This window comes from Athene noctua, chromosome 5 (assembly GCF_965140245.1).
Source record: "Athene noctua chromosome 5, bAthNoc1.hap1.1, whole genome shotgun sequence".
NCBI lineage: Eukaryota > Metazoa > Chordata > Aves > Strigiformes > Strigidae > Athene > Athene noctua.
The window spans coordinates 48,647,447-48,719,535 of record NC_134041.1 but is presented as its reverse complement, the minus strand read 5'-3'; the positions used below and the strand labels follow the sequence as shown (position 1 = coordinate 48,719,535).

General features: G+C 37.8%; 1 protein-coding gene across 3 annotated transcripts; it reads right to left on the bottom strand.

The window, feature by feature from the left end:
- Window positions 1-24,783: 24,783 nt before the first annotated feature.
- Window positions 24,784-65,565, bottom strand: HECTD2 (HECT domain E3 ubiquitin protein ligase 2). Of its 3 annotated transcripts, none has more exons than XM_074907430.1 (21): window positions 65,147-65,565; window positions 59,787-59,916; window positions 53,579-53,717; window positions 51,088-51,190; window positions 50,091-50,180; window positions 49,423-49,487; window positions 48,312-48,357; window positions 47,112-47,221; window positions 45,611-45,759; window positions 43,956-44,079; window positions 41,541-41,637; window positions 40,569-40,676; window positions 38,621-38,753; window positions 34,974-35,062; window positions 33,824-33,982; window positions 33,323-33,397; window positions 32,249-32,336; window positions 31,840-31,946; window positions 30,538-30,653; window positions 29,768-29,911; window positions 24,784-27,360 (listed from the first exon to the last, which is right to left on the bottom strand). In XM_074907430.1, the coding sequence occupies exons 1-21, from the start codon at window positions 65,360-65,362 to the stop codon at window positions 27,240-27,242; spliced, it is 2,409 nt and encodes an 802-aa protein (XP_074763531.1). In that variant the 5' UTR covers window positions 65,363-65,565; the 3' UTR covers window positions 24,784-27,239. The 3 variants fall into 3 exon arrangements, 2 of the variants coding, with proteins under 2 accessions (XP_074763531.1, XP_074763533.1); XM_074907432.1 differs by having other exon boundaries at window positions 65,153-65,565; XR_012633720.1 differs by lacking the exons at window positions 24,784-27,360; window positions 29,768-29,911; window positions 30,538-30,653; ... (2 more) ...; window positions 33,323-33,397; window positions 33,824-33,982 and having other exon boundaries at window positions 35,048-35,062; window positions 38,621-38,749.
- Between the last annotated feature and the right edge of the window lie 6,524 nt (window positions 65,566-72,089).

Genomic DNA, 72,089 nt, shown 5'->3' with positions numbered 1-72,089 from the left:
ACATTTCATTATGCTGCTTTCCTCCTCTGGCAGATTAGCTGTGTATACACAGCTAATTCAGTCCACCCTTTGTTAACTTGCTGTGTTTTCCATGCTGCCTTTTCCTTTCCTTGCCTTCCTTTTTAAAGGTCTTTCTCCTTTTAATAACATCTGTACACTTTTCAAGTGTTTCTGATTATACTCATTGTCATCTCTTTTCCATCTGATCTCTTGTAGGTCTTCTTTTGCCACAAGCTGCATTTCCGATGTTTCTCTCTCTTTGCTTGTTAGCAAGCCCTGTCAAGAGTTGCCGTTGCCACTGTGCTGCTGCTCAGCTCACTCTGCAAAGGGTACTTGTTATTATGTGGATATTAGTCAGCCCTGGAGAGAAGGGCTGCATTGTGCTATGGATGAGATTGAACCTTGACCAGAAAGATCAAACTCTATTTTGCTTCCTTTCAGAGATCAATTTAATTTGCTGCAGCCTGCAGCAGAACTAAAGGTATAGAGTCTCAAGGCCATCAGAAGACATGGAGATTTCTGGAGTTTGTATACATAAACTGACCCAAATTATTTTCTTAAAATAGGACAAACATCAGGAAAACTCTTACCAACAGCAGCAAAAAAATATGGAAGCACAGAGAAAGCCCAGTTGAGAATCAGCTTTTACTGATTTGACTAGATGAGGCCTGACTGTTGCTCAGCATCTTGTGAAATGGCTGGAACTGACAGCAGAATTGAAATCTCTCTTCTGAGACATCACAAAAGAAACCGTGAAAGAAAAAGCTAGCAGCTACACAGAGAGGTGGTGAGAAGGACATAGAAGTCATTCAGACTTGAACAAAACACTTCTGTTTCTTGGAGATCAGCTCTTGGGTTTTTTTTTTGAAGATGCTCTCGCACCTGGTCATATCCAGTTACTGCCATTGAATGATACTGGATGCTGTGCACTTCCACTCTCCCCTTCTTTCGTTTTATCCCTGTTGCTGAATGTTATCGGGAAGGTTACCCAGGATAATTATAATTCAGTGGTTCTGCGGGCTCTGGGGAAAGAAATCAGGGATGAAGATGAAGAATATTGAGCATCTCCTAAGAACACCCAGGACTTCTGCCCCTGTTCCAGGCCTGAATCATAAGAGTGGAAACTTCCTTCCCCATTATCAAAGTACTTTCCTTACCTTCTGAGTTGCCATCTTTCCAATATTAGCCTGTAAAGCAATAGTTTATGTTACTTTTTGTATGCCTGGGTACAACCTAGCCGCAAGAGCTGACTGATAATTTGTGAGAACCAGCTCTGCAGCCTAAAGAGCACTCCACTTGCTAAGCTGAGTTTTTAATTGAAGCACATCACATCGGACAGTAAGGACTTTCCTAACAGCTGACTAAATGAGCAGCATGGCAACACTTTGTATTAGGCTTTATAATGACTTCCAAGGTTCAGTTATTTACTCAAGATATAGTGACCACCACAGAAACAAGTCTCATACTGCTGCTTTCAGGAGGGGAGAAAGAGTTGCCTCTTTCCTTCAGATTCTGCTGTGGAATGAAAACCAAGGCACCAGCTACACACCACCAGCCCATATCCCAGTGAGCAGGCTCCCCAGCTGCCAGTGGATCCTCCTTGACATGGAGAGAGCAAAGCCCCTGGACTTGGGGAACCAAGATCAGAGTCTTGCTCAAATTTGAAGAAGGGCTGGAAACAGTATCAGTCCACTATTTACATGTGAGAGTGAGACTCCTATCGGTGAAATCTACCTTTCATTGATGTATGAATCAAAATGTTGGGTATTTTTGGGACCCAATATCCTTTTTGCTGTTACTGCAGGTAGCATAAGAGACTGTATGTGACTCATGTAATTTTTTTTTCAGTGAAGAACTGCCAGCTTTGCTCAACTGTGAGCCTCCTCTGGACTCTCTTCTCTCTGTTTCAGAATACTTCACTCCTATGCACTTTTTCTCAAGCTACATGATCCTTTTCCCACATGACTGTGTAAGCATATCCATGCCACCCAGCTATATATAGGAACAGAGTACTGAGAGGAAGCACTGGAGACTGCTTCTGCCTCCTGCAATAGAAAGAATGTGATCACATGGGGTGCATCTACTTACTCAGATCTGGTGTCAGAAGGATGATTTGTGTCCTCTCTGCAGAAGTAAAAATAAACAGGGTTCAGGCTAAGTTCAACATCCTAAGGTTGCATGTTAGGAGCTCACAGTTTTCTGGGAGATGAGGCACTTTTTGAGTTCCCACTAACAGGCAAGCAGTCAGATAAAAGCCCAGTGCATGGATGAAGGTGTTCACACGGAAGCAACTCATACTTTTTGGTCATGACTTTAGTGGGCATTTATGAGCCATGACTACAGCATATTTTATCAGGATTACCTTGAGTCACTGGCCTGTCTGTTCAAGATCTATAGATCTGTGGACTCTGAGCAAGTTCCTGTTCATACACTGCATTATGAATAGTAAAGTGCAACTGTGGGTAGACTGTCAATTAATTTCTATCTTAATCTTTCTTTTGAATAACAAAGCTGTATTAATAAGTAATAACCATCCCTTTGCCAGATCTTGCAAGTAAAATCTACTCTTACTGTAGAAATACCAAATGAGAGTAGTAAACAACTGCAAATTATGAACTTTGAAATCCCTGACTGAATTAGGTCATCCAAACACTGTCCCTTCTTCCTCTACCTCTTTTCCATTCCCACTCTTCTCCCTCATTACATTGTGTAGAACACAGACTCTAGAGCAAGCGCAAAAGCAAGTTAGCTATGCTCCTCCACTTGAACCACTTTAGCAAATCTCAAGTACAGAAACAATTTAAATTCATGTATGACCATTTACCATGAAGATGGAGAGCTGGCATACTGTAAAGGGGCTGACCCTCTGCTACAATTCAACCTGCATGAACTGACAATCTGAATGATTAATGTACATTTGCAAATGGGAATAAATTTGTCCATAATGGAAGAAGCCAGGAGGTAATCACTGAAAGGGGAGGAAATGGTTTCTAAAAATAATTTCAGATCACATAGAGTAATTAATTGAACATCCATCATATCATTGTTTATAAATACCTGATGGTTGTGGTGTGGACTAAAGAAGAATGCAACAGACTCTTCTCTACGGTGACAGGGCTGTGACAGGACAACAGGCAATGGGCAAAATCCAGAACACAGGACATTCCCCTTAAACTTAAGAAAAAAATTTTTCACTGTGGGATAATTGAACAGTGGAACAGATCACCCAGAGAGGTTTTAGAGTCTCCATCCTTGGAATTATTCAAAACTGGACTGGACAGAGCCCTGTGCAACTGGCTCTAGGTGGCTCTGCTTTGAGCAGGAGGCTTGGACAAGATGACCTCCAGAGGTCCCTGCCAACATCCATCTCTCTGTGATTCTGTGAGAAGGTGACTGTGGCTTTTCAGTACCTACACAGAGGTTGCAGATATGAGAATAGAAGGACCAGAAACTTACCTTTGTGACAAGGTTCAATGATACTAAATGATTTAAGTAAACTGAAAAGTTCTGACCATCTGTCTTAGAGAAATTTGCTAAGGACTATGATGGATACCCCATCAATGCTATTTTTTAAATCAAATGAGGCATTATTCTAAATACCACTGTTTTATTCAAGTATGAACTAATTCAGTAAAATCTCTGGTCTAAGCTGTGATGTGTTTATATTAGATTCTTTTTAATAATGGTCTTTTTATTAACAGCCTATTATATATAAAGTATATTCTTATACTTTATAAAAACACATTGCTGAATGGGGCCTGTGTTCCAGTGAACTTTAGTTTCTTGGTGCATCTCATGATTTTCATTACATTCTTTTGGCCTCAGAAAACTGAAAAAATTAAAAAGATATTTTTAACATAGCGTTGTCACCATGTAGGAAAAACCTACAGTGAGAAGACTAGCTAATGTATTTTTTAAACTCCATAAATACATCTTTGAAGAAATAAAAATACCTTTGAAAAATAAAGTATAGCATAAGAGAGACCTGTACAACTCATGTTTCTCCCTGGGGTGCCCTGCAGTATTAGTCTTCACAGGAAAAAAAGTAATGGTGCATCTTTTAGGCTGTGGTTTTAAGAAGCTTTTAAGAATGAAGAATGTCCTAAAGTACAACTGCAACCATGATGCAAAACTTCAGTAATATTTGTAAATTTATGGAAACCGTGCCCACCTCATTCTGACTACAGAGGATGGTCAGATGTCATGGGCACAGAACTGAAGCTTACAAAGATCTTTGAATTTTAAGCTAGATCAAAACACGAGGGAATGTGCATCCAAGTGGTGCATTTTCTAGTTCACTGTGTCACTGGGACAGTGGTCAGTGTATGTAGCACATTGCACGTGAACAGAGTGCCTTAAGAGCCCTGCTTCAGTTCAAATATTTGTTTTGTAGACTGGACATCAATTAGGTTATGCAACCCCTTTGTCCATCTATAGTGTGCTGCAAGCATTCAGGTTACAGCATCCAGTTTGCTGTGCATCCTGCTTCTTTGAAAAGCAGAGTATCTTTCTCATCCCTCCCTTTGACTCTAGCAGTTTTCAGAATTGAAGGTGGTACAGCTTGTCAGCATATTCCATGGAATACCTGGGTAGTGACAGCTTGGGCTCCACACTGGCGTGTGGTAGACCAAGAGAGAGCTGGGGGCTGGTTTTGCAGCCTTCTATCAAGCAGCCAGGCTAAATCTCTTTAGACACAAAGGGGACATTTTTAAAATAACTAATGTTCAATCAGTGACAGGCCAGACAAAGTGATGTGTTTCAGAAAATTGCTGCTCAGGAAGGAAGACTAGAGATATTAGAGAAAGAGGATTTTCAGCTTTACAGAGCCATGTTAAATACGTGCTACATTTTTCCAAAAAGAAAAGAAGTAAAACTAATTTGGCAAAAAACACCAAGTACATTTGACCTTTTCCCCCTATAAGCAAAATCTCATACTTGATCTGAGGTCTCCCTCATGTGAAAAGAATAAAAAAGAAGTTGTTCCCTCTGGTACATTATTCCTTTCTGGATATGGGGAAGATAATGTCTGTAATGTAAGTGATTCCAGCCTCTCACCATAATTGACATGCCCTAGATGGGACTGCATGGCAGATCCACCTCCCCACAGAAGCAAACCTCTGCATTGCTAATGCTTAGGAGCACCCTGGAATAGACCTTGGAATCTACAAGAATCAGGGCTCAGAAATGACCAATGGATCTTACCAGTCTCCCCCTCAATGTTTCACTCAACTTTCATTAACAGAAAACCAAACAAAAATATCACACACACACAAAGAGGAATAAAGAGCATTTCTTGCTGTTACAATTGCAATGAAAGTCCCCTCTTCCCCACTCCCGGACTCCTCAGCCTCCAAGCAAAAATAACTGGGGAGGCTACTGCAGAGAGGGTACTACTCACTCCCTCACATAAGCACATTTCTAAATACCCAGTGAGGGTGATTAAATTCCAACATTATTTGCTGGGACTGGTGCTTTGTCTATGTGATTCACCTGCAAAGTTCATTTTGTAGAAGTGCAAACAAGCACCATCTTTTTTTTTTTTTTTTTAAATCTGACGACTGGCAGAGGTCTGTACCAGCATCTCAGGCTGCCAAACAGTGGATCGCCTGCCCAACACGGAGTTAGAAGAGTAGTTCACAGCTTGTGAAAAAGAATATTTTTTTTCATTCCTCCCATTTATGGGTAGATAGAAGAAAAGAAAAGAAAGTAAAAAACTTTGCTAACTTTTAAAGTTTGCTGATTTTCTAAAATGCACCAGCATAATGCTTAGCTAGCAATGGAGAAAATTCTTAAAATCCATTCCAATTTTTTGCTAAAAAAGCTGCATTCAAAACCCAGATCTGTGGAACTTTCTTGATCAGCCTCCATGTGTTTACTAACATGCAGATGTCTAAAAATACGTATTTACCAATCACAGGTTACCTGAGTTTAATAGATCAGAAAGAAACTAGTCAGTTAAAATTTAATAGTCATCTTCTAGCTTGGGTGCTTGCAGCCTTTGAAGCCATGCCCAGAATAAAGTAGGAGTTCTCTGTGGGACTAACCTGATTTGAGGATGGTTAGAGGGTGAACTTCGAAGGACTGCCAATACAAATGATCCTTCTTGATAGTGTCTGCCTTGAGCATGGTGAAATGTTTCTTGGATCCTATTCACTAAATGTTTCTGTCCTCTTTGAGCACCTTTCAAGTTAAAAAAAAAAAAAAAAGTCAATCACAGAATTTTAGTGAAAATTTTACCTTTACTAAATAAAGATATTTACTCTTGTGTTATGTTAACTAATAACTGTCTGATGGCCTAATTTGGAGGCCTCAGGATGGAACTGAACAATAAAAAGCAGAATCTTTTTGCATTTAGTCTGCATTTGCTGCTAAAATCAGTCTTTTAGACCTCTACTTCAGCTTTCTTATGATGAATTTAGAGCGATGAATGTTTGCAAAAACAGATTTGCTCGCTTGAGCTAGAATGTAAAGGCACGGGTATTCTCATTTCCCCTTTTCCTTGCTTGCTTGCTTGCTTGCTTGCTTGCTTCCTTCCTTCCTTCGTACCATTTTTTAGGTATGCAGCTTATGCTGAAAGTACACAGAGCCCAGATGTAGACAGCTACAATCGTGCAATAGGGAATTTTAGTCCACACAGCTTTCAAAATGTCTGGTTTAGATAGTACTTCATCAAATGAGAGCCTGAATGTGCACTGTATGTACCTTCCTTTGCAGATGGGAAGGTGAAGGGAAACACTAGGTACATCTTTTCGGTTTATTTTTCTCTATGTATTTTGTGCCAGTGGACAGATTTGAGAAGGTTTTATCTAGAAGCCCAGGAAAATGATTTCCCCTCATTTGCAGCAGGATTTCCTAAACTTCTGAAGGCTGCTTCTTCTGCTTCAGGAAAAGGAGCAAGGACCATGCTTTCTCCCCACCCCTGGCCTGTTTGGTAGCACGTGTAAACTTGGATTTTGTGGTATGACACTTAAACAACAAATGTAGGCACATGAGGAAACAGTAGTAAAGCCAAATAAGCCTTTGTTGTGGTCTCTGCGGCATTAATGTTACTGCAGTAGAAAGCAGAGATATCTTCTTTGGTTATGGGAGATATACAGCTCTTGACAAAATTGCGTGCCATACATGAACAACATGAAACACTTATGAAATGTGAAATTCTTATTTTTCATAATATATTTTAGAACACATTCTCCCAGTAATATCTTCTGGAAACATACAGGACAACCCTGCTGCAGCTTCATAAATCATTTGTTTCCTCTATGCTTTTTGTATTTCAACACACTTTCCCAGATGCCATTCTCAGCTGAAAGAGATGGGCTGTTTCTACATTTAGCAAACAAAAATGTAAACATGCTGCAGTTTAATGTTTAAAAAGTTTAAAACAAACCATGTCATGAACTAGAGGTCTTCCCTTCCTCTCCTGTCTCCCCAAGCAAGCATTTCACTCGGCCTCTAAGCAAGTACTTAAACTTCTCTAAAGGCAGTATTGCCAAAAATTAAATCAAAGTGGCTTTCATCCCATTTTCATACCTACTAGCTATTAAATATGGAAATATCCTGGGACTCATGAACTGACAGGCAGTCGTGTTGTCATTTCAGTCCCACAAGAATCTATCTAGTTTTTCCAATCTCAAAGAACAGTAAAAAAAAGAGACAGATTTTGTTTAGCAAAAATGTGTGTATGTTTAAAAAAATTCATAGCAAATGTAGGAAAATATATAAACCTCACAGCTGATATATTAACATTATTTTGCTAAGAGCCATGATGTCAGGTGACCAGAGTTTTCCAGAAAGCAGTTATGTGAACAAATGGATGCACTTTCTAGGTGCAGAAAACACAGACACCTGCAAACTGCTGAAGTGCTGCCTGGTGTTGCATACAACCCTGTTCTTGTGATGCAACCACGTAGGTCTCATCCACCAGCGCTGGAACCAAAGCCAACCCTGGTAGTTATGCTATATAGTAAATTTTCACTTACATTTTACCAATGAATATTTATATCCCAGAGGTACACAGCTGTGATACGAACTCAGACACACAGAGTATCAAACCACCACACAGAAAACACAGAAACTAAGAGTGATGTGGCTCTTTCAAATGCAGCCCATCAATGCAATTTTGAAGGATGTCAGTCAGAATCTCTCTGTTGACTCTCAGTTTGCTCAGAGCTGTTAGTCCTCCTGGTTAAGTGAACAGAGGCAGCTGTTTGCCATCCAAGAGCAAATGCCTTACCCAATTCTTCCTGCAGTGTTAGGAATAAGAAAACTGTATGAGGTATTTTTGTTTCAGTGGCCAAAATCCTCATTCTGCATAATTTGTATGGCTCGAAATTACTGTGTCTTATTCCAGTAGTGGACTAATGTAGCTCTGACTGGGATTAATTGACTGTGTTGAAAAGATAACATGTTGATAAGGCTTATGTTATCTAAATGAGCTATTTTGTATACTTTAATGTCAGGTAAGTGGATAGTGTTGAAAGAAGGGAAAAGACAGAGGTAGGGCAAATGTTCAGCCATTTCAGGTGAAGAAAAGACAGCTGGGAGTAGCTATGCCATACCTTTGGTATCAAAACGTCCTCACTTTCAGCAGGCAGATAAGCTGAGCCAACCTGCTCAGACATAGCTTCTGGTGCATGGTGTCTCTCTTTCCTTTCTCCTAGTCACCCAGGGTATGGAAAACCTAGAAATCTGGAGCAGGTGAGCTCCGACTAAGCAGGGGCTGCCCCAGGAGCTGGACTCTTCCCTGGCCGCAGCTTTCCTTTGTTGAAGTAGCTTCAGGATATTCTTCCCCAAACATCCCCAACCCTGCCTGCCCTTTGCGGCCTTTGCCAGCATTGCTTTCTGATTCTGTTAAACCCTCTCTAGGGAATTTTGTGACTACAAAGAGGAAATTTCAGTGGAGTTAATGATCCTAGCAGCAGTGCGGGGGCTGCAGCAAGTGGGATGCCAGACAGTGCAAACTTGACCGCACCTTACCAGTTGCTGAAGAGAAGGCAGGACTGTTGTGGTAAGGAAGTGGGCAGACAAAAAGCAACTTAGTAAAAAAGAAATGAGAGCAACACTCCTGGGACCCCAATACCTTGCTTTGACCCAGGAATAATGAAGGTTAAGGCTGGCTGGAAATTTTTGGTATTATTATGCTGACTCTTGCAGACTCCGGACACCATCATATTTGCCTTCCACAAAGCTTCCTGTGAAGAAACAAAACAGTCTCCTGAGATAATGCTGTAAACTAGCAGAAACCCACCATCAAATATAGAAAGATTGGCTGCACTTTCTTACTATACAGACTATGTATTTGCTTGTGCTGACCTCTAAAATAAAAGAGGGCAAGGTAGTGCTTGCCATGAGAAGAAGTGTTTCCAATCCAGATTGTTTTAATTCTTTACCTTGGCCAATATATTATTTTGCTCTTACTTCCGGACTAATTTGTCTTGGATTTTAAAGGTGAGTTACCAGAATGCATCCAGGTTTTCAGTGGACTTCAGCTTAGGTAATATTGTGTCAAATATAGTTGAAATAGGAAAATACTATAAAAAGAAATTTTTTTAAAGCCCCGCAGTCTTTAGAATGGATAAAACAGAAAATCTAATACACGCCAGACAAATATGCATAGTATGTAATCATACGTGTCTTCCTTGTGTTACCCTGGTTTGGATTCATTCAAAATCCCCTGAAAAAGTCTTTCATGGGCACTGGGCTGGGACCACGCTGAGATATCAGGGTGGAAAAAGTAACAAACTATTATTGCAGGCAAAATACGCTGGTGACAAATACTGGAACTGCTTACATTATATTAGCTTTTCCCGATACTTTTTCTCACCTGTTTTTGTTGCCTCTTCTGCTTGATTGTACCTCTCCTTCAGTCTATTTCATCTGCCAAAGATGGGGTAACCACTGAACTTCTGACAGTCCTGCCCTGGAGAAAAAAGATTGCAATGTTTAGTGGTACTTGTTGTTGCAGAGAGTGGAAATCAAGGGTCATCGGGAGTTGTTACATATGGCTTAATAATCACATACCATTTTGCACATCTATTCATCCTGGGCAAAGAGAGAAGTCAGTAGCACAGAGATGTGTGTTCCATGTTCCAGAGTTGTTCTGCTAATGCAATGCTAATAGACCATGTCCTGGAGAAAACTCTTTCTTCGGGGAATGTGGACACCCTTTTGCTTAAATGTGGTGAAGATTTGGACAAAAAAATCATTCCACATGTAAACAAAATCTGCTACTTATTTAAGAACAATTTTGAAAAAGATGAATATAGATCAGTCGTAGGGGAGAATGATCAAGAACAACATATTTCTTGGGTCAAAAGGGGGCTGCTCCAGTACTTATTCAGCATCATTCTTTATTGATGCTACCAGGTTTCAACAACTGACTAGAAGTTGTGGGTTTAGCACCCCTTAAGCATAAAAACATCGGTACCATACTATTTTAAGAAATTGCAAATGATGTCCAGAAACACAAAGCTTATTTCTTAATCTATGAAGACATAATTGGGAGTAGGCTGAGCTTGATGCAGGGAAATATGAAGCAACCATATAAAGGCAAAGAAAGTCTATTGTAGTCAGTGGCTGAGTTAAATCTGTGTTTGTAAGAAACGTGTCAACTCAGCCAACAGAAGTTGGCAGCTATGTGTGAGCAGCCAGGTTTTCCAAAGGAAGGCCAAGGAAAAACTAGTGTGTTTATTCTGGCATCAAGACACTCTCACCCCAGCTGAAAGCTCAGCTATGTTCCTTCTAAATCCAGAATTATCATCATTCTACTCAGCATATTATCATTCCTTTCAGATACATATACATTCTTAAAACAAATGATAATTTGCATCCAGAGGTAATGTTTTGAGGAAGGTTCATTCTGGTGAGGTTACCCGACTACTCAGCAAGCAACAGGGCACCTTCTGCAGTTCTCTCCTGTCTGGTGTCCTTCAGTATCCAGAGCTTTGGATAGATCAGAAACCCTGCATTGCTCCCACATTTTCATATGGGGAAACTTAAGCCTAGGGAGATTATCTGACTTACTGCAGGGTCAATAATTTCCTATCTTGTTGCAGCCTCATTTGAGAAAACTGATAACATACCATAATTCCCAGGTAAAGGCTACTGGCGTTCGAAGCAGAGCGATAATGAAGCAAACCGATGTTTACAAAAGTAGTGTCGCACACAAACTACGTAGCTCAGGGAATGAGTTGGATGTACTAAACCCCAAATCAAAATAATCATGTTTACCCTATTAGAGAGATCTGTAGCTGCCTCCATTTACGTGGGTGTTATCTGAAGGACTTACCTGGGAGCTGCAATGAGACAGACTTTGAGATGAGAAGAGCATTGCTCGAGCTTTGAGAAAGGCTATGGGAGAGTGACTGAAATATTGCTGCAGTTGGATGAATCCTTGGAGAAGGGACAGAGCTAAAGGGGCCTCCACACTCTACTGAGGGTGGGTGGGTGCTGCTATGTGGGGTGACACCTGAATGAGGAGCTGTGGGTTTGCTCACCAGCTAAAGGGGAGCCAAGGCAGATCAGTGGGATACGGGTGAGGCTGCCTAAACCTGGTTTAGCATCAGCTGTGGTCCCACTGGGTGCAGCTCAGTGCCTCAGGGATCGGGTGGGCTGCTACTGCCTCTCCTGGCTAGTGTGGAGCCATGGAGCTCTGCCCAGAGCCATGCTCCATGTCCAACACGCCCTGCCTGCTCCCTGGGCCCCACAGGGCTGTGCCCACGTACCAGCTGCTGCCTGCTATAGGTCACATAAAAGCCCTGGTACAGAGCCAGATGCTGAGTCCAGATCTCTGGAGCTTCTGGCCAGTGCCTTCATCACAAAACCCCTTCTTTTGCATTTAAATTGCTCACATTTACTCTCCGAGAAAAAAGAAACAGGAAAAAGCCAAAAGAAACTTAAAAACTATAATTACTTTATGAAAAAATCTCACACAATACAGAAAAGAAGCCAGAATTTTACAGAACCAGAGTCCAACAGAAATGATAATAAGAAGTCTGCAGAATTTTATTGGGAATTATTACTGTTCTTTTCATCCAGATCTGTATTCCCACTAGAGTTCTGCAGCAAGCCTAGAAGTCCAGTTATAAAGCATTAAATTATCATTTGGTCCTTACATAAAGATTGTCAGGGAATTTATTTCTGTCTGCAAATCAACAATTTCATACTTGAATGAGAGAGACAGAGTTCACTACTATAATTGAACAGTTCTATGAAACATTCTTTTGCTATCTTACAAATGTATTTCAGTGAAGTACTGCAAGATGACAAAGATTATTACCTTTGTATCTTTAGATGATAGCCCATTAAACACACCTTAAACCATTTTTTCCCCCGGAATATCCACATAACTGATACATCATGTAATGTGGATGCACATTATCATATTAAGTTCCCATGAACATATTTTTTGCTCACACCATGAAATGAGTTAAATTCAGAGCTAGATTTATATCTTTATTCATATAAATGCCACCCGCTGTGGAAATATTAGAGACATTAGTAACAAATTGTCAGTCCCAACATAGCAGTGAATTCAATAGTCTACTAGGTGGGTTTTAAAGAAATAAATGCTTTACCAGCTTTGCTTGACATAGCCATGTACAGTGTGTGGTTGCTGGAAAGAAGGACTTTGGCATCTCCGTGGTCCACAAGAGACTCCTCTCCCAGAGAAGGCAGACACACAAAAGGTATAAGAGCCTGAGTGAAAAGTACAGTATAATTTTGTAAATTGTATTATCCAGACTTATCATGCATGTATCAGTTTTGAATTTAATCTCTGCATTAACTGACTTTCCCCCAGAGCATGTACCCTGCCAGGAAGATGTATTTCCATTACCTTCCTATTTGATTTTTGTAATACTAATCCTGAGGCAAGCTTGAAAAAGCAGAACAGTGGTTAGATCCCCATCTGTGTTTTGCAGAAAGTTTGTGGAGGTTGGAAAAGGACTTCAGAAAGGATAATTTAGCATCAGATACGTGGCTTTCAGATCAGATTTATTAGCAAGTCTGCTATGATGCCCAGCTTAGGGAAACAGGACAGGCCTTGCTAATGAAATCCTTGCATATTTATCGCTGTATTCAATATCTTAGCATTTGCATGAAATGCTGCCTTTTGCCATAGGCTGCTCAAGATGCTGATGCTTTGCTCTTCAGCAGTAAATTGGCAACAGAAGGATGAGCAGGCTTCTATGATGTGCTGCAGCTGATGTGGCAGATTAGCCTTTTCCATTTGGTAGGGTTTTGTTTTGTTTTTTTTCCTGGCACCTGATAGATGAGTTGGATTTTTTATTCTTCTGAATCCTCTGATCACTTGTGGTCTTACTGAACTGGTAACAATACAGGACTCGGGAACACGCAGGGAAATAAATGGGTATTTTACCTTGTCTACCATTTTCCTCCTCCTTTGTCTATGCTTGCTCAGGAAGTCTGTGTGCTGCAAGAAAAAGCATGTGAACCCTTGTGAGTGGGCTCAGCCAAATACACTTTGCTCATGGGAGGCTCAGGAGTAGTTGCTGTCAGAGCCAAAACCTAAAGTGAATCTAAATTCACAGAGTAAGAAATTTTAGGTAAGAAGAACATAAAATCATGTTTGTTTTGTAAGATGTTGTGCTAGCCTTTAAAAGAAACATCTGCAATAAGCCATGACGGCAAGAGTATCGGAAAGGTGCTTCAAGAAAAGTCTGAAACAGCATTTTCATTTGCCTGAAGTGTGCCTGGGGATTGCCAAATCACATTAACACACTACTCAGAGCCTTGCTACTGAGAGGGCAGGCTGATAGCCATAGCACAAGAGGGTGTTCCTTCAGCTGCAGATCCAATCCAGCTCAAAACCAGGCTTTGGCTCCATCCTGGAGCAGTGACGGTGGGTCACCTCAGCCCCTTCCCCTGAAGATTGTTGCCAGAAAACTCAGAGTGCAGCAGCACTGCCAAGAGAGCAACCCATGGGACGGGGACCGAAGGTGCAGCGCTCTGCCAGGAGAAAGCTCCTGCTGATGGACCAGACCACCTGTGGAGCCAGAGGGGCCAGGGGAGGCAGAGCCCACAAACCCAGCTTTATGCTGAATGTTTAAATGTTTTGAGTGTCTTAGATAAAGAAAACATTTAACAGGGATTAAAATTTTATAATGAAAGATTGGGTATGTAGCTGTAGATTAAATAATTTCCGGAGTTTTTAAGCACAGATTTTTTTTTTTTCCCCATCTTAACTGTCAACACTTTTCTGAGCAACCATTCCTTCACATTAGAATGAGGATTTAATATGGAGATAAAAACTTGGGGTGGATTCTTGCCCATCATGAATGAGCACCTTTAGGATGGATGATGGCTCTGCTTGTTTAAATAGCTGTTTGTCTGCTAACACTGTGAATCATAGCTTTTGGTGCTGACAATACACGTGCCCTGAGCAAGCATCCCCACGAATTTCATGTCAACCTATCAACAGCATTTCTTGCCTTAGACAGAGTCAAAGTTCTTGAATGAGTTTAGAGGACAACTGACAAACACCTGATCTATTAAAAAAGGGAAAAAGAGCTACAGATAGTGATTAGTGGACAAAACTCCCCTATTTCAGAATAAATAAAACCAAATTAGACCAAAGAAGTCTTTTTTTTGTATTAAAAGTATTTACAAAATTGAATTTTGATAAAGGTGATGAGTTATAGAAGTCCATGCCGAGATACCAATATACATATGTTTCTGCAGAAACTGCAAAGGTTACACATTCTGGACATTGATTTACTTCATTAATTCAGTCTGATCACTCAAAACTTTAAACATTCAAAGGCAGTCAACAGTTCTGGAAGATAGCATTCATATGGAAGCTATTGCCTGCAGGTTAGTGACTGGATCTGTGCGCTCTGCAGCAGCCGCACCCTCAGGGGAGTTGTGCAGAGGACAGTGATGCAGAGGTTGTGTTAGGAAATTGTTAAATTCATCTGGAGCTAGGGGAATTATATCAGAAAGTGGTTAGGCACAACTGAGCCCAAACATAGAAATGGAGCGGTTAATTTATGGTACTATTAATTCTTACTGAATGGGATATATATATAAAAGTTTAAGTATGTGCTGCATAAATACCCATGGGAAACAGGTGCACAATTGCTTATGCTGTTTTCTTTTTTCTCTTTTGAGAATTTTTCTCCTTAATATATTCAGAACCACAGTGTTCCTGAAGCTGATTATGATCCCTCCCCTCAGACTGGAGAGTTATAGGAGCATTTAAATATATTTTACTTGGCTTGACAAGAATGAGTTCATTAAAGAATGAGAGGTCCCTTGAAAAAGATGCATAATATTCAGTGTAGTAGTACTTCAAATGCATGGGGAAAACCTACAGGAACACTGTTTACCTTCTGATACCTGAAAACAAATACCTCCTCAATTAAAACTGAGAGTATTTGTGTTTCAGGGGTATTATAAGATTTAAGTTAATAATAAGGCAATTTAGGAATATTCAGAGGGGATAACAGCTTCATGTGTTTATGGTGTGCTCTATGCTTTGGGTATAATTACTCACAAACCATCCAAGCTTAAAAAAGGGGAAAATATTAGACATTAAAGCTTCAAAAATGCTTTTTCATTGTGCAGATTGCAATTCTATACACAGTTATGATTTTTCTAAATAAGGAAAGAATGACTGATCAGGTTGTTAAGTTCGGGGAACATATTTTGTAAACTAGCAAGCGTAGAAATAGTTCTATGAAAGTCTTTGCCAATCAGGTTGTATCCAATCAAAACTCAAGTTCTATACTGACAGCATTTTTACAAGTTGGTAAATACGGGATTCATCCAAAGCCTGCTGAAACCAGTGAGCATTTTCATGGGCTTGAATAAGGACTAACATGATATGCTTCATAATGCAAATGACACACCATTCTCAACACCTATCTCTGCAAAACTGCTTGAAGCTTTATAATAAAAATTGATTATTTTCAGCTTAGAAAGCATGTTAAAAACTCAAAGTTTCATGGAGACTCCAAATGCATATTTTTCAACACAGTATTCTTTAAAACTGTCTATATTTAATTTATCTACATGAAAAAAACCAGCTAATAAGTAGAACAGAGAACCACAAATCAGGAAAACAAGGTTGGGTTCAATCCTGTATGTGATTTTGTGAAAAATGGTCTGTTCTTCTGTGATGAAAATAATTTCAAAATGCCATAGGCATGCTCTCCTCCAGCACTTGAAGTGCAAAGGTTGTTCTACTAACAAAATCTGCAAAAAACATACACCAAACTGAGCAATTAAACTTTAATTATCTGCAGCCCAGAACAGAGTTTTGCAGAAGAAATTACCTAGAAAGCATTCATAATAATCCATTGGCTGGTATGACTTCTGCAAATACCCTCTAAAAAATTACATTTCCAAACCTCTCCATATGCTATAGAAGCAGAAATTTTAGGATACCTTGAATTGCACTTGTTCACACAGAATTACTATGCACAGTGTGGGATGCAGACTGAAATATTGGAAAGTAGTAGTAAGAACTGGTGATAAGATCTCTTGCTCTCACACAAGAAAATGTTTTGAAATAAACCAGCACCAGGAAATAAACTCCACACCTGATGTGAAGGGTAATTGAGTCCAGGACCCAGAGGCTCCCTGCCTGCTCCACTTGGTGGCTACCCAGCTCAAAGCCTGACTCTACACCAATTCTCCCCAGAGAGAAGGCAGTTTCCCCAGAGAAAATAATCCCTTCGATGGTTCAGAGGCCAGGCAAGGCCTTATTTGACAGTTTATGATGTTTTATTAACAGCTAAATACAGCCCAAAGAATATAGCTTTGATATTGCAATAAAACATGTAATTTTTCTGAGTTCAATAATAAAAAATAAGTTAGTGCTATGTAATAACTGAACAATTTACCATGATGGGCTTCATAGTATTCTCTCTGTTTTCAGCCACTAAGATCTTTTTGGCTTGTTATTTTTGCACATTGCTCAGGAAAATTTCATACTGAGACATGAAGAATGATGGTACTTTAGTTGTTAGACTTACCACACTTTGCAAAATGCTTTCCCATTCTCAGCCTCTTCTGTCCTCCTCTTAGGTCATGCCTGCCTCATGAGCAGGAGGGAGGGTTTCAGGCACGACTCCTGAGCATAATTAATATTTTGGTTTAGCCACCAAACCAAAACATTTTCAGAAAACAAAAATTGAGATCAAATCAAAATAGAAGTGCAGTGAGGGCTATTTTATTTTCTTGAAGTGAGGAAGCAGAAGGCCCTGGTTCACACTGAATCAGAAATGAAGCTTTTATTTCACTCAGAGATGTTTAACAAGAGCAACTACAGAAGTTAAAAGCTAGAGCTCATACAGCATTCACAACAGTGGGAGAACGCAGTGCTCTGAGCAACTCGGTGTGCTCACTTCAAATAGGAGAGGGCCAGGCTCCCTCCGCCTGATGCAAACCAGATTTAGGAGCTCATGGTCTATGGGCAACACGAGTTCAAATCCTGCCCTCAAAAAACTTGAATGCCAATTTCCCCCATTGCCAGTAAATGCTCCCACCACCTGAGTGTTGAATGGAAAGGTTGGAAAGGCACACTACCTCCCTTACTTTGTAAATCAAATATTTCTCCCTGCAAAACTCATGAACTGGAATTAGCCATTAAATTTTATCAGCAATTTTGGATCAGACAAAACCTCAGATTCTGAAGGCACAAGGGAGAATTGCTATAGGTTTGAATAGCTCTAAGTGCAAACCCCTGTAGCTCTATTTTATGGATGCTCCATTTATCAAATGTCATTTCTGATGTACATTGGCCTATCTTGCTGCAAAAATCAGACACATTTGCTACAAAACCAAGTGATCAGTGAAATGAGCACTTACACTACTGGCTAGATTTAATACTGGAGGTAGGGAGTAGTTACAAACTAGAACATTGTCCTAGAGTTACCTCTTGTTTTTTAATTCCCTTCAGCCAAAGTCACCCTGTGCTCTGCTTGTGGGCAGTCTGGGAACCCCACCAATAAAACCACCAAAATAAAACAAATCCAAAAAACCCCACCCTTCAATACACAAAAATAAATAAATCTTTTTTCATTATATGCAAGTTGCCAATGTCTGGTTTAGTATTTTCTATGGTTCTCTCTTCACAATCCGCCTATGTTAAAAAAGGTAGTTGAGGTAAACTGGGAAGGCTGTTACTCAGTTTTACAAGATATAATGGACATAAAATGCCCAGCATGTACTGTATGTTAAATAATATTGGACATCTTTATTTAGCTGCTTTGAACTAGTAATAATCCATAATTGTGATGAACCTCTGATCTAAGCAATACATTTCCACATTCTTTTTATACCATTCCTTTTAGGTTTGATAACCTATGTAAAAATTTCTTTGCTATTACTGACAAAAAGCTCTAAGATAGTGTTTGTTGCAGATGTTTTGTCTCTTAATCGGCTATAATTAAGACAAATGAAGCTATGATATCAACATTGTACATTTCTAAAGCTGCTTTGATCTAAAAAGCTTTAAAAAAAGTCACCAACCACCTGGCTGACAACTTGGTGGTAGTATCTGATCTGTCCAAAACGTAAGAGTCTCCTTCTTGGTTTTCTCTTTTGACACCCAAGCTGCAAACAGTGCAAACTCAGTGAAGTCATCCTGGAGATACCTACATGCATCTAATTAAAGAAGAACGCTAATTGCAGACATTTAGTACGTCGGGATTTTGCATTTACGACATTCTCAGGACAGCTGTATGTCCACCCACTAAAAACCATGAACAAGTGAAACCTAAAGAAGGCAGGTAGATTTTTTTTCCATAATTATTTTCTTAAAAAAAAAAAAAAAAAAGACTGGTATTTGAGCTATTAATCCTGTGAATTTGTTAATAAACCTGCATTTCAAATTTCTTTGCTCATCTCCATGTATCAATTTCTAGTAAAACCTGTTCAAACAAGGTTGGGAAATCAAACATGGAATCAAAGGCAAGATACTCAGCGAGCTTCAGCTCGGATCTAAATGTCAGCCAAGCAATGAAAGCAACAAGTAGTAACAACTCCGGAGTAAAACACTGAGAAGCATTTAGAGAGCTGAAGCGAAGGGCTGCAGCCTCTGGGAAGCGGCAGCCACGTTGCTCCAGCCCTGGCACGGCACCGCTGACTGAAGCATGCTGCCATGCCCCGGGCAAGCTCTGCCACCGCAGCAGCGGTCTGGGGGGCAAACCGAGCAGGCACCAAGAGCTTGGTTAGAAATAGGTCCATCTAGACAGAGTTGAGGTAGATATTGTTAACTCTTTAGCTTTCTAAATATTGTCAGATAGGGTGGGATCTCATATGGTCCAGGAGAAGCCTTAGCCTCTCTCTCATCTCGTAAGTGGAGCTCATCTGCTCAGTTTGAATCTAAATTCTGACAATCTGAATGCACGTGGAACCATCATTATCAGAAATTAGATAAGCATGGGCTATGACAAGATCAATAGGAAAGAACAGCAAACATCCTCAAGGTAATTCAAATAAGCTAATTGCAAGAAAAAGAAAGAGATCAAATTACAGTGACTGATCTGAAACTCATTATCCCAGGGGGATATTTCTCCTAGACAAGTTGTCTTCAATATGTAGCCTCTGTTGTAGCTCCTCAGAAATGAGAGCTGAAGCACAGTGACTCTCTATGCTTCCCCCTGCCACCACACTGAACCATTGTTTTTAACCAGTCTTTTTGTTTGTTTGTTTTAAGAAGCAAAGACACATTTACAAGTTGCACCCTAGACATACAACTACTTATTATACTTTCTGGGCAGCTTTATCTATGTGTTCCTTAATATTAGAATCACTTTGATTTATGAAAATGTGCTGCAAATAGATTGACATTGCATGTGGCCAGGATACAGACTGACAAGAGAACTAGCCAAATAATTCATCTGTGTATGTGACAATTCAGTTCTAAAATGTCTTGTTAAATTCCCCTAAATTATCCTATGTTTTGAGAAAATGCAAAATAAAACCTTAAGACTAGTGAAAAAAAGAGGAAAAAGATTTCTCACAAACAGCTCAAGGGATGGCTTCCTCATCTAGGGAAACTCAAATTGAAAGCTTCCATTTCTTTATCATTCTACAATTATATATCCGTTTTATTATGAATGACAGTAGATCTTGAACACAGTGAAAAGCAGCATCACTATGCAAAGAATGCATATTGTTGCTATAAGTAATGACTGGAGAGATTAGCCAGGGATTAGTTGTCTGCATGAAAGTAGTAATTTCTTCTTCACGGTACACCTACAAGTATGAAAATGCTAGCTGAATGCATGATTAAACATAGCATCTGTGCTTATGTCATATATAATTAATAAACTCCATTAATAAAGTCAGCAACAAATAAATTGAGAAGAAAATGAAGGGTAAAAGATAAACTGAGAATACCTTTGCACCATCAAATATAGAAGCCTTGAAGCATCAGTTGGTGCTCTGGAGACAAGGAATGGAAACCCAGAAGTTCATTTTTTCTTTTGAACAACTAATGATATGAAGAATGATGCAAGCAATTACACCTTCAGATTCACAACTGCAGCATACCGATTGCAAACAGTTAAAAATGAAAAATGCACACAACTACAGCTAGCACATGGGGACAGGAAATCAAGCAAAGACCTCAAAAACTTTCTGCACTATCACTTTAATACAAAAACTTACTTCTATCGTATCTCTCACATTTTGGTTACATGCTTAAGGTAGTTTACACAAAAAAACCCAGGGAATGAATACAGCAGACACAGCTCTCAGCATAGCTGAGTTAATGATGCCTGATCAACTTTGATTATAGGATGAACTCTTAAAATCAAGTATAGAAAATAAAACTGGGTCTTCTAAACTAATTTCAATGATATTTTAGTTCTGTACCTGTGATTTCTTGGCCAACATCATAGACTACTGAAGAAATCAAGTTCACTTTTTAAAAAGGTAGAATTCATGGGTATTGAATATTTCAGTGTAAGAAATACATTTTTAAAAATCTATAAGCATGTGAAAGCCATTACAAGTAGAAAGCGGGTGAGCATGGGCCAGATGATCAGTAGGATGAAAGCAAACATCCCCTAGGTAATTCAAACACAGCTTGGTTGTAATACCTCAGGAGATTTCAGCCCCTATCTGGTAACTAACAGAGCAAAGTAAGAAATTATTAACTTAGAATCCTTTTCACAGATTTACAGGAACTTCCAGTAGCACAGGCTACTGGAAAGAGTTTTCACCTTCCAGAACATGCCATTTGAGCTAATAGCTTAATGCATTTCAATCAATACACAGAAAGACATCACTGAATAGGTTCCAAATCCTAAACCAAAACCACCCAAAAGAAAATGCAATGAGGCTGTGTATATGCAACAGGAACAAAAGTATGTTACTACTTTAAAAGCTTCGGTTTGAATGAATACCAAGTGCTTTCAATGCTTGGGAAAATATTCTTTTCTCTATAAAAATTGTCAGAAAATTTGGGATTCTGAAAGAAAAGTGATGCAGAACATTTTATTGATTTCAGTACAATTAGACAACGGAGTAAGCACTATACAGCGGTGCACATGGGAAAATATTACAGTTTACTCAAGTTTTAGATTTATCTAATGTGATTGAACTAAAGAAAAATTATTCAGTTCTTAAACTAAGATATTAGTTACCAGAAAAATTAAACCTCATCAGTTAAGGAAATAAAATCATATTTCTGCAACTCAAAAACAATTCTATAGAACTATTGTATAAGAAAGTAGATTTTTTTCTTCCACTACTAACTAAATTTTTCCTGTGTTCAACTCTATTTTACATAGGTCACATTTATCTGCCATGATTAATTAATTTTTCTATTAATGAAGTGAAATGTTTAAGAATGAATATGATGCATTTAAGTAGGACAGAACATGTCTTGTTAGGGAATTTTAAAGTCTGAGCAGGATACTCCTCCATCTTGGAATCCAGAAAGATATGGGAAAGGATCCCTTTGTAAAGTAGATGACAAAATTACGTGCCTTCTCTGCTCACCATGGCATACATTACTGGCCCATCTACCGATTCCTTCCTATTAACCAAGGCCAACTATTAAAACCCCCGAGCAGTATAGATGCTGCCACCACAGTCCTTGAAAATAAGGTGTGGGAAGTTACATAAAGTCACTAGAAGACAACCAAAACCAAGAGCCACACGTTTGAATTTAAACTACACTGTTTTCAAAATGACTGTGCTTTGGCTCCTTTATATCCAGCTAGATTTATTTTCCAGGGGACAAAACACTGTTCCTGCCCTCCACAGTATCACTGCTGACATGAAATGAACATCAATGGCCTCAAGCTGTGCCAGGGAGAGTTCAGACTAGATATTAGGAAGCATTTATTTACAGAGCGGGTTGTTAGGCGTTGGAATGGGCTGCCCAGGGAGGTGGTGGAGTCCCCATCCCTGGAGGTGTTCAAGAGTAGGGTCAACTTAGAGCTTAAGGATATGCTGTAGGTGGGAACGGTGCTAGGCGAATGGTTGGACTAGATGATCTCCAGGGTCCTTTCCAACCTAGATGATTCTGTGATTCTATGATCAAAATAAATGAATATTCTAGCTCTCCTCTAGAGCAAAGAGATTGTACATACATTGAGTAAACTCACTGACAAGATGGGTTGAATAACTTAACACAGTTTGAAATAGTCGTGTTCTGACAATGCCTACAGAAACCAGTGGAGACTGGATTGTTATTATCCATAGTGTGGTAGCAGCCAGAGGTGCTAGTGTAAAGATACAAAGGACCATGTCAGAACAGATGCACTTCCCCTGGTTAATATGAACGCATTCTATAGAGTTAAAGCACCATATAAACAAGAAGCCTGTAAGTTAAACCTGACCATCACACATCTACATAATCTAGGACAATTTTCATGGGAAGAGAACATTGCAACAGAAAGTAAAAGTCTGTTCATCGCTCACTACAAATATCAAATCATAAAAATTAATGCCAAAAATAAAAATGGTAAATGAAGCCTTACTGTGGTAGAACATAAAACTCCTGAAACATGCAACAAAACCATTAATGTATATATCCTGTTCTCACACGTATAGGTATTATTTATCATTAGCACTGCAAAAGAGTCTGAAACTGAACTTAAGTACTGCCCAACTTACATGAAATTCTACCACCCTTCCATAGCTTCATAAGCAACTACTCTACCAGATCCTCAAAGACAAAATCTTTTCATCTTCCTTGACCTCAGAGTTCTTTCCTAAATGTAGGTTGTAGAACAAGTTATTTTTGAACTAAATACCCATTCTACAGCTGTGAATGCACTAACTATATCAAAGTATAATAACCCTTTCCACACCTGTTCCCCTGCTCTATTTTATATAAAGCCACTGGAGTTTAAAGACTTTAACAAGAATTTAACTAACAATTTGAAAGGGGCAGATCTCAGGGGGTCCACATTTGCTCATGAATTTAACAACAAAATCCAACTGACTATGAATTTCTAACACAAATGAAACAGCTGTGGCAGTCCAAACCATCTCATTATTATTTACCTAGACACTATGAATCTTCAAAAGTGCAAGTAACTTCAGCAACATATACAACAACAAAGTCCCAATAGAATGGAAAATTACTTGACAGAGACAAAAAGTAAGTTTTCTTGGAAGATAACTAGGTGCTCTAGAAGAAAAAACACATGCTCTTACAGTCTGCCAGTCAGTAAATGAAAACAGAGGTTTTGAGGGACCTTTAAGATATTTCATTTTTTTCAGGGAAGGATTCTAAAAGAATATTAAATACCACAGCTATGAAAAATAACAACAGGTAAAGCATTTGCTTTTGAAGCAAGTCAACCAGTACCACTAACAACTACAACTACAGAGAAGCAACCTCACCACTTTGAGCCAAAAAATGAAAAAAACCTCAGCACTAGCCATCTTATCCCTAGTTGGAACAGGTCAAAGCAGCTATGTTTCCTAATCCCTTTCCAAATATCAGTCTTGAGGCTATTGACTGTTCAGAGGTCAATAACAATCAGTCTCTTTGAGGCTTTGGCAGAGTCTCTCACTGATCCCAATAACACACTAGGGAACTCTTCATGGAAAGAGAAGATATTTTCAAAACCCAATGCTGGACAGAAGCAACTGCTTCTCCCTCCTCCATATCCATTTGATAGAAGCCAATTTATATTTGCTGATTTTGTCAATCTGAAATTATTTGTGCTACACATTTGTAAGATACAACTTCTCCGTTACTTGTACTTAAAATTATCTACTGTTAGTTAAGAGGTTAAAATGATCTACTAGTTAGTTAAGTCTGACATCTAATTAAGTGGTTTCAGTCCATATGTTTGCTGCCACCTGTAGGTAACTTGAGTGGTACAAAAGAGACAAGCAAGTTTGAATCTGGCCAGATATTGGTTCTGTGGTCAGAACCCATGTCCATGAGAAAGCATGATGCTCTTGTTACCTGCACCTGTTGATTTTAATGTTAAAATTAGTCTGAAAAGGATCAAACATACAACATCTTGACTTTGCCTCTCCTTGAACCACAAAGTAATCTTGCAACCGAGGAAATAAAAAAAAAGGAAAATTAAGTTGAGGATCCATGCTATTTTACAGCATTATTACACCTGTAATTTTGACTATAAATATAGAATATTCTTCTGTCTGGTAGTTGAAACTCAGTTTCCTTTTCAGTGAGCCATGCAATGTTTTAGCAAAACTGTTGCTGTAAAGAAAACTTATCAAAAGAAAAGTAAGACAAAAGCAGATAGGTTTATCATATTTTTAAACCCAATGATACATTTTGAAAACCTGAAATTAGACAAGTGAGGCCAGAAATTGAAATATTTGATTTAATGACTGCACAATTTTAATACATAAAAATAGATACTTAGTAATGAACAAGTTTATACAAACCAGATTTCTTTTGTACGGTACAAAACAATGATGGAGATAAAAAAAGATTTGCTGGATTACAGGGCAAGACAAAAAAACCAAAAAAACATCATTGAGGAAAAGTTTTTAAATGACCAGAGGCTTATTTCATAAATACAGTGCAATACTTTCATTTAACAAATACAAAATTTACTATTTAATTTATCAACATCAGGAAATATATAAAATGTCATTGAATGACAATCTTATTTAAAAACTGATGCAAATACAATAGCCTTTTTAGAATTCTGAGGTAATATTACACAGTTAAATCAAAAAAGCTTCAATAAATAAAACTAAACCCAAGGCAAGGTGCAATTCAGTGAAAATAAGAAGATAAAGCTTGTATTTTAACCATAATAGATAAATAGTTATTAAAAGTGGGCTTAAGCCATAAAAAAATATCTTGGCTAATTTGCCGTGTTTTCAGATAAACTGTATAGCTCTTTATTCATAAACCAACCTTCCATGTATTCAATTCTACAGAGAGGGAGAAGGGGGGAGGTGTTTGTTTCCAGATTTCTTACCTACATTCACATTCAGCTTTTAAAAATTTAACATTGCTTAAAAGATATCTAGTTCAGTCAGTGCAATGGTGAAAGTTCAATTTATTTCTTAACATCTGAAATCCTGTAAATTAAAATTAACTAAAAATCTCTATTTAGGACAATGTAAAATGCACAAGCGCTGCTTTTAACACTCTCCATGCTAATCTAGTTTTGTTCCAGGCTGAATCCAATAGAAATTTTATTACTGGTTTCAAGGACATCACAATGAATACAGTGCCAAATATTTTTAAATATCCTACTGTTTACTGTTCTATTTAAGAAGAGATAAAGTCACCAGTACCTTCTGTAGGAAATAGAATAAAATAAAATTTACACTTAGCTATTGAAGAAAATCCACAACAGCTTTTTAACTATGGATTAGGCAGATGAATTTGTTCATCATGTGTAAATCTGTTGGTTGTACATAAATAATACAGAGAGGGGAAAATAAGAATAATATAATATTTTACTCTTCTTGCAAATAAGCAATTGAGTATAGACACCACAAGATACTTAAGCATCCATGCCCCAGCAGAAGTCAATGGGGAAAGCTGACAAATTAGATGCCAGTGTCTTGAATGATCTGGGCCTCATTCAGCTGAAAGAAAAATCTATACACACAGTAGCTATTCATATTAAAAAAATAATATACTGCATGCTGATAAATTCTTTCCATTTAATGAATAAAACCCAGACTTATAATTACATTTGCATTTTAGAACCAGTTTCTTTCCCAGCTCCTAATTTACTAACTCAGAGCAATCATACCAAGAATTCTTTTCATGTAGTTTGTGCAGTGAAAACCACAAAACATTGTCTTTAAATGCTGGCCTTCAAGTTAGTGAAAGCTTCAACATTCTTCTGAAATGTTATTGTATTCACTTTTGTCACAGCTTACTTAAAACCTTCAGTAAAGTTGCTGAAAAAAATGATACCATGATACACTATATCAGTTTTTCCATGTGTTGTGGATTTAGTTATTTCCTGAAATATTTCACCATACGTGGAATTTATTTTAAACATGTAGGTTTTTTACAATAACGCTACAGTAGATCTGGTTAGTTTGCTGTCAAAGAATGAACATACAAGTTGCTTAATACCTGTAGTTTGAACTTGAATCCCCTCAAACTGAAAAAAGTACCTTTTAACATTCTCGTACAGTCAAGTGTAAAAGCTGAATATAGAACATCTAAAACCTCTTATTCATAAAAAATAAATTTTTAACAGTAAATGGCACTATCAAAACCCTATTTGTTCACAGGCAGTTATTTACATGCTTCTTAGACAGCCTGTTTCATTGAGAAGGAAAACCAGAATATTAAAACTGCATACATTTTATAAAGACTAAAATGCCTATTTGCCTTTGTGAAAATATGGCTACATGCTGTATGTTATATTTTTTCTATTACTCATGTTAATTGAAAACATTCTACCACTGGGATTAACAAATAAAGAAATATTCTGTATATTATGTCCCAGTGGGATACCTGTGGTATAAAGGAATTATGATTAATGATAAAGTGCTATTAAGAAAAAACAGAAACAAACTATAACTTAGAAATTGTCTTAGTTGGGTTTTGTTTATCAAATAGACTAGGTTTTTGTATGAAGAAAGCTATTTTCTGTGATAAAGCAAGCAGTAAATGTATTGCCATTCAGGAAAAAACATACACTTCATATTTAATAAAAAAAAAAAAAAATCTAAGTTGGGTAAGACTGGCACAGTATCAAGACATAACAACAAAAAGCTTAAAGGCACAATTAGAAGAGAGTGAATGCTACATAAAAATGCTGTTCTTGAAGTATTTCATTTTATTCTAGACCAAAACCCTCTGCATTTGAAATTCCAATGATCAACTTTTGCTTCAGTTCCTTCTTGTTCTTGTAAGGAGGGAGACAGAGCTGGTTGAAGCAAGTATGGGCCACAGGTAACCTAAAATAATTTAAAAAAAAAAAAGATAAACAAACCCCTCACATTTAATAATAATACAATAGAAGCAGAACACTGCCAACTGCCTACACATATTCAGTCAAACATTACTTAAATAAGAAACCCTGTAAAAGGAACATTGATCCTAATGTTGGCTCAAGCTGTGTTGAACACAAATAACACCGTTTGTTGGATGTACCTCAGGTGAATTTGTTTGCCTGCAACTCCCCTCCCCACCTTTCTTTTTTTGTTAAGTTGGAAACATCTCCTTCCAGGTTTTGGAAACTCTGGGTACCACGTGACTTCAAAATCACTTTTTCTCTAAATACAAAATCTGGGTGTAATCAGAATCCTCAACCCAAAGAAGCAAGGTGTGTCTTGCAATAAGTATAGAGGCACCTAGATGAACCACAGTTACCGTGAGAACTCAAAGTTCAGGTTGGTAAAATACATCTTTACAGATGTATGCAGAGTACTGAGGTGCTGCTAGAAGGCCTGGAAAAACAACAGTTCACAAATTTTGGTCTTAGCCACACCAGCACTTTCAGTTGCAAGTTTCTTCTGAGAGCTGTTTGAAATATATATTGCAGATACCCCTTAGAACTGCCTGACTGAAACACTGGAAACTCTGCTCCTCACTAGAATGGATTAGTTTGATAAGAACTGTTCTTCAGTAGCAGAAGCATTTGTTTTGCCAGCAGTATGAGATGCCATTAACATCCTGTCTCAAAGCCACAGGCAATGAGAAGCTATGGGATCTTCTTGCCCTTTATATTCTCATGTGACACACAGGACAGCACTGATGATATAGACTTGTCCTAAAACTGATTACTTGTGGGGAGAGAGGAAAAAGGCAATGAGCTGAAGCTCAACCTGACATTTGGAATTAACCCAACACCCTGAAAAATTTCCAAAACTTGGACACTTAAAAGTTAAATCTTAATATGTGACTCAAAAGCTCTCCAGTTCCGTTTTCCTTGAAGCCCTTAGTTTTTTGAATGGCAGCAGCTTGGCCTTTGGTCATTAGCAAACATTCTTGAAAAGGGGTAGAATCCCACCAGATCTGGAAACCCAAGCTACTTATCTCTCCCACCCTTTAAACAAGCAAGCAAAGATCTGTTAATGAGACTGGAGTCACATGCTTCAGAATTTGGAAAGTTGGGAAACTGGATATTCATTTGGCAATTCTTATTGCTATTATATTCTTTGGTCCTATTGTGTGAGCAATGCAATGCCAACATGTCTACATCATTCCCTGTGCAGGCAGGATTGTCTGAATGCAACAATTATCTTGCAAAACACAGACCTACATAATTTTAAAGTGCACACTATTTCAAAACACATTTTCCCATTTTTAAGAAAAAGAACAATTTACAGTAGAATGAACTTAAACAGAGATTCAACATAGACTGCTATTTCTTAATTTTTCATCAGATCCTCACATTCCTTTAACATGTTACTGGAACCAGTTATCAGCATTAGAAATATGTTAGTAATGAGATAAACCAAATTTAAAAACAAAACCAAAGTTTATTTTGTTTATGCATTTAATTCAGCTCTCCACAGAAAACCCAACAAAATTTTGACTTTAAAAATATAGCTCCATTTAAGTATTTTGATTACGTTTCAGAAATCTAGGTCAAGCCAGTAATTACTGCTTAGCAGCAATTACTGCTTAGCACTGAGCTTCAGAACAGTCAGCTTTTCTATACAGCTTTCCAGATTATTTAAACTGACTTTCTCCAGTCTTGAGATGAAAAATACTAGCTGCAAAGTATGTGGAATTTCTCAAGTCAATTCAATACAAAATAAAACACTACCAGAAACATAAGAACCTGGCATGAACAATTTAACCTTCACAACGAAATTACAAGGCTGTTTTGTTCCTATTTCTTCTGAGCAAACTCTATTAGCTACACACTTACCAGAGACCCTAAAGCTACATCTCTTCATACATGTTAAAATTCTTGTTTAGACCATCAAAAAAGAATGCAAGCATTTCCTGCATCTGCAGGGGCTCCTATGCATAATGACAAACATACTCAACAAATTCAGAAAAATTAATGGTGATTCACAGTATATTTTCATTAGTTCAGCTGTCACGTTAAGAACAATTAAACAAATATTTTATTTGAATTGAAAACATGTAAGGAATCTCTATACATAAAGACTTCCTGGCCCCAAATGTAAACACTGACTGGAGAATCAATTTTGTATCATATGCTCATCTGCAAAATTTATGTAATCAATAAATGGGTATAATAACATTCTAAAGACAAACTAAAGGAGTCCATGCAGTTTCTTCCTTTTACATTAGTTTTCTCTTCTTTTAAAAAGACATTCAAAAGTGACAAGGGCTCTCAGAAAATAAATTTAACAAAAAAATTTAAAAATCCAGAAAACAACTTGCCAATTAGTGGATGTGTCACTCTTTGAAATCTTGAAATTCAGATCAGCCATTCCTCCCACAGGTACTCTATCACTTCCTGTAGCAAAATGTAGCAGCTTCTTTTGAAGGTCAAGAGAAAATCCAAGTACTACATCCCAAAAGTATCTATGTTCAGGGCCAAAGGAAAAGAAAATGGTGTAACTTGCCATATGACAAAACAATTAAGAGCATAATAATACAACTGCAAGTACTATGTGATGACTGTCACCTACTGAGAATTTAATTAACGTAATATATAGGACATCAGTACTATCCTAATACGCAAGGTTAAATAAATTCCTAAGGACTCGACAAGTACAATGTTTTATGAATTATGGAATGATATCTTGTCAAATGATGCCCAAATCCACTTTTCTATAAAAATATAAATGCCTTCTACTCACGAATATAAACATCCTTAGTATCAAATAGAATTGGAAGAGAAAAAGCGTTTTTAGAAGATTGGATAATAAAAATAAAGACTCAGATTTCACTATGCAGGTTTTGAAGCTACTCTCTTAAAACTACTTCTAGCTGATTGTAACCTTTTAAAGGTATTCAGCAACACATCATGCCATTAAGGATCTAACTCTTCCTACTTACAGATAATAGTGTCTTTGTCTTATTTGGAGATTGGTTTTTAAAACTTCAATCATTCTCATATTATCCTTGAAGAGATTATTCCCAACAGACTACCATTCTATGATTTTTTTTTAAACTCAGTAATTAGAATGAAAAAAAATTATGCCTACCGTATAGTAAGATCAGTTTTTTGGTAGCCCTCATATTGGGTACTTCGCTGTAAAGCAGACATATCAAGTTCAGGACTGCCACAGACAAGAATTTCAACTTCTTCAGGACGAAGTAGCTGCCAGAAATCAAGGATAAAATATTTCATTTTTTTAAAGAAGTGATGCTACTAGATTCAGATTGGATTTTTCTTTTGGTGCTATAGAAAAATTAACAGAATATAATTCGCTATATATCTAACTTAGATACATATTGTTTTATAGAAAAATTAATTCCTCAGTACTTTGAAGAATCTCTTGCTACTGCACATAGTAAAAAGCAAATTACCAGATAACATCATATTTTAATGTATTTTTGTTCCTCACTTCTTTTTCGTTCTTATATTTATTACACTGACTTGCTTGTCATCAGATTAGATTACAAATGGGTCAGGACGAAAATTAAATGTGTATGTATGAAATTCAGAGGGAGGGTCTTGATCTGAATTTTGGTTACAACTTCCATTTCATTTACACTGAAAAGTCCCAGTATAGGTCGATGACTAGCAGCGGCTGACAGAACTTGACTCTTAATTGTACACACTGCTGTGCAAAGCAAACACACATAACAGTAAACCATGTTTAACAATTGCTAAACTTACACCTGCAGAAACTACTTATTCCTTTACAACAACATCATTAAATTGCATGAAAGTATGTCAGAACATTTCAATGTATATTCATTCTCCTTCCAGAACCTCCCCTGAAGTCACATCTCACTTTGCTGCAAGCATGTCATACTTGGCTAATTTCACAGGAATGAAGAAAATCTCATGCAAATTGTAATTGCTGCTTCTTTCTCTTCTTACTGCACAAGGGATGATGTAAATTATAAAAGGCATTCCAACAGCCAAACAGGACTGAATACGGAAGAATGTTTAATCTCAACATCACTGAGTGTTCTTCCTGCAAAAAGTAATAGGTGTTTTCAGAGGAGTCATTCGAGCACACAGTTGTTCTGTTGCTCGTAACTGTAGGGGATACAGAGAATCCTTGTAACCCAATTACAGGAGAACCCGTGAAGTGTCTGTGAATGCCTACTCAGAAACCTAATTTATGGAGCTTTATTTATCTGTTTTCAATGGAGCACTACAGAGAACAGTTGATTACCTGCTTAATTTCTTCTGTTTATGTTGGATTAATCAACTACCTTGATTAATCAAAAATCTTCATGACTCCTAAAATCATCCAGTGTAATTCTTTAATTTAGATGTCATTGTCACATATTTCAAACAGAAGTAGAATTATGTTTCATCTTATTCTTACCAGTAATGCATATGAAGCACAGACACTATGAAATCCATAATAGAAAGCTGCAAATTGTTTGTAGATTGATTTGTTGAGAAGAAAATCAACATAGAGCTGCACATATTCTAGAAAAGAAAAACCATTTTATTTTGCTACATAATATTTTAAAATAATAATTTGTTTAATAATCATACTAATTCAATAATTTGTTTAAATAATAATTTGTTTTAAAATAATAATTTTGCTCTCAAATGATACTGAATTAAGAAAAATTAATGCATTTCACTTCAGATACTATTAAATTGGTAGATATTAAATTGGTAGGACCTACAGTAATTTCATTTTCCCACTTTGTTAGAGAAAACCTAGACTTATAAGGAACAGGACAAACAAATCTGCCAAATATGTGTAGTTAATATTGAAGTACCTTTCCTATTCTGATTTGTGACTGGAATTTTATCTCCATTTGGCTTTAAGTTGTAAGATTTTATAACACCAAATTCTTCCTGAAAAACCTGGAGAAAAAGAGGAGTCAATGTCAGTACTGGAAAATACATTAATATACTCACAAGCTACAAAGCTTGTATTTATTATTTCATGTATTTCCCCATCTCTCTCTTTAGCACATGCTACAATTCTAAGGGTTGTGGGATTTTTAAGTGTTAAGTGTTACAATTTTCAACAAACTGCTCAAGAAATTGTTATTCAAAGTAAAAAACTGAACCGCTTAGACAGTGGCATACCAAACTGACCTACAAGCTCTGGAACCACATACATTTTTCTCCTGTATGAAAAATTATGAGCATCAAATTAAATCAAGAAGGTATTTGTTCCACAGAAGCTCACCTAGGAACTCAAAAGTACCCACTATTGTCTTATATAGTCTGACAATAATGCAACTCAAAACTGAGGGAAAAAAAGGTCAATACTAGTCCAATACACATCCATAAACAAGCATTAAATTTTACTAACTAGTATGTGTTCTAAAACAATGAAGAAATTAAAAAGACTTTCTTGATTGAAGTAGAAGTTAGACATCCAGGTCAGGCAAAGCTATCATAACTTGAACAAGCTATTGTTCAAGTGAGATTTCCTAGACAAAGCATATAAAATAACCAGAGTAAGCTTTGTCTAGCATCTGGGTTAGACAGAAAATGGATTGTTTTGCGGTCAGATGAATTCCACAAATCAGGTCACCGATTGCAAGGTGATAGCGTGAGAGCTGGAAATACACCAGCAGTTGGCCATGCAACCCTGGCAGTCAGTGCTCAAATCCACCTACACTGCCAGGGGACCACAGCTTAAAGCCCGGTAAGGGAGCCAGCCTCTGTATGCCCTGAAGCCCCAGGTCTAGACTGGTCTTGAGGCAAGCTTTAATGCCCATGCAGTTATATTCCAAACAATCAGCAATCACAGAGTAGTAGACCACTCCATTGCAGAAACATTGGAAAAAAATTACTGAATGAGTTTGAGAATCACATATAATTGTGTATTTAATGACCTGAAAGGTTGAGTAAAAATCCTCTTCGACATTGCCTTCATAGGACAGAAGTTCACTCAGTCCATGGGCCAGTTCCTACAATAAGTAAAAACTCTTAAGTAAATCTACAAACTACGTGATGTACTTTGCAAGGACGTGCCAGAATCATTACTTTATACAGAAAGTATCTTGGAAAAAGTTGTATAATCAAAATGTGTACATAAAGAAAAACCTCACTGCTTAATTAATATGCATGTGCATATATACTTGTTTATTTTTATTTCACTATAAATGTATATTTTCCTGTTTACTACTAAAAATGCGTCTAGTGTGTTCGTATCAGATTTTGGTATTCTAACTTCAAGTAGATCCACAATTCTGCTATGCTAGAAAACATGGAGACTTTATCAGCCTGTGATGAAACAAAGGCTGTTTTCAAACAGTTTATAATTCAAGCATTAAATATAAATAAACCAGGTTTTAAATCAGTAATTTAGCCTCTTAAAAAAACATAATACTTACAGGCATAATCTGAAACAGGTCATCTAATGTGACATCACAGATGCCTACAAGTGTGTTATGATCACAGGGAACAATGGGAGGACTCAATAATTTCTTGTAACAGCAAGGTGGGAAACGAATATCCAAGGTAATGCTATTATATACAGCAAGTCCCATAAGCTATACATGTCAAATGTTAAGGGCAAACACCACACATCCTTATTATAGTTAATATTTTAAGTAACTTGAAAAAAATATTTTAAGATTCTAGTTAGCACACTCATCCTAAACTAACACATGCTAAACAAACAGAAGGAATGAAAATAATTTTTTTTGTTCTGACAATTTTAAATACAGTTTTGGATTACAATTAAGTAGTAATTAAAATGGTCAAATGATGCACATTGACAGAACACTTGAGAATCTTCATCATAATACTCTATACAAGCATTTCTAGAATAAATTGTTACAAAGTATTGTTACGAAAAAAGTTTTTAAAGAGAACTGTAGATATTTTTAATAAGAAAATTCTGGAGAGACCTCAACATAGCAATTTTTCTCTTAAATAAATCTAGAGGCATGAAGACAAACCTGCACTGGCACTACAGCTCATCAGCTAGCACATTTAAGTGTATGTTGTGAAATTAGAAGAATCCAGTTCATAACTCAGCTTCTCACTAGAACAGAATAGTTTAGTTGGAAGAAATCTATGAAAATCATGTGGTCCAACTGCAATCAGTAAAATGAGGACATTGTCATCTCAACTTAGTGATTAGCATATATTATTATTAATCATTTGTCTGAGGACTTCATCAATGAGCACAACAGAAAACCTAGGAATATTAATGCATACAGGCTCATTTATGTTTACTGAATGAAACTCAAGAGGTGTAAGTACATAAAAAATTACAACCTATACACAAGGAACTTGCACATTGAATCTTAATTCTAGTATTTTCCAACTGTAAAATGTACCACGTACCCACATACCACCATTTTCTTCCTATTTTTAGTTCACTTGTTTGAATAACATTCTTTTTATACAATTAAAATGCAACACACTTGTATATACAGCATCTGAATGAACTTTAATCAATGCCTTATTTCATCCCCACACCAACTCATTGAATGGCTGTTCATTTAGCACCGTCTAGCGGACATAAAAGGATACAGCTCCAACCAATCGGAATTCAGAATAGTTATCGCACTTAAAGCTGCTGAACCAATGGCAGTGTGAGTCCTTGTGGTAGGTGAACATGCCTGCAGAACAGGAACAGGGTGGCCTTTACAAAACCTCATCTTTCTCACATATGTACCCTTATAAGTGACCCTGAGTGCCTGTATCTCCACACTTGTTCTCATCTCCATCTTCCCAACCACAGGAGGAGCCTGCAGGTACCTGGGCAAGGATCACCAAGGGCAGCGCCAAGCCTGAAGCAGGCAGAAGCCCACCAGTCCTGTTGGGTGCTGGTGCAACACGTTTTCCAGTGCCTCCAGTAGTGAATATCCTGCACTGTCTCTGTGCTATCTGTTTCTCCACTATACTTCGTCATCTGTACAGCCAGAAACACTGTCTAAACAAAAATCTTTTTCGCTGCCCTGTAAACCCATTTCTTCCTTCCTGGGTCAACAGCAGATGACAATCTTCAAAAATGTTGGCATGAATCCTATGATACAAATACCATAAGCTTCACCTTCTTAGAATAGAAAGCTGTAAAAGGTTCATTTTGTACACACACTAGCAGCAAAGAGGTATGTTTCTTTTATGTCAAAAAACTTTATCAGAGAATTTAAAAAAAACCCAAATCACAAATACCCTAAAAAAGCCTCTCACTGGTCTAAATGACAAGCTAGATCCTACTGAAATCATGACTATAGACTAGTCTGACTGCTATTTGCATGAGATAAGGATCATTCTGTTTTAAAGAGTGATAGAAAGTAAAAACCTATGTAAGGAAGCCACATAATAGCTTTAAGATGCCTAGGAATTATTGCTCAGAGAAGCAAGACACACTCTAGTTAAATGTTCACTAACAGTGAGATTTACTTCAGCACTGCAGAAATTGGATAAAGTGTGATGACTGGTTTTAATTTGTTGGGATTGAATGGGCTGACAGTTTATTATTGTTCCTACAGTCAGTGTACAAACCAAAGCACTGAATAGTTTTAAGGACATCTTGTATGCAGTAGCTCACCACATCTGTGTTTGAAGATTAAGCTGGGGAAAAATAATATTTAAATGAAAAAATTAAGCTCCTCTGGATTAAAAGAAGAATAAAAATCCAACTGATGTCTCAGGAACATTAGTTCTTATGAAAATTTATAGGTAAAGTTCTGCCTTTGTATTTTTCCCCACTACTCTTCTGAACAGTACAACTTTATCTTTTGAACTTTTGCTCAAACAGGTGCTCATCACAAAAGCTTTAGACAGTGCCTTTATCAGAAGCAACAGAACAGTTGCATGTAAGGCACAGCAAGGTTTACATACTGAAAGATGGCAGTGATAACTGGAACAAAATAGGCCTCAAATCCCATTTACTGTCTACACGGAGACGAAAAAAAAGCATCGTAACACATATAGGAGGGCAGACAAGAGTGTTAATTGGGAGGTCTTTAATTTCAGGGATAAATCTGCAGGATCAGCTGACCTGGAAAGGGTAATAACAGTGATGTTTTCCTATGTTTTTCCTTCCAAGCTTCTGACATACATTATTTGCAATTTAAACATTAAATACAGCAGAGCATACATCCCGTTTCCAAGGGACGAGAACATTTCTGAACTCCTCCCACACTTGGCTGATACTCATATCAATGAAAGAATTTACACTTTAAAGTGAGAAAGTCTGCCAGATCTGATGAAAAAAAAGTTACTCTTGAATGTTTCCAAACTCATCAGTTACCAAGCTCTGCTGACAACACATTTTTACTAACAGAACTGTCAAACTTACAGAACACTTTCTCCAGGATAAATTGTTTCCTATTAAGGTTGTTATCACCAAATGTCATCTCTCCATACAGACCCCTTTTTACTAGGAAAAAGGCTATAGGCAAATAATGATTTCAGCAGATTTGAGGACATATTTATGACTTAAAACTCTGGACCTTTAGAAGGAGACCTATAAAGAACAGATGACCATGCATTTAAGGGACATGAACACTTCCAGGCAAAGACAGACAAGTTCTTGCATTCTACCGATGACTAGCAAGTGTTATGCTTAAGTCCCTAGAAATCAGTATTTCTAATTTAAGAGCCAGCCTGGGAAAACTTTAACCCATTATGGCATCTGTAATGTTTCCATGCGCAGCTGAGGAAAGTAGACTCATCTGAGAAATATTAGAGTGGGGAAAAACACCACCATATCCTTCTACAGCAATATGAAAAAGTAGCTAGAACTGCTTGTTTATGAATGCTCATTCATGTCTTCCAATCTCCTATTTACTTAAAAAAAAAAAATCTTCCTTTTTTTTTTTTCCCCTTCGGGCATGCAAATATTATGGTGGGCTCACAGGTCCTGAAGACAGCAGAGGCAAGCTATTTCCTTCAGTCTCACATCTGCCTATACTGTCTCTGCACCTGACTGAAGGACCTTTCTCACCTGAGAGCATCTCAGACCCCTTTAAGAATACTGGCCATACAAATACCCCAAACAGAATATATGATAACAATGAATCAGGTAAGAACTAACTGCTGCCTGTACTAATCACAGAAATAATGCTAGAACTTGCATACACTATCAGTGCAAATGGAAACCATTGATACATGGGAGGCCAGAATCAGCAGTTTGCCAGAACTGAGCACAGTAACAGCATCCAACTGTAGCTGCTTAGGAAAACCAGGAAAATTCCCTAAACTAGCAATATGAACACAGCTGAGGGCAGTGTAAAATGGGAAAATGCAGCACAAGGAGAAAGTGGAAAGGATGGCAGGTGACATACATTTGGCTTTATCTCCACTTGAATATTTGCTAAACCATCTACTTCAGAGGTTGCGACATTGTCTCTTGCTATTTTGGAACAGGAATATCATATTCCAAATCACAACCAAACAACATATTAAGCTAAATGGAAGAAACTTACTATTAAACCCAAATATACAAAAATTTCCATGGGCAGACAAGTGTCAGTGTTTCAATGGCTTGCATAGCTTTTTTTTTATTCTTCTCAGCTTGTTACTAGGTCTATCAAGTCACTAACTCATTCCATTTGAGTTAAATAATTTACATTATCCTTATCCTACTCCATAAAATAGTTGAAGGCCTTATCCCATCTGCTCAGAGGTAAATCAAGATCCAGTCTCTGGCAAGAAATAGAAACACTGTAACAACAGATATATCAGAGGAACTTCAAGGAAAAAAATCTACTGCTAGTCTTGAATTGCCCCGCTTTGTATCCAGTATGCTCACTGCCTAGGTATACTAACAAACCATAAACATTGAGCCTCTGGTTTCTGAAACAAGGTTTAGCATGACTAAAGTCTTAAAAAGCTGAATCATAATTTTAATTCTAAACATTTTCATTGATCAGAGATTTGTTCACCCTCTAATTTTGCCATACCACTGAAGCACAATCTCAGTTTTTCAGCAACACTTGAACTTCCCTACCAAAATCTTCAAAGATCTTCAAGTACTTCCCACTCCCTCCCACTTTCTTCTATGCCAAAACTTCTCATCTATATACAATTCTAACCTGCCTGGTTTTTTTGTTTTTACATCAATTAGTAACTCGTCTGCCTAATGAAGAATTCTTAACCATTACTGTTTGATAATTTAAAATGAACAAATTTTCACATCGTACTTATAAATATTTATGAGGACTCACCATAATCTGGGTGAAAAATCTGGCGAATCAGAAGAAGAAACCATTCTTTTGTCAGGCCACCCATATCAAGACCAGCTTCCCCTACAAATGTGACTTTCAACTTCTTTTTCAGATCTGCCCTCTTCCTTGCTAACTATTGCAAAATAGGTAGGGAAGAAGAAAAAGGAGATTTAGCATATTATCACTACCTCTAGCCATAGAGAACACATGTCTTTGCCTCTACCACTCTTGCTTTGTTTAAACTAGTAATTTGCATCATCTCCTACTAATAGGTCAAAACTATATTAAAACAATGATTGAATTGCAGAAGCAAGACGATCATGACTTCTTGACATCATTAACTACCTCGCACATGATGCCACCCTCTAGGATTGAAAAGAAGTTAGGTGTATGCAAATGGACTTCTAATAAGCTACTAGATACAATAAATTGAGTCCATCTGGAATATTTTGGACCTATATAATTTTTTACCTACACAGAAGACATTCTACCAGGAAGAAATGATACATTAAAAAATAATTAGACATCCTCTGGAGACATTTAGAAATAAGGAGGTAGCTAAAACTTTCAGTATTTGGACACTGTTCTGTTCAGCATAAGATACCTGCCAGAAAGTATCACCTGTTTTGTAAAACTGTTTTTTGGACAACGGTAACAAGTTATTTTCATTCCTTTGTCCTGAGAGACAGCATTTCATCCAGGTATGCAAAGTTGCTGCAGAGAACTAGATTACAGCCTTTCACAATTAGCAGTGATCTCTCAGGTCAAGTCACTATACAATTTTTATTTAAATCATTAATTAGTGGCCAGATCCAGAGAAAGTGTTTATACCAATTAAAAAGATGCATATGCTAAAATAATTTCTACGTTGTTAGCTGCTCAAGTAAATTCCCGTTGCACAAATTTTATAACTATAGGCATGTGCATTATTTGACACAAGCTTTTTATTAGCTGAAGTGATTTTCCTTTCAAATTAAAAACATTAATTTGCAAATACAAATAAGACATCGTTCCCCACACTTGTAAGAATATGGATAATACCATATACTCTTAATCATCCCCGAGATGGACAGAATATCAAAAATAAATAGCCAAAATATTCTTCTGTCAGAACTCTTGAAGTTGCTCTTGGTTATTTTCATGTGGTAAAAAAACCCCCACAATGCCTGAGAGAAAGCAGTATTACCACTCATTTGTCTTATATCTTAGGAAAGAAGGCCAAAATAGACAGGCTTTAATGTAGGGGAAAAAAAAGTTTAAACTTATGTTTTCTGAACATGAGTAATCAGAATTTGTTTGGTTTTATTTTCACCACTTGGACGTATTTTTCCATACCATCAGGCTGTTTTTAGTGTTGAGAAAGAATAGGGAATTAGATTTCATTAAATAATGTTAATTAGTAAGGTTCAGTGGATACTGAAGAACTGCCTACTTTAACAGACACATTTGTTTCATTTCTAAAAAAGGAAAAATTACATTCAAGAATGTGAGGAATTAGTGAAAATCAAGATAAGAACTTAAGAAAAGATAGGATAGAAAAGTTAGTGAAGGAAAAGAATAAAAATATTCCAAGAATTAGAAGAGAACAAACTCATTAGTGATTAGTCACTTACTATTCATGTTCCTATCATGACCTGATAATTATGCACCACATTCTTAAAACAAAAATTGCAAACACAAATACATACCATGTGGCATGCAAACATGTATGTTTATTATGGGCTTAGCTATGGAGCAGAATGAGGATGAAAATAAAGTTCAGAATGTCTAACTCAAGCTATTCTGCAGCACTGCTATTGTGACAGAAATTCAGTTCTTTTTATTTAATATTATACAGTTATATTCCCAATCTCTTAGCACAGAAAGATTTAAATATGACTTATCAAACTGAAACTAAGTGCAATAGCTGTTCTGCAGCAACACACTATTTAATTACATTTTTTGTTACCTCATCAAGTGAGTCACTAACAAGATGCGTCCTCCTCACTTTCACATTTAGGAACAACATATTCATGTCAGGTTTCTGTCTGCGGGAGACTTTGTCCACAAGGCTTTGCTATTTGAATGAAAAAGAAACATCATACTTGCAGTATCTTAGTTTAAAAAACAAAGTGCCATACTTGATAAATGTAGAAAGTCCTTAGTATCTTGCATTAAAGACATTACCCCAATACAATAACTGCTTCAATATCTTCTAAGAGGTGGAGAGCAACTTCTTGTCTACTGCAGATAGCATTTACACCATTGTCAAACTAATTTATCAGGAAGTTTAACAAGAAGGCAGCAATTGTGCAGCATCCTTTTAAACTCCCCAAAAACATACACATACAGTTCTGGAGACTGGCTTATGCTTTACTTAACTATTGACAAGACACATCCAGCAAGACAGGAATGGATAGGTGGTGGTGCTGCCACACTGAGCATCAAGGAAACCAGTATCACCTAACACCTGAAGGAAATTATCACTGGAGGAGGCAGACAATGCTTCTTTCAAAACAGAAAAGGCTGCCCATAAGCAGTACCTCTTCTGGGACCTGTGAACATAACAGCTGCATCTTGGTCTTTCATGACAACTTATTTTCATAGAATAAAAAGGGAAACAGTCCAAAATTCTCATGGAATTTTTCTTCCTTAATGATCATGTTAATTTGACATGCTAGCACATTATTTCTCAAAAAAAAAAAAAAAGTTACTGTAACTCTTTCTCCACAATACTGGTATTTATAAGCATCCTGAAACTAAGAACATTAAAATAGAAAGTATTGGAAGAATCCAGCATGGGCATTTGTCGATTATCAATAGTAAATTGGCTCAAGTTCTTTTTCAGGGTAGTCTGAAATACTAGAATGAATACCAATCTAACAAAAACTTTAAAAATACTGATGGATAAGGCACAGACATTTATCACTAAATGACTTACCCGTGCAATACTTATCATCTGTTGTTCTGAGTCCCTTTGAATAATAACTTTTTTTGCTGCTATAGAAATAATAAATGGGTATTGACAGAAAGAAAACCTAAGAACAAGAGAAAAGAAAGTATTTCCTTCTTAGCATCTAGCATATTATTTTCTTTTTAAGAATACAGGAGTGAATTGTTGTAGTAACATTCAGTAACTACCTTCCCTCCACTGATAGTAATTCGCAAAGAGCTGCTGGTTTTTGTGTTGTATACATAGATAATCAATTCAGTAGAACAAACTGTTATTTGAAAATACTACTAGAAATTGTCATTAGTAATAACACATCCTCAATAAAGCTCGTTTTTATTATCATTATCAATAGACCTAATAAAAAGTCATCTTCTGCTTTAAATACTAAATTTTAATTGCTACACTGAATTAAAGAAAATGATAGTTATCTTCTTACTAAATACAAGAAGACCATCTATCTCAGTGCAGCATTCTTAGGTTCACAGTAGACATATTTCTTGTTTGGCTTACTTGCTGCAGAATTGATTTTTAAAGGAACTGATTTTCCACAGGTCCTTCAGATTTAACTTGGGGTTACAACTGTTTAGGAATTCTAAAATATCAGATCACAGACACATTCCACTGCAATCAAATAATACAAATACTTTAGAAAAACTTCAGAAATCATCAAGGTAAAAGATTTTTTTGTTACCGGTTATTTTGGTAAGTTTTTTGTTGATTTAGCTCATGCATCACCTAGCAGAAGTTCACACTGAAATACCCAGAGCTTCAGACTCTATGTGTGCATCTTCAATCCAAACTGCATGTGCACCCTGAATCCTGTCTCTGAGAAGCTCTGGATTCTAGCATCTTTAGGAAAGAATGGAAAATGAAGAAAAATATTCTCACTTGGCCTCCTGGAAATCCTAATCCAAAATGTTTTACCAAGGAGTGTTAATTTAGTTCAAAGAATTATGTATTTCAAAATATTTTATATAGGGCTTGCTCCTACCTGGCCTTCTTACTTTCTAAGCATATAGCCTTGATTATAATTCTTTTGTTGTTTTGGGGTTGGGGTTTTTTTTTTAATTTCTTTTTAAGTCGAATAACACAGTTAAAAGATGTAAAATTGGGGAAAAGTGTGGCTGTAACAAAGTAAAAGGATTATATTTACCTTAAAAATAATACAGATAGTCTGCACTTCAGCTACTCCAGAAATTATGTATCAAGCAAACTTTGTTTTGATATATATTGAATTCCCAGTGTCCCAGCTAACTGGAAAGAACTGGAGCAGGTGGAGATCTTGCAGCCCTTTTATAAGTTTGAATGTGGGTGCCAAAACAGCCAGATGGTGCCAATGAAAAAATAAAAAAAAAAAAAAAAAAAATTTAAGCTCAGCACTAGTCAGATTCCAATGCTTTGACTGACACTATGCAAAGCCTACTGTATTTATTGCTATCATGTGTCACGAGGTTTTTTTGTTTGGTTTGGTTTTTTGTTTTTTTATTTTCTTCCTTCCCAAGCAGAATATCAGATATCGGACAGAAGCCTAGCCTAAAATACCTGCCTTTGGTGGAGCAAATTATGCCCTCCAATTTTTCTTCAACCACTGCTAAAGGCAAAGAAAATTGCACATGTAATAAACAAAAAACTACATTTGGATGGCTGATGTCTTAAATTAGCTTACAGAAAAGTCTTGAAATATGGGGAAATTTTAATTGATCTTGTGATTCAAGCTGTAAAGACTGACTGATACATACTGATATGATGAAAAATACAGCTATACAAAATAACATTTTTATTAAGAAAACATTAATAAGACTTTAAACTTTAGCAGAAAGATGAAATGCCTGTTTCTCTAGATGTTTCTAAATCATACTGCTGCCTGCCTCTTGCAAGAAGAAAACACCTTTGTAAGCTTTGAGTCTGTAAAGATTTCATTTGTGTGTTCATTTTCATGTAACAGAAAGAGTACAGTTGATTTAACTGGAACAAATATGATCAGAGCCACATATATATAGGTAATTAGATACATTTTCATCATTAAGTAGTAAGTATGCACACAACATCCTTTTCTATGAATGTATTGGAGGTTAAAATATATCTGTTGTAAGACACAATTACAAGTCTACAACAATAATTAATAAACTGATATTATCATCTATATTTTACATTTTTTCTCCAGTTTGCAAAGGCAGTAAGAGATTTGTTACAATTTCACATCCATGCAGTAGCAAGTATAACAGGTAGTAGCTATACTACGTTTTTCCAATAAGATACAGTATTTAATGTAGCTATATATACATAAAAGGTATGTATGCACACACACACTGTATATGCACTATATATAAAATAGATATACATAATGTAGATACAGTGCTTGGAAATACTACTAAACAAGGAGCTACCAGTTAGTCCTTTTACCTGTGAGAATTTCCGTAACACTGCCAGTTATGATACTCTTCCATAAGATCAATATGATCAAGTGTAGAATTATAGAAATCCGTATATGAAATAATAGGAGGACTGATCAGACTATTTGAGGCGTCTACAAAGAAAGCACAAAAGTTTTAAAGTACTGTCTGCATTCAACACATCTGTTTTCCAGGCATCCTGAGCACCAGTGACCTCTGAAACTTTAAGCCAAAATCAGCTGCTAATAACTTTGTTTCAGTCTTAGCTACAGAATTACAACTATAACACCATAATAATTATTGTAGAAAATAGTAAATCCCTCAGTTCAGCCCATTTACCATAAGAGAATCTCCATTTGACTCTAGCCCACTTAATGACATACACTTAAGGCTGCACGGATGAAGAATGCTATGTTCTGCTGAAATCAATGAAAAAGCAGTTTGATAGATGGATTTTTAAAATACCTTCATTTAATTTCAAGCATAGCTATGGATAGAACATCTACATACTTTCCAGTTAACAATTATCTGTTTTAGTTTGATGCCTGTTTGCAAAAGGAATGGAAAGGTAGGGGCACAAAACATAGTATGCAAAGATATGCCTATTTCCTCAGGTAACCACTACACCATCTAGACCCACCAGTACAAAAATTAAGTATTTGACCAACTGAAGGAAACCACATTTAAGCCACCTATCTCGTTATGTAACATTCATATAATGTTACATAATGTCAAACAGCTAAAAAGTTTTCTCTATTTGCACTTAAATGTAATTTAGTTTTGATCAGTCTGACAGAAAGTAGTGTATTTTGAATTACTACATATCCCTTTTCCCAAAATTAAGGAGTCAGCAACTTTTTCATAGATGACTAGGCAACACAAATCTTGGATTTAAATACAGATGAGCTTATGTGTCTAAACTGTCGCTTTGATCAAGCAGGACTGTGCAAAATGCTTTTAAGTAAAAGTTTTAAGTTGACAGCAAAATGAAAATATCCTCATCCCAATCTTAATTTTCACTTGGTGGTTTCATTTTCTCCTAGAAAGGAGAAAGAGGTTTTGCCCCTTAAGAAAGGGGACTGACCTTAAGCCTCCCATTTCCATAATAAGGGCTCTAATTACTGAGGGATGAGTGGAGGAGAAAGTTTGCATTTGCAGTGGTCAAATCTGCTGTGCTCTATGTTGAGCTGGACAGGAATTTACCTTTTTTAAGCTGTAGTTTTGTACTTAAGAGGCATGTGCATTGTCTAACCTCTTAGATGCTAAATACTTCTGTGGGGATAAACCAGTCACAGAAGAAATTCTGGTAATTACACATTTTTAAAAGTTTCTTTTATAAATCGAAGGGAAACCTTAACTATTGGTTACTTCTGTGGACTTTTGTTTGAATAATCTTCAATTGTTACATGAAAATGATGCATAGCAATTATCCTCTACTGGAAAGCAAGTATGAAGACATGCTAATAGACGTTTTTTGTTGCATACTGATTTTTGGCATTTTATTGTAGTTTGTACTATGCCACCATCACTGTCAGTCTCCCCTAGAAGAGGGGAGTTATAAACTATCCCCCCGCCCCATAGGCATATATATGTGTACAAACAAATGTACATTTCTCTCTCTCTCCACACACACACATGCATACGCAGTTCAAGAAAAATACCTACTAAATAGAGCCAGGACTTTGGTTGCTGATGGAATCCACCAGGTACATTTCACCATAGGCGGAAACTCTTCAGGTTTTGCAGGAAACAGGCGTAAAGAAATAAATTGCAGTAACCTGTCCACCAGCTGCTTGAACCTTCTCTGTGAAATCCTAAACCAAACATACTGCAGTTAATCTCATGTGATCACTGTCCACACTAGAGTTTATATTATCAGATTTCAATGTTATTTTTTAAAAAACATGCTTTTGTCCTATACATAAACACAAAATTCCAAATATAAAGTTTAAAAGAGCATGCTTTTAAATATTGGCACACAGCAATGCTCTTCAGTGTACCCCTAACCATGCTTTTTAATGTCTCTGATTTTTTAAAAAAGCGCAATGGAATCAATGGAATCACTTGTTCTTGACTTCTAGTAAACAAAAAGAAAACAAAAATCCTTAGCTATTTCACTCCACATTCTAAATATTGAGGAATTCTGATTTTTTTTTTTTTGAGATACTTGGTCCTATTGAATAAAGAGTAGAAAGTACTTCATATGCTTGTGACAAGTGCACATTTTAAATTATGTGCTGCACCACTTCTGTAAATCACAATACACATATGTGTAGATATATTAAAACATCCTTTTCTAAATAAGAGCTCTCCTATTTTAATGATTTAAATCTATAATACATGTTTGAAGAATAAAAACATCAATATGCCTATTGCATCCTTAACCAAAAGGGTAAACCCTATTTGTAAATAATGGTCCAAATGAAATCACATATTACCACAGTTTTAAGCAAATCTAAACATATTACAGGGTAGGGAAATATAATTTCCATCCTTGCAGAGAAGAAAATCCTTTATTAAGAGATTCCCTATGAGATAAGGGAATTATGAATATGGCCATTGAAACTGGTTTTTTTTACCCCAGACTGAACATGTTGCACAGCCATTATAAGGATGGCAACCTGCATGCCAACTTAAAAACTGCTCTTTGGGCAGTTACCCCTATATGACTTTTTAAGTGAGGTGCTATTAAGAGTTATTTCAATTAATTAAAAATCTAATGACCTAACTACACTCTCTCACCACTTCTATTACACTACAAAGCAGGGACTCAATTTCATTTGTGGTTTTCATACAATACAGTAAAGTTACAGTATCTTTTACAAATTATGCAAGATAAACCTTTATTTAAACAAAAATCCTAAAGATGTATTCATAATACCATTTAAATATGTATCTAAAAGTTTGCACACAAGTTATTTTGCAATTAAGGCTTTCTTGCATAAAGATATTAATTCTAGCATATTATATACAGTTTGCATCTATAAATCAGTATCACTTAGTGGACTATGTCCAAATGTAACTTTGAAAACAACAAATACAATCTCTTTAGTCAATTAAATTAGCTTCCATATAATTTTATAAAACAGTCAACATCAATGGAAATACAGTAACAATTGTAATCCTAAAAATGGAATTTTAAATTTTTTATTTTTTATTTTTTTACTTTTTAGACCAGTGCACTAGGAAATGATGGTCAGCTTCTGTTAAGGCTGCTATCTGTCTTAGCAAGTGAGCATAGATGACATAAGTAGAAGTGTTACTAAATTGAGGATTCTGAAAAAGATTAAAAAAATGTGTTAGGTTAATAAACTGCATAAAAGGAAAAAAGTCATTAGGATTTTTTTATTATGTTTGTTGTTGCCAATACAATTACGCAGGAAAAGAATTCACAAAATTGCTGTGACAGTGGTAAAACTATGAAAAAAAAATTATTTGCAACTTCTAGTCAAATAAAAAATACATGACTTCTGTATTGTAAAAGTATGATTTTTTTTGTTTGTTTCAAAGAAAGCCCACAGGTAATAAAGGCAGTACTCAAACTATTTTTCTGGATTATCATTACTCTGTAGCACATAAATTGCACTCCTCTGAGTGATGTGCTTTCCATCTCAGTAATAAGGATTCTCACAGCTCCTGTCTTCCCGCACATCAAGCCAAACTTATTTTCCTCTTACAATGTATGAATTCACACATTCCCACTTTTCAGCAGGATATATTCCTTATAATTCACAGCTAGTATACCACCCCAGAGAAGAAAACTATTGTCTCTAAAAATTAAATTACCATCTGATCTTCTCAAACAACAGCAGAAACCTCTTCTTGTGTGGAGAGGTGTTATCTACACTGGCAAAATTTAAAGAGGAAATTTGCTACAAATGCAAATCAGCTGTAGTAGCAAAGGTAAGAGGTTAACACAGACAGAAACAAGACAATGTAGCCAGTCAGATCAACCGGAGAGAGTCTGCTGGATAAAATGGAACACTGGAGAGGGTTACAGCAGTATCAAAAAGTGCATATACGGAAACTTTCTGGAAAGATCAGAGTTACAGCATAACAATAAGAACAAATAACCTGCTAAAACATTTGTTCTTTCAACCCACAAAATGATAGGAAACAATTACGTATCTCACTATTAGTTCACAGTTTTAATCTACGCAACCTTTCTCCATCAACTGAATTGCATTAAGCTCCCATGCCCATCATGTATACCCTACACTTCTTCTGTATTTTAATACATTCTTATAACAGGAAATTAAATGTGAAGTATTTCAGCTATACAGAGTATTGTTTGCACGGTATACTGGTTTATAGATTATAAGTTAAGCAGACGTAGACTTAAATAAAAATACTGTATTTTTCATACCTGTAAAAGTATACAGTATGCTCTAAGATCATCTTTTGTTCGTGGCCTACGAATGAATGAAATAATAAGCAGAACAATATGTATACATCTTATACACACATTAAGAGTCATTAAATCATGCACTTATGATTTCACTTTGCTTTGCCAATACATGTAGAATACCATATTTAATGATCTTCACTTCTGGGAGAAACTGAAAAGGCAACTTAAAGATACTGATGACTCTCTGAAAGCAGTAGGCTATTTTAGCATCTGTCTCTTGTGGCATAACACAAGAGAGAAGGCAAAAAAAAGAGTCAGAACTGAAGAGTAAGAGGTGTTCCAAAGAAGGAAGTCTATGCTGTTGTCTATTGCAGGTGACACCACAGAAGAGTTTATTTGCCCCATCTTGGATAGTTCCTGCCAGAATTCTTTATATACTTCTACCACCACAGCTTCTGTACTACTACTTGCTGTTCATCTGCTTCAGATAAGGCTTTACATAACCACACATACACATGCAGCAACAGCACAGAAAGGTAGTACAAGGTGAAGAAAGGTATAGCCAAGGGCTGGGTCACAGGTGAGTCACACCAAGGTGCTGCCTCTTGACATATCTTCTTGTGAATCAAACTATGCATTCTCACTTCTATTACTTCTTGCTAAAACATTGTTATCTCCAAACCTCCTGCCTGTGGGCTATGCCTTTCCATATCTCTGCTGTTCTCACACATGAATGGTATTATGAAGTAAACTTTGGATCAAGGAATTACCTAGATTAAAATATCCTAGCTGCTGTTGGGGGATGGACAGGGAGAATATGTTTTACTCTAGATAAATTCTTTAATTCATCTTACAGTTCAGATGCCCAAAAGATTGCCCTGGCAACAAGCAGCTGAGATTTTATAGGGGAATGTATGGCTGGGGCTGGAACTGCCTCTCAGAGGTCCAATGTCAGCTTACAGAGTTCAAGATATATTTCAGAAGATTTGCTGCCAAAAGGAGACAAGTTCTTATGAGTCAAATAAGTTCTACCAGAACATTTTCTTTCTTTAGCTAAAAAAATAAAGACAAAACATGTATCGGTTGTAGGTGCTGGGACAACACTAATGCAAACATTTTTTACAATTACCCTTTCCATTCTTGTAGCAGACCATTAATTATTCCTTTTAGGACTGACTTCTGAACATCTTGAGGCTATGGAAAAAGGAGAGGGAAAATCATATCTGCTGTAATAATATATATTCTATACACGATACTGTACACACAAGCAAATTTGTTTTGCTTGTGATTCAAGCCAGCTAAGAAATATTCATGTCATGATGCTGAACTCCTAAGTATCTTTCTTCACAGGCTATTAGCTGAAGCTTGGAGTTGTGCCAGTGGTGGCTTTCAATGCTTTAAACAACTTAATAACTATAAATATAATTTCTAAATTACTCACGTCCTTTGTTTACTAGGCACAGTACCTACTTTTTGCTACCACCATCCTCACATTTTTCTTCTTTCTCACCATGTAGTGTCCCATCACAGTCATGTCATATCATCAAGTGGTCTTTGAGATCTACCACAGCATAAACTGTGCATTACCAGTAGCAAAAATTTCCTCCTCTTTTACTCAAGCAGTTTTCATGATTCTATGAGAATCCTCATGGGATCATTTTAAGTATGTTTTGAGAGATTCTTCAGAAATTGTGCCTATCTGAGAAAAACTTTTGGTATAAATTGCTTCTTAGCATATTTCTTTGCTGAAATAATTGTTACAATGTTTAAAAACATGAATTCTTTTCTTCTACTTACAGTGTTTAATAAGGCATCATAGACAACATTCACAAATTTTGCATTGATTCCAGAGTCCTCAATGGTATTAAACGGAGAACTGGTATCTTTCTGTAAGTCAGATAACACATGAAGCATTTTGGTTTTGAAGTTTTTTTGAATATTTTAGCTATCTTTGAAAAATAAATGTTTAACAGCAAGTCTAAACAAAACACACAGAGATATAACTATTTTCCTTATCAAAATAAGAATATAGGTTGCTTTTATTAATATGTGAAAGATGAAGTTAAACAATAGTAATCTACACTTTGGCAATATTCACGTAACTCCATTACCTTGTTGTTGTATTTTAAAAACATAAGAAGGTTTCAAACAATGAATTACATCAAATTTTTACCTTTCATCTTTGTTGCTGATCCATTATCAGACAAGAGCAACAAAATCATAAGCATTCAATATTTGTTAACTAACTATTTTGTCTAGGCTCAGGTCCTACTGTCCATATTAAATATCATAAGCACATTTTTCTCTGTAATAACCAGGAAATATTAATTTAGCATGAATTTTAAAAGTTTTCACACATGAATATGATCTTTCCCAAGAAAAACTGAGTATGCCATCACAACACAAGAACAGCTATACTACTCAAGCCCATATCACAGGTAATTTTAGGCACAGGGAACTTCTGTTTCAAGATTTGCCTGGGCATCCATATTAGTTGCATTAGCTTGCATGTTTTTAAACTGTAGATTGTGTAGAAAGTATCTACACAGTCATAGTGTCACAAAATGAACTACCTACTGGAATTTTAAAGCTCCACATACACTCAAAACACAGTTGCTTAAATGGGAATCAATAACTCAATGCAGTAACAGATTATCTACCAAAGGCAGGTAAAATCATGACAAAATTATCTTAGTTGCTTTAAGTAACTAGCTGCAAGCCTTTAACTGATGTTTTTGTAAAGACTTTGATACAAAGCACTAAGTACTAAACAGTATTATGAATTATTTTCTACCTTAAATGCAGCATTTATCTCTGGGAAAGAATCAAATGTTGTAGAATAAAAATCATGTACAGCTTTCCAATCTCCTGATGACTTAGCCTTTTCCACATCATCCCTAGAAAGAATATATTAAAATATTGGTAATATAAGGGTTCAATCTTTCCAACCATTTAGACTTCAGACTGCACTGTAACTCTAAGCTTTCCTCACTAAGCACACTTAGAATACAGACAAGTATAATATCAATATCTTTCTGAAATCTTTGTTGTCATTTTAAGATCATGGTATTACAAGAGAACAAAAGCATATTTTGTATGAGCAAATGTCTTTTATTCAAAATGTTAATTCATGGTGTCACAGTTCAGTATGTTAAGACAAGTAATTAGCAGAACAGAATTACGCTGAAGATACACTGACATGATAAATTTTCTGAGACTTATTTATTCAAGTACACAGGTTCCTAAACCAGTCAAATTTGTTATTGTTCGCACAAAATTATTTCTTCACATTTTTCAAATAAAACTTAAACTTTGTACGTGACTGTACACATTCCTTAAGAGGACAACAAAATCTATGGATTTACTCTTAAAGTCCTTTCAAGTATTAGACCTTAAAGCAAGCATCTGTATATGAAATTCTGTATACTATCATATGTTTAAAACTAAAAAACTAACCAAAACCAACCCCAACCAACCTTTGAAGCAGAAATTTAACTATCTATAATGCTGGTGATACAAATCCCAGTTTGCTCCCCCACAGATAACTTACAATATCTAGTACAAGAAATTATCAGTAGGACATAACAAAAATGTGAATGACTTTGTAATACTTTACTTGAAAGAATAAAATTCTTGATAATCACACAATTAGACAGCAGTCAATAGATAAAGAAATCTGAATACGGAAAAAATTTTCAGATCACTTGATTACTAACAAAGGATCACCTCTTGACAAATTATCTTTTATACCTGTTTCCTTTTCCACTAAATACACACACTGACTAATCAAAATTCCTTTTCCTCCCTGAATGCACAAAATTTCAAACATGGAAAAGAGCAATAAAAACTATATGATATATCTCTTGGAGCAACTGTCATTTTTTCTTTTTCCATCTGTTTGAAAAATAGAATAATCAGGCTTCTTCCTAGGAATACTTCTCCCCATTTTCTGACCAAGATTATCCTGCTGTAAAGCACTCAAGGGTATTACAACAGCATAACGTTGCTCTGTGGGTGCCAAGTCTAAAAAAAAAAGCTCCATACTTTCAATGAATTGGTAAATATCCCTCTAAGAACACACCCACACTATATTGGCATGTATTCTGTCAATATTTGTTCATGTATTGCAGGCAGAATCCCCTAGTATCCCCTCAATACACCTTATGCCATTAGTTTTTCAACAAAGTTATGTCATTTCCTCAAATGACAGCATCAACATCACAATTTTGGGGAGAATGGATATGTTAGATAGAGAAAATACATTGCCTATTGCTTTGTGCCCACAGAGAACCAAGCAAAGCCAGCAGAACTTTGTGGTGTAGACCTGACGTCAGAGGAACAGCCTATACTAGTTAAAAACGATTCAGGTGGTTTCCCTGGGTACTTCTGCTGGCTTAGCTAAGCTGATCAACCATCATGTGCCAAGTATTATAACAGTGTTGGAAGAAATATAATGCAGACACAGTTTTGATTAAGGGTCTGTATTGATCTGGAAAACCAAAAATGGAACACAAGACACTATTTCACATCAAGTCTACTTCTACCTGGGGCAGCAACATAAACATGTCTGCACAGACTTTAATCTTAAAACCCTTTTTTGCTTAGACAAACTTGAAGCATAGTGCCTCTCAAAGACATCCTAGGATAGCTTATACTTACACTGCTTAAAATTGTGGCCACATAAGCAGGAGAATTCATAAAAAAAAAAGAAATGTTTTTGCCATAAAACTAATATTGAAAATTAACACTCTTTAACATAATGCATGAAGAAAGGTCATTTGCACTTTTAGCCAAAGTTAGAAATAGTGCAGTCCAGATAATCACCACTCCAGGTCCTCAGATATGATGTTATACATTTAAGTGTCTGATGTGCAGTGTTTCACACAAGACTGAGAATGCCTAGTACCTCAATGGAGAGGATACACCATAATTGACAGTACAAACAAAATACCTAAGACTCAAAGGGATTTTCCAGCCTACAATAAGCCATACATATTTTTTTCCAAAACTAAACATCCACTGAATGGCAGAAACTGCATTTCTAGCTCAAGTACAAGCTTTGACTTTTCTTGAACAGAATAACACTTCAAGCTAGAAAAAGTACTTTGTTAATTTTCACAGTAACACAGTTATCAATCCCACCATCACAACCAGACTAAATGCTTGTCAGTCTTACTGAACTGTTTCCTCATTTGAGATTAACAAAATCAAATGTATGAACTAGGACAGAATGAAGAAAGTCCAAAGAAAGAAAGTACATTTTTAGAAACAGCAGTGTAACTTACTGAAAATCTTTCACAGTTTTGGTTCGAATGGGAAGGGAAGGTTCAGGAGGAACTGGTGCTTTTTGTTCTTGGGGTAGTGTATCTATAGAGATGCGCTGCTTTTGTCGTACATCGAGGCAAATGGGTGGTAGGTCTCTCACTTACAAGGAAAATAAACAACAATAAATACAATCATATACAATGCAATCATAAACATATATAGGACAAATAGGAACTAGGAAAGAAGAGAAAACCCACACTTACTGATTCTACATCTTTAAACCCCTACTCATGCAAGTACTTTTCCTACCACATGATCATCCCAGATGTGATGGAAACTTCAACTAATTGAAGGGAAATAAAACCCTAGAAACAAAAGCTATGTCCTGAGTTCGTAACTATGTCTTTGTGAACAAAGTGCTCCTCCTGCCAATGGAGGGAGAAAATTGGCCAGTCATTCTCCTATCTAAGGCCTTCTGAAAGAAGGGAGTCTCTACTGTTTTATAAATGAGCTCCTGGACCAAGATGCAAACAATTTAACAGGGAAGGGGGCTCATGACCTGTGTTCCAACTCCTTATTAGGAAAAAATAGCAAAACTCTGTACTTACATAAGATATGTTGGTATTACATCAGCAACACACACTGTTATGCATACAGCAGTATTCACATCACACAAGAAAACCCGAAGTTCATAAAGAGTTTCATTTTCAGAAATGAGTGCTGCAGAATTTTCATTAAATCTATTTGTAGATGTAGATGCTCAACCTTCTGAACATTAAGTCAAGCGCCTTCTAAAGCCAGATGTATAAAGAAAGTGCCTATTCTGAACATTACATCTACCTGAACCTGTGAGGAACTCAAGCTAATCAAGATAGAACATAATTACAAAAAGAAAAAAAGTCAAAGGATGTCATGGAATTAGTTACTCGGAGTGATCTTGTTATATTTGCTGTTTGAAAGACAAACCAAACAGTGCATCACTAATACCTACCAGTCATGAATACTAGTATTGTCCATTATTAGTGACAAACACTAGTATTGTCCATTATTGTATTGACAATATATATTGTAAATATTGTAATACAAACTGGTGGTTCTCTGCACCTAAGGAAAAATCTCAAGCACAATTACACCAAAGTCCAACTGTTTTGTGATGCACAAGGACAAGTCTTCAGTCAGTTTTTCTGCACTGTGATATATAATTTTAGCTGGAGCTGACTGTCGATCATCTACGGTCTCTTAAAAGAAACTCTCCAATAAATGGGAATGCATGTTCTATCTTGCAGCAGAATTACTGCTAAACCAGTAGCATCTTTAAACATTTCTTCTCAATACATCTGGCTGCTTATTCTAAGTACAAGTAGCAATGCTTTAAGGTCTTTCTATTTTGCTACTTACTATGTGATGTGAGAACATTGCACTGGGTTTATGTGGAAAGGCTTTGGTGTGGCCTCTGTGAGAGAAGATATGGGGCTGCCTCTATGTCAGACACAACCAGCTCCAAAACAGACCCACCACTAGCCAAAACTGAGCTCATTGGTTATGCTGGTAGCACCTCTATGATAATATATTTAAGAAAGGGTAAAAAACACAGCTGAGAAGAGAGGAGAGATTAAAAACAAACAAAGCAAAACCACCCTGCAGACACCCAGGTCAGTGGAGAGGAAGGGGGAGGAGGTGCTCCACGCACTGTAGCAGATTCCCCTGCAGTCCATGGAGAAGACCGTGGTGAAGCAGGTTGTCCCCCTGCAGCCCATGGGGGACCACGGTGGAGCAGATATTTACCTGCAGCCTACAGAGAGCCCACAGCCAGGCATGCTGCTGGCCAGAACTGTGGCCTGTGGGGGACCCATGCTGGAGCAGTCCATTCCTAAAGGACTGTACCCTATGGAAAGGGCCCATGTCGGAGCAGTTCTTGAAGAACTGCAACTCATGGAAAGGACCTATATTGGAGAAATTTGTGAAAGACTGCACCTGCCAGAGAGACCCCATGCTGGAGCAGGGGAACAGGATAAGGAGGAAGGAGTAGCAGAGTTTTATGAGCTGACCTCATATGCAACCTCCATTCCTCACCCCCCTGAGCTGCTTGGGGAAGAGGACGTAGAAGAACGAGGAACAAAGGAGTCAAGTTGAGCCTGGGAAGAAGGGGCAGGGAGAAGGTGTTTTGAGGTTTGTTTTTGGTTTAACTGGCAATAAATATCATCAAGTCTGTTTTGCCTGTGGCAGTAACTGGGAAGTGGACTCCTTGCCTTTATCTCAACCCATGAGTTTTTTCATCTTATTTTCTCTGCATGTTCTCTTGAGGAGGGGGAGCAGTAGAGAAGCTTGGTGGGAATCTGGCAGCCACCAGGGTAAACGCACCAAAAACATGAAAAAAAATTCCAGTGAAGTATACACAAACATCCATTTTACTTAGAGTGTCTTTTCAAATACCCATAAAATGCTTTTTTAGTATGATTTATACTGCACCTTTTTAAAAGCATTTATATGAATTATGACGTATGTTTGGGATAAAAATACACTACATAAGTGTCCTCAAAAGTCAAACATATTAAATCAAAATGCTCTATGAATTGTCTAAAACCCTCTAGTCTTTTCCAAGAGCCACTGTTTTTCAAAGTTAACTAAACATCAAAGTAGATTCGCTACGGCACCACCTGCTCCATTTATCACAGCAGGGAAATAGATGCTAACAAAAATCTCCCGAACCCAAAGGCAGATTATTTTCACTCATGCTAATGACAGAGACACTGTCATTGTGACTTAAGTCAGCCACCATTCATCAGATGATAATAGATCTGAGCTGCCCTCAATCCCCTGAGTATGGCATCGATTATAGATACGGAACCTTGCCCATTCTCACAACTGGTATTTAAATCTATTTAAAGGTAAGAGTAGTAATTTTAAAAAGAAAGTGGACACGTAGATACAAGCCAAGGCGCCAAACAATCCTGCCATGCAAGTGCTCTGCTATTGCACATCATTCTCTGAAAGCAGGATTGACTGACTTTAAAGAAACTAAGACTGTCTTCTTTTTCTACTCTAAAAAAGACAAGTCATTTTCATTTAGCTCTCATTCTGTCTTATAGCCAGCTGAATACACTGAAATGAGGAAAATATTCTCTCCACAACTGTAGAAGAGACAGCTGCTGTCAGAAGCCATTTCTCATTTCAGTAAATTGAGGCTGCAGGTGCTAAACTGGTAACTTGTACCCTGTCAGTGATGCAATTTTCTTTCAAATATATGCAGCTTAAATTAGATAGACTAAAACTGAGTTTTAATAATATGTTTAATAATAATGTCAACTTCAGTATATTTTGCCATAATTCAAGATTTGTAAAAATATTTATTTGATCATCTGAGATTCAAAAATATTAATTAAGATCTGTCACTTGAGTTTCATTGAGGATAAACTTGAAACTTTATGTGTTGAGTTGATAAGCAGCAATACCACAATATTACAAGACAAGAAAAAGCAATCATTTCTGGCTGTTTGCCCAGTTACATCAAGTAAAAAGGCTCAGCAATGCATGACTGCTTAGAGAATGATCAAAAACTTTGAGGACGAAAGCCTCATTGATGGGAAGCAGAATTTACTAGTACAAGGAAATTAAGTGTGAATGAATTTAGAACAGCAATTATTTTCATGATGACCAACACAGCTACTGGGAGATGAAAATTTTCAAAGTAGGCAAAAGCAAACAAATCTTACTTGTATTTCTAACATTAGAAAAGAACTAAAACAATCTAGTTCATATATAGATTTCTTACCAGATCATTGTTCAATTAGACTTGTTATATAAATTCAATCTCTGTGGCAGCTACATAGCAAACAAACATAACCCTAGCCTTCATGCTGTATTTACCAGAGTTACCTTTTCCACCCTTATGTTTTTCAATGAAATTAACATTATTTGAACTCAAGCCTAAATTTTTACCAGTATATGCATGTATATATACACACATATTCAGAGGAATACCAGACGTTAGATAAACTGAAAAAAAACCCCCAACCCACCAACCAAACATCATTCCTGAATTGCAGAATAGCAAAAGAAGCATTAACTGAGAAGTTTGTTTCAATGATTATTTTTTTCCATAAAATACACATACCTCCTCAAAAAATCTTCAGTGCATCTTGGACTGTTAATAAAAATAACCTGGTTTTGTATAGGTAGGTTACCCTGATCCTGAAACTACCAGAATACCTGCTCAATTTTACACATTGAGCTCTATTTCAAGAATATATCCTTGACTATAGTAAATATTACCATGCATTATTGTGGTGGTAATTAACAACTAAGCACTTATGAAGTAGTAGTTACAATAGGGACAGTATCATGTGTAGCAAGAACTGAGGGCAGTTCAGGAGAGAGGTGTTTAGAGTTTAACATTTTCGTCAGGTACAAAAAAAAGGGGGGGGGGGGCAGGGAGCAGATTTCTTCTGTTTAGTGAAATGAATTCTGCAAAAGGGTACTGTATTTTTCATGTTGCTTGGCTCAATACCAGATTTAATTTTACTTTGTCCTAAATTTTATTAAGTAGTAGGCTTTCATATCATAAGATTGCACTAAGCAACTATTCAGACAGACAATGGACAGGAAACAATTAAGGCTTCAATAAAGACAGACAGTAGCTTGGAGTCTATGAATCAAATGCATGCATGTTTCTGTTAAAAAGGCTAGCAGCTGAGTAGTTAATATTGACAAGAGGTCACTTTCAGCTTCTGAGAAAATAGTGTTATCTGAGAAAGGGAAAACATTTTATTTCTCTGAGGACTTCCAGATTCCAACAATACTGCAATTGTTTACATGCAATTCATATATGAAAACTTTTCTTCAAAAAATATATAGGTGAGAGCAACAGTCACCTGAAGGTTGTTCTTCCAGCTTTGTTAGCTCAACTTTACAGCACTTTGTAAGAATCCACAGAGCTCTGACCTGCTTTGCAGCATCTTTTTGTCTTACCACAAGTATCGCCCTCAAGAACACCACTTCTACCTTAACTCAAGTTATGCAGCTGCAGGAGAACTCTTCACTGGTCATCTCTAGCCACCTTGGTATCCTCTGTGTAGTACAAAGTGACTTAAGCAAAGTACAAAGTCCTGTATGAGCTGTCATTTATACATAACTGTTTTTTGTTTTTCAGCTATTCCCCCCTCACCTTTTTTTTTTTTTTTCTAAGTAAAAAGCACTTCCTTACTCTATAACACAAATTGCTGCAAAAAATTAAAAATAAGAGTCTGCCATTGACTTTCACTTTTGCAGTATAGCTAGCAAGGATACAAAGATTATTTTAGTAAGGATCTAATCCTGCAATGTATAAACCACCTTTTTCTGTGTAACTCTGACAATACCTGTCCATAGTTTTGTTTCAAACTCACACTATTTAATTAATGCAGTCTTTTCTTTCTAGACTCAAATTCATTGAGTGCTATAAAGACTTAGAGAACCACAGAACAATAAGGCTGAAAGAGACCTGCTCAGAGGCAAGATCAATACAGACCTGACAAATGTTTATACAGCCTTTTATCAAAAGTCCCAAATTACTGAAATTGCATCTCCTAGCCCAGAAATCTAATAAAAATTCAGGTCTAACCACAGTGTCATCTCATCAGGCTTCATGATTCTAGCCTATCATACTGGACATACAGCTCCACTTTCTACCATCAGTTATCATTACCTCATCATACGACAACCACCTTCCTTCTCACCTTCAAAGCTCTTCAGAATTTACCAAACTCTGACTGTGAATTTTATTTTGTATTATCACTGGCCTTCATCTTCACTGAAAAACAGCAACTTTCAGCAACTGCCTCCCTTAAAAGCCCTATGCTTGCCTCATCCTTGCCATCCTTCAGATGGCAATATGAAAATTCTTCTCCACAAAGTTCTGACACTATTTCTAGAAAAACTGCCATCTGACTGCAGTTAGACAAACAGTATCTGCAGGTGGGCTACTGAATCTTTAACTTTCTTTAAAACTTCATATGATTATTTCATCCTCCAGGTCTATTTTTTTTCTTATCCAACTTGTCTCTCTGACACAACCTCTACAGAGGATGGACTAATCATCTATATCACTACCTGTACAATGTACAGCACAGCATAATTTAATGAAATCTAGATTTCCAGGTTTCTTGGCACTACCACAATACAAATATTGGCAGAACACTGAGCACCTTCTTAAACTGGTAGCTAAGTAACACAGGGCTTTTATTCTCTTACCATTTTTGATGTTGGGTATAACAAGTTGCGTAGGTGAATTTCTGTTTCCGATGCCTTCTTTCTTTTGGTTGATAGTTGTGATGAAATTGCTGAAAGTGGAAAACTCATTTTTGGCTCCTCTCTCCAACCCCTGTAATTAAGATGACAGCATGCTATAAAGGGCTAATACATTACTGCAAGAGTAATCTTACTCATGATGTATTACACAGAATACTTAAATACCTTTTATCTTTAAATCAGAGTGGTAATACCTAAATAAGACATAAATAATGATTCTGCAAGTTTGTTTCAAATTGAATCAGGAGAGATACCATAAAATTTATTTCATTATATTAAAAAATTTAAGTATTAATTTGCAGGATATAAAGATATCCTTGGATTACTGTGAGGAAAACACAGTGTGATTTGAACATTTTCAACAATATTCTAACTTTCTGTATCCCAATTTCTAACTACTTTTATATTCTTCACTACATCCAGCTCAGTTTTAACAGATTTAAGTTCCTTTTCCAAAGAACACTAATATACTGCAGTAGTTTAGACAAACTTCCCAAGACTTACAATTTTTGGCCCCACATCTCATGTGAGCTAACCTGCTAATAAAATTTGAATACTAGCTACCTGGGTAAAAAACCTTAATGATTCAAAATCATCAGCACCAGCTGCCACTGAAGAAAGGCTAGCCAACAAACATTTGTTAACAAAAAAACCCCCCTGTCTGAGTACCTGTGTGTGCTGCCACCAAGAAGCCTGCACAAGTCTTTGCTAGGAAGTGTTTTAACAGTGAGCAGAAGTGAAATCACACAACAGACTTCTACAGGATTGTGCCAATTGGTCTGTTTGACACTGAGTGCTATTAGATATAATATTACTCTGGAGAACTCACAAAGCATAGGTGGGTTAAAGGGCTTGCCCAAAATGACAGAAGTCACACCATGAAGATTTTAATTTCCATCTTATTTCCAAGCCATTAGTTGATATGAGGCAAAGGTAGATCAACTCAACAAAAGTATATACACTCTCCCTGCACATCACGATTTTCAGCCTCATATTAACCGAAAGATTCATTTGCTTCCTATCTGGTATTTGTGCACTCAGTTAAAAAAAATAAAAATGTTTCCATGCAAATCAAAACTGAAATTCCCCAAATAAGAATAAAAATTCTAGAATAATTAATATCCTATCAATTTTTTTAAACCCATATGTTTCCCTTTCCCATTAAGAGGAGTAAATTTGGACTAAAACGTGCAGCCAGAGTTCCGAGGAAAGCACTTCACTTCCACCCCAACATCCTGAAATACCGCCATGAGAGCAATAACACAGGCCATAAACCTGACATGCTGCAGTGTACACAAGCTGGTACACTGCCGGGAATATTAAATAACTGTGGCACAAACAGCCATTTTTCCATGGCTTAGAGCTCAGCAAATTATAAATTTGAACAATCAGCAGGACTTTTGGCTTTAAAAATACCAAGTTTCAACTTCTAGCTCCAAACTTCTTGTATGCAACAAGCATTCAAAAAGAAAACGTAATTACCACTACAATTTTCATATTAACTTTTATTTTACTCTATAATTGAAATATCATTAAGATGCTTCTTTAAAATGACCTGGTGAAAACCAGATCCTGAAGAAACATGCCAAGACATGACTGACTGGAAAAGGACTTTTAAACAAATCCAGATCTGAAGTTAATCTGCTGTGTCAAAAAATGTATGCTTTAGGTAGAAGACTTCTGGAACTTGGACTAGTCTAATTATGATAAACAGGGAATAGATATCATAGATAACTGAGGAGCTTTTATGAAACAGAAATTTTGACCAACTCAGCTTTCTAGGTTTTAGTCCAGCCATGCCACTGAAATAGTACAGTTGAACAGTTATTGAAAAGTGTTCATAATGCCACTTCCCACAGCAATGATCAGAAAGAACAAAAATTGTATGTGCTATTTAACGCCATCATCCTACTCCAAGTGCAGTTCCAACAGTATTAAATAAACATATGAACAAAGGCTTTACTGGAAAGCCCTTGAGGAATACTGGGAAACTGCATGCTTATTAATGAGGATCTCTGACACCTCCTGGGAGAGTATAATCTAGGACAAGTGTATAGCACCATGTCATACTTACAAAATTTTGTAGGAGGTCAGTGAGCCTCTAGAGCCTAAGACTCTACACACATACTACCATCAGAAAACTGGAAAGCTGAACCCCATCATAAAGAATCAGTATGCTTAGAGAGAGTAAGTGGATCAAAGTAATCTTTAATCCTCTTTATTTAAGAGCATATTAATAAACTCATACTCTGCTGGCTCCTTAGTGGAAGTTTTCCAAAGTATTAAGCCTTCCATAAGACTGGAGAAGTACTAGTATTATACTTTATAAATCTATGTTTTTCATTATTGAAGTTAAATTAGATGGCAAAAATAAGTCAAACCGTTTGCAAGAAGAACATAACAGAGTGCTTTATGAGAAGAGGTAAAAGACCATCTAGAAAAGTTACTTGAAAATCCTACTCTTTAACCCTAACTCACTCAAGATCCATATGTAAGTGGCAAGCAAAGGTCAGTGAAGAGTAAAAGGTTTTCTTCCCTGTGCAAAAACACATGGAGGACACTCAGATTACTTAAAGGAAGCTGTCAAGGCAAGAGCCTATCCAAGAAATAAGATTTTTCCTTCCATTCATATCTTGAAAGGTGTAACGTAAGACTAGTTTTGCTTTACAGATGCCTCTACTTGTTCCTGCTTACTGGGGCCAAGTTATTTAGCTTCCCCCAAGTTTCTTTTCAGAATCTGAATACATATCTCCAAACTATCACCCCTTATGCATTATTTCTAACTGCTATTTGACCCGTAAGGAAAGCCTGAACTCCTTGCAGGATCATGTTAATTTATTCATGGACTAATTTAATCTCCATAACTTTCCTTAGAAATAAAAACTCCTCCCTGCCCCCAAGTAACCATTCTTCCACAATTCCACATGGCACTTGGCTAGGAAAAGCTGTGACAATAGCAATAGCCACATAATCCCTTTGCTCCAATTTACAGCCAGCTTAAACTCCTGATGAGACATCTTTCATGGACATGCTCTCAGGAGAAAAAGGATACCACAGTTATCCTACTAAAATTCTGACATTTTCCACAGCTATTGGGGAAAACAGAAACTGTTTAAAGAATGCATCACACCTTGATGTTGCCTTTGAGGAAGGTCTAGTCATGCCATATCAGTTGCAAAAATCTATGTTGGATCTTTAGTGCACTGAAGAAAATGTCAATTACACAAAACCTGGAGATGTTCTGAGACAAGGATATCTGAGGCTTACTTCATAAAGAAACAAGGTATACTATCTGTATCACCATAGTCATCATATGAGGGCTATAAATTTAGAAACAACAGGCAGAGAGAATATGAAAATTAAGGTCATCTGGAATATCACTGTATTTGTATTTTTAAAGGAAGATAATTTTAATGGAAAGAACCCTTGACTAAGCAGAGATATTTTTTTTAAGATACAACAATTCCCCCTTTTGTCATCATATCACATTACAAACTTTTCCCCAGTTTAATGAGGAGAAAACCAAAAACATATTTCTCTCTTTAAAAGTGTTTGAGAGGATTTGGTTAAGTAACACTCATTTTCTGATGTTCAATCAGAACTTCTAATACAAGAACTTGTATTAAAATCATGCTATATATGATGAATCCCACAACATACTTCACAAAGCCCTGGAATTAGATGTGTAGGTTGGTTACAACCAGGGCTTCGCAGACCAAAAGTCTAATACCTTCTTAACAGAAACTCATAAAGGTCTTGCAAGAGCATACCTGCACCCCCTGTTTGGTATATTTGGATCAAAACCTGCATTCTGTTACACACAGAGAAATCCAGGGCTATGGAAATGTTTATTACATCCGTTGCCAAAACTCTCTCTTTGTAACATGCTATTAAAACCCATGTGCAGCTCTTTGTAAATTCAAAATCCCACACGCATTTGACAAGCAACCACACCTAGCCAGATCTGAGCTCCTCTGTAGCACTGTCAGTTTAGACAACTTACGCCTGTGGGCAACAGTTCAGAGGTACATAAGGAACTCCAGCTACAAACAAGTTATCCTAATTCTTTAAGGCAGTGGGAATTCTACGCGGCTGCCCCGTTGCACACATTTTTCATTAGCCGAGATAAGCCTGACACATTTTAGACCTGCATCTGTGTCTTTATTCTAAGGGATTGGCATTTGCCATTCCAAGTCTGAAGTGGAGATTTTCAAAGGTAAAAACAACTCCTGGGCTCTTGCCCACTACAGACTTCTCCCACCAAATCTGTATTTGAATCACAGGAACAAACATTTCTTCTGCATTCAGACAGATTTGCAAAGTTGAAAGTCTTTCAAAAGATTGGAACGTTGTAGGAAAAACACAAAATTGGCAGAATTGCTCAAGGAGTCTGCAGTTTGCCTATGATTACTTTGTTTAACGTTAGAATTATTTCATGACAGTCATAAACATTAGATGCTCAATTTTTTAAAAGTCAAATTATGTAAAATGGTAAGTATCTGACTTACTAGAAGTTACTAGAACTGCTGAATTAAAATATAAATGTACTACTACAGGACTGGTAAAATTTTTGCTCTGTTGTTGGACTTAACTAACTCACAGCAAGCTTTAACGTTGAGCTATGTAAGATATTCAACTCATGCCAGGAAAATTTTATGTTCCATAATACTGTATGGTCAGCAAAAAGAATATCACAACTCCAGTAAAATTAAGGATCTCAAATGAGGCTTCTGAAGTGAAATTATTTTGGCAAATATTCTTCTCACAGTTTTTTATCTGTGTTAACTAATTCATCAGTTATCGAAACGTTTTGTCATCTTTGTTTCAACACAGAGTAAAAACAGGAAAAGACCTTCGAAGAAAAAGTTAAAAATACAGAAGTGTTTTCCAGCTAGCTCTCTTGCTGTTAAGTGTATTAAAAGATGAAACCCTCCACCCCCAAAACCCTGAACGAACATTCACAATGCTGCAAACCCTCAGTCATGACTAACCCACAAGAGCAGACCGTTGTAAAATGTTAAAGAACTATAAGTAGATGGAGAATTTATAGCTTCATTATGTCACTGCTTACAGATGCACTTGTTATTTTTAAGAAACTTGAATGAAAGCCTCTCAACGGAAAAGAATATGAAAGAAAATGAACACGATGCTCCCCCACCAGCACGAATAAAGCGGCAAACATTGCAAATGACAGCGGGGACCGCAAAGACGGTCCCGCTTGCCGGGCCGGGGCCGGGCCCGGCGGGCGGCAGCCCGGCCGCTGACGGGTCGCCCGGCCCCGCCGGCGGCCGCAGGAGACCTACCGCGGCAGCCGCGCTGGATGCCGACGGGATGGGCGGCAGTTTCTCTCGCTCCTTTTCCTTCTCCCCCTCTTCCTCCTCTTCTTCCTCATCCTCGCCGCCCTCCTCGGCTGACCGGGGCACCGCGCTGCCCTGGCTCAGCTCCGCGCCCGGCGGGATCCCCGCGCCGGGGCGGAGGTCGGCGGCAGCGGTGGCCGCCGGCGGGCTCTGCAGCGACATGGCCTCTCTCCTCACGGCAGCCCCTCAGCTCCCGCCGGCACTCCGGCGCCCGCGCCCTCTTCTCCTCCTCCCTCCCGCCGCCTCCCGCGCAGCCCCCGCGGGCGCCCCCGGGGCCGCCGCTCCGCTCCGCGCGGGGCCGCCGCGGCAATGCAGCAGCAGCAGCAGCAGCAGCAGCAGCAGCCGGGCTGCCGCCGGGCGCTCAGACACCCCCGCACGGCGGGGCGGAGCGCAGGCCCGCCGCCCCCGCCGCGGCCCCGGCGAGGAGGGGCAGCGTGGGACGCAGCGGCGCGGAGGCGGCCGGCGCCGCCGGACCCCGCTGCCCTTGCGCCCCCTCAGCCACCGCGCCACCTACAGACCGCGGGCAGGAAGAGGGGCCGCCGCCATGTTGTTTATAGGCGGCTCATAGAAACGCGCTTGGCGACGGGGGGCGCCGCGCGGGGGCAGCGGAGGACACGGCTACGGAAACTCCGGAGCGCAGGAAAAGCCGCGGTGCCGGCCAGGCGGCGCCGGGAGAACGGGAATCGGGGCTGTCCCCCGCGCTCTGCGCAGCCGCGCGGGCGAGGGGCTTCGCTCGCCGGGGCGGGGGCACCGCCGGGCCCGGGGGCGGCGGGGATGCCCGGCAGCACCCGCACCCCGCACCCCCCTGGAGCGGTGCTGCCGCCGGCCGCGCTCTCCAGCCTCCCAGCGACGTCTTGCCCGCCGCGGCCCCTGCGAGCGGGGAGCGGCCTCCTGCCGGGCCGCCGGGGGAGGCCGGGCCGGGCCCGGCAGCGAGTAAACACACGAGTAACAAATATTAAACTGCGGTGAAGGGACCTCGGAGTGGGTGCTGGCACGGCGCTCCCGCTCCTCCTTCACACCGGGCCGGTGAGGCGTCTTGCACCGCTGGCAGGGACCGCGCTGGTAGTGACACCTCTCATACCGCCCGGTCACCTCACGGTACCTTCATCGTGTTTTCAAGTCACACACTCCCACGTGGAAAATACAGAAATGAAGCGTAAAAGCTTAGTCCTGTTTCTCTTCTACTGGCAAAGCTAGAGCAGTGCCAGGGCCTGTGCGTTGGCGGGTCTTGGCCCTTCGTTTGGACGGGTCTTGCAAAGCCTGAGGTGGCATCTGCTGTCAGAGCGTCTGTGCAGTAGCCTGGGCTTGCTGAAGCTTGGCTGTAATAATATTTTTTAAAATCATCTTCAGAAGACATGCTATAGTTGAACTGGTTGCAATAAAACATCTAGACTACATGTAACAGCGTATTTGTCCGCAGGGCACTGCCCTACCACATGGCTTGGTATGCAGAGGCACAGGAGTCCTTCTGCATGTGAGGGGTGCCATGTTTGTGTGCGCTAAGCTTCAAAAAATTTAAGCCCTTCAAACCATTAACTGCCAGACAAAACAAGCTGCTTTCAGACCATTCTAATTTTGTGTCTGGAGGAGAGTTCCCCTCCCAGCTTCAGGATCAAAGGAGTGTGAATAGTGTTACAGACCGCTTGAAACAAACCTTCAGAACCGTTTTTCAGATGGAGGTAGGCCACGTGATTGTCTTTCTCAACGCTGGCATTACACAAGTAGCTCCTTCAGTTTGGAGCTGTGGTAAAGATATCTATAAACTGCGTAAAAGCAAAGGCATAATATGTAATGCAGTGTTAATCTAACACATTGAAAAATGCTTTCCCTTTTGAAGGAACTGGCAGACCTGGAGTTTATTAGGTTTCATTAAGAAATTGCTTTTACCAGGTTAAATATAAGAGCTGGTTTTCCAGAAAGTTCATTCCTCACTGTTCTTACTTCCCAGTTGCTCTCAGTGGTTTGCATGAGTAAGTCACCTGCTGCACTTAAACAAAGCCCCCCAAACACTCACTCATCTTTTTCATTTACATGCCAAGAAATAACATAATGACAGTAATTGCAACAACTTCAGTACAAGCAGCTATACACCCAGTGGCAGTCCCCAACTGGAAGTAATTGGCACAGCTGTTTTGTGGAGCTGTGCCAACTCGAAACATGGAAGGTTCTATCTACTCCCTTGTGCCTGCAGAGAGAGATGAAGCAAATGGAAATAGAAATGTAGGAAGGCGAGTATACAAATGAATTCATAATGCTTTTCTTTCAATTCCATTGAGCTGTAAAGGCCTGATTTCTGATAGCTTCAGAAACACTGAAATAGCCTTCTACCAGGATTATTTCACAAAAAGCTAATGCAACATCAAAGACATCAATTTTTACTATCCATATTGTCCCGTGGTATTTGAAGCTAAAGCATTCCGTCGAACCAAACTGATTCAGGTGAATATTTTGACCCATGACAATCATGAAAATAGGCACAAAAGTACTGTTAAAAATTTTTCTTGCAGTTTTTATAAGAGAGTAAAAGGACCACATACTGAAAAAGCAAACACATTTTCCTACTTCTAACAAAGGCAGCATACAACTGGTGCCTAGGGTTTGTAACTGAAAGTATTTCAGTATAATTCATAGATCCACAAGGCAGTCATAGATGTAACCACAGCTAGGAAAGGCATGTCTAAACTGGCTCTCAGTTTGCTAGCACTGACGGATGCTAGCAGTGTGCAGCACTGCTGCATGTAATGAGGCAGTGCATGTAAAACCTGCAAGCGTTTGTTGCTGAAGTGTTAAACCAGGATAGCAGGCAATGGAGCAGTCAGAAAACAGGATAAAGAGCATCTGTCTTGTAAGAGACAAGATTTTTGGGATATACAACATATAAAATTTTGCAAAACTAAACAGAGGCATGCAATGGCCATTTTACAAGACATCATGTTTTTATTGGCCAGATTGACTGGGAGCCTTGACAAAGGGCCGTGCACACTTAATGCCTTTATTTTGAAAGTGTTTGCAGGCTTTTTGTTTGCATCACCTTTCATAATATTCCAGTTCTTTGAGTCTGATAATGTTTTTGCTTACCTCAGTGGTTGCTTTTCCACGCTCAACTGTTATTATGTTTCCTCCTTTATCCCACCAAGGGCCATTGCCTTGATTTTTTTAATTGCTTCTGAGCTGCTTAAAAATCTTAAATCACATAGTACCGTCTACTTCACAGTACTTTTTGGCAAATGGGAGAAAGGTGAAGTTCAATCAAAACCTGTTGCTCACGCCAAGTACATGCTGCCTGGGCCTACACATCCGCTCTGGTTCCTGGATGAGTTTGCAGTCTGTGCTGGACCCCGTGCTGGCACGCCACGCTGCTGGCTCAGATAAGTATACGTACACCCCAGCAGCACCCGGAATAACTACAGGAGGGACATAGGCAGTACGTGACCCTGAACATATTTTCTTGTACTTATAAGAGAACAATCCTGCCTTAGCAGGGTGTTGATCCTTCCAACCAGAAGAAGATGTTCTTGACAACTTATTTTAAAATTGTTCACAAATGTATTTCTTCTATCCAAAGAGTTTGAGCTGTCAGGAAGGGGAAAAAGTCAACGGCACATCTCTGTGCAATGACGTGGCCAGGCACAGACTGCCACTAGAAGTGACAGATGGAAACAAACCAAATGTTAACATTTGTTCACAAATGATTAGTAAATGCTTACAAGTAATAGATACACTCGCAGAGACTGGCATTTAGGAGTGATGCACAGATTAAAAAAAAAAAAAAAAAAGGCTAAATTCGCTGGCTAGTATTTTCATGACAAATAACTGAGTGTACCTCACATGTTCCTCTGCAGTCAGAAGTCAAAATGCAACCATAGCCAAAATCAACCCTGGTTTAATTCAGTAACATTAGGGGTGGGTTTGGCCCATTATGGTTTTTTTTTCCTGGCTCTCAGATGCTTTACTAGCATTTGCAATCGAAGAGTATCAAAGATTCCTGGTGCAAACTGGGATTTCAGGAAGTGAAGTGACCTGTGTCGTTTAGAAAAGGTAGGCTGAATTTACTGTTCACTTGATGATACACTCTCACCACACAGCTATACTTGTCTCTCTTTTATCAAGTAGTACTGTTTCTTTCTCTTCATATTGTTTGAAGATCTCATACAATTCCAAGTATGAAATATTTAGACCATTTAACAGATGTGTGCTTTGCGAGATGGACCCTGAGTGGGCACAAGGGGAAGCACAGGATGGCTGAAACATTGAAAGGGGAAGCAAAGGCTGGAGACAACCCATTTCCTTTCTATGGGAGTAGGAGAGAGATAAATGGTTGGGAGTTTTCCAACACAACAGGTTTTCAGCAAAACATTTCAGTTGCAACAGAAAGACCTGATTCATTGAAATGGAAATGTTTTACAAAGAAGCATCTTTTTCAGTGACCTTTTAGTAGAACTCAGGCAAGATGCCACTGAAATCCACCTGTTACTCTGTTGATTCAGTTGGAGAGCTTGCCATGCTTGCCATGTGAATCATCAAAATCAGACACTGCATGACTTCTGGACTCCCCAGCTAGCTAACTTCTGAGATGCTCTACCCTCCTGTGCCACCTGCCCAAAGTCATAACTATTCTGAGACTGAACAGCCTCAGAGCTTGTAAGGGATGACCCCAATCTCATCCAACCTCCCCTACTGGAAGCCATCCATTTCCCTTGAAGTTGGACTAAGGTATAAATTTGGGGAGTTTTGTCCTAAAGAATCCAAATGACTGTGAATCCAACTGCCATTGCTGACAAGCTAATCCAATTATGTTTATTCTTGCTGGGAATAGGGAATTATGTCAAACTTGAGCTTGTCTTACTCTGTCTGTCAGTCTCTGGATCATATGCCTTCATCTGTGAGAGAGAAAAGCTCCCTCTTTTACAGGAGCACATGTGCAAGGTGCACTCAAACTCTCCTGAGCTAAGTCCACATTATTTCCCCTGTGACTAACATTACATGAACTAATCTATAGCTCTCACTTACCCTTTGGCTGTCCTCCAGTGCTTGGAAAGCCCCATTTTTTAAGGAGTTTATAAACATTTGGAAAAGTGGTGCAAAGAACTCCTCAGCTAATTCATCTGAGGCACTTACATGCAGGTTACCCAGCTGTTGTTTTGTCTTGACGGACACTCAATTATATCTTTCTCTTTGGCAAATGGAAAACTTTTGATCAAAGATACATCATCATATGTGATGCATCCTGCTTGGGCATTCCTAGTATAGAGAAGGAAGAGGTAATCAGCAGATCTGTCTTATCTGCATCATTACATTTGCATTTTGGGTTCCTTGTCATCACTGACTGGTGCAATAAAACATCTGTACCAGCTAACTGTAAAAGGCTCATGGACACTGGTTCTTAGGCAACAGCTGTTTTTGTTAGGTTAGTGATTAACTGGCTTTTTGTCTGCCTATATAAGTTGAATATTATATTACCCTTTGCCATGGAACAGGACCTTTGTGTTGAAAGAAATCATTAGTCTGTATTTTAGAAACACTATGGCTATTTTTGTGAGGTCCAGAGTGAGGTTGTCGGAGATAATGCAGTGTATGGAAACACTAGGAGAAAGACACATCAAGAGAAGAATTCACCAAGTGAAGAGAATGAACTTAGTGATCACACAGCTTCTACTATGGGTTCCATTTCTTCTCTCCAGAAAGTTGGTGATGGTTATTCAGTCTTTAAACTTCAGTTAACTTCACTTACACTCTTACAAGATATAACAGTAGCATGATCTTCCCCAAGGTATAGCAAGGGACAAAAGTTCAGGCTAGAAGATAGCGAGCCCTCTATCTTTCTCATGTCTGATCTGGAAATGATTTTTAAATGAGATACAGACAGATATTAGATACAGAATTTTATGCAATTTCTATTCAAACAAGAAATAAGAACAAGTATGCCATGCTAAATTTAGGAGGTTCAAATGAGGAGGCAGCATACAATGTTTAATTCAGAAAGTTGCTTCCACACCTTTATCATCCTATGACCAATAAACTTGTAAAATACTGTTAGAATTAGGATTTCTGCTAAGCATGGCTTTGTAAATCTTTGCTTACACGTTATCAAACTAGCCTAATTTCTTTTAAAAGAGCACATTCTTGAACTGAAGCCACAGCGAGAGATAAAAATTAAATAATTTCAATATGCTCATCCTCTTGGCTGAAGAGGACTCCGCCGAAGGCAGCGGTGCGGGTGGAGGCGGCGGTAACCGGAGCTGCAGCTCCCTCCAGCGCCGGCACGGCCGCATTTCCAGCCGCCGCGCCGGGGAGGGGAGGGGAGGGGAGGGGAGGGGAGGGGAGGGGAGGGAAGGGAAGGGAAGGGAAGGGAAGGGAAGGGAAGGGAAGGGAAGGGAAGGGAAGGGAAGGGAAGGGAAGGGAAGGGAAGGGAAGGGACCCGGCCTCGGCTCATACAGCATGGCACAGCGCTGCCCTCCGGGATCCCAGCGGCTGGAAATCTCTTATTAGCTCACAGGCATGTTTGACATCCTAGAAATGCCTAGATTTTGAGCTTTAAAGATAATAAACGTGGGATCAGGTCATGTATACCCATAATTTGCATGAGTATCCTGGAAACTGATAGGGCAAATGGCATAGAAAAAATTAATCTCATATGTTAGTTTGGGCAGGATTAAGGGCTAGATGCTTGAAGACTGTTGAGAATTTCACATCTTTAATGCAGTATGTGGTATTCCCTTTGTAATGTCTAAATGAGATGGGTACAGTGCCTGCTCCTTCCAGTACCTTGGTTAGCTAAATAAATGGAGAGATGTCTGAACAACATACAGAGAGGTCTTGAATCCTGAAAGGAGGAAAGGCCTCTGGCAGATGTATAACAATAAATAGAATCAGAGGCCTGGGGCAGTTA

Bases quoted from the DNA above. Each gene is read 5' to 3' on its own strand.
- HECTD2 (XM_074907430.1), bottom strand. From the start codon at position 65,362: ATGTCGCTGCAGAGCCCGCCGGCGGCCACCGCTGCCGCCGACCTCCGC. The intron at 32,337-33,322 runs GTCATTAAATAC...CTTTTTCTCCAG, and splicing joins ATTTTTACTCAACCTTTCAG to GTTTTTCAGGAAGAATTTGG. The intron at 30,654-31,839 runs GTAAGAATAAGA...GATTTCTGGCAG, and splicing joins GTGCTTCATATGCATTACTG to CTACTTCGTCCTGAAGAAGT.